Source organism: Panicum hallii, chromosome 2 (assembly GCF_002211085.1).
Source record: "Panicum hallii strain FIL2 chromosome 2, PHallii_v3.1, whole genome shotgun sequence".
NCBI classification, from domain to species: Eukaryota; Viridiplantae; Streptophyta; class Magnoliopsida; order Poales; family Poaceae; genus Panicum; species Panicum hallii.
In genome coordinates, this window is record NC_038043.1 from 34,758,107 (window position 1) to 34,828,846 (window position 70,740).

The 70,740-nt window shown below is 44.8% G+C and overlaps 4 protein-coding genes, 2 long non-coding RNA genes and 2 pseudogenes across 6 annotated transcripts; 2 read left to right on the forward strand and 6 right to left on the reverse strand.

Annotated features, from left to right (window-relative positions):
- The first annotated feature begins 7 nt into the window (after window positions 1-7).
- LOC112882688 lies at window positions 8-1,554 on the forward strand. The gene is made up of 2 exons (XR_003226696.1): window positions 8-387; window positions 949-1,554. It is a non-coding gene; the product is annotated as an uncharacterized LOC112882688 (long non-coding RNA).
- Window positions 1,555-9,478: 7,924 nt separating this feature from the next.
- Window positions 9,479-17,205, reverse strand: LOC112881133 (sodium/hydrogen exchanger 6-like). The gene is made up of 22 exons (XM_025945830.1): window positions 16,716-17,205; window positions 15,652-15,703; window positions 15,465-15,524; window positions 15,288-15,312; window positions 15,131-15,216; window positions 14,941-15,052; window positions 13,926-13,988; window positions 13,815-13,834; window positions 13,641-13,738; window positions 13,269-13,297; window positions 12,808-12,839; window positions 12,662-12,709; window positions 12,522-12,582; window positions 12,340-12,437; window positions 12,170-12,245; window positions 12,056-12,075; window positions 11,592-11,689; window positions 11,399-11,508; window positions 10,967-11,044; window positions 10,345-10,442; window positions 10,174-10,262; window positions 9,479-9,932 (listed from the first exon to the last, which is right to left on the reverse strand). The coding sequence occupies exons 1-22, from the start codon at window positions 16,927-16,929 to the stop codon at window positions 9,889-9,891; spliced, it is 1,611 nt and encodes a 536-aa protein (XP_025801615.1). The 5' UTR covers window positions 16,930-17,205; the 3' UTR covers window positions 9,479-9,888.
- A 4,625-nt stretch (window positions 17,206-21,830) lies between these two features.
- Window positions 21,831-23,460, reverse strand: LOC112882522. Its single transcript, XR_003226679.1, has 3 exons — window positions 22,854-23,460; window positions 22,701-22,774; window positions 21,831-22,326 (listed from the first exon to the last, which is right to left on the reverse strand). It is a non-coding gene; the product is annotated as an uncharacterized LOC112882522 (long non-coding RNA).
- A 3,961-nt stretch (window positions 23,461-27,421) lies between these two features.
- On the reverse strand, window positions 27,422-29,729 carry LOC112880289 (uncharacterized protein At3g52155, chloroplastic-like). Its single transcript, XM_025944838.1, has 5 exons — window positions 29,344-29,729; window positions 28,962-29,061; window positions 27,986-28,165; window positions 27,729-27,846; window positions 27,422-27,622 (listed from the first exon to the last, which is right to left on the reverse strand). The coding sequence occupies exons 1-5, from the start codon at window positions 29,603-29,605 to the stop codon at window positions 27,566-27,568; spliced, it is 717 nt and encodes a 238-aa protein (XP_025800623.1). The 5' UTR covers window positions 29,606-29,729; the 3' UTR covers window positions 27,422-27,565.
- A 554-nt stretch (window positions 29,730-30,283) lies between these two features.
- On the reverse strand, window positions 30,284-35,538 carry LOC112880290 (ycf20-like protein). The gene is made up of 2 exons (XM_025944839.1): window positions 35,189-35,538; window positions 30,284-31,070 (listed from the first exon to the last, which is right to left on the reverse strand). Exons 1-2 carry the CDS (start codon window positions 35,344-35,346, stop codon window positions 30,629-30,631), a joined length of 600 nt encoding a protein of 199 aa, XP_025800624.1. The 5' UTR covers window positions 35,347-35,538; the 3' UTR covers window positions 30,284-30,628.
- An 849-nt stretch (window positions 35,539-36,387) lies between these two features.
- LOC112883338 (ycf20-like protein) lies at window positions 36,388-37,865 on the reverse strand. Its single transcript, XM_025948622.1, has 2 exons — window positions 37,550-37,865; window positions 36,388-37,208 (listed from the first exon to the last, which is right to left on the reverse strand). Exons 1-2 carry the CDS (start codon window positions 37,705-37,707, stop codon window positions 36,767-36,769), a joined length of 600 nt encoding a protein of 199 aa, XP_025804407.1. The 5' UTR covers window positions 37,708-37,865; the 3' UTR covers window positions 36,388-36,766.
- A 12,644-nt stretch (window positions 37,866-50,509) lies between these two features.
- LOC112882700 lies at window positions 50,510-52,983 on the reverse strand (annotated as a pseudogene).
- A 13,667-nt stretch (window positions 52,984-66,650) lies between these two features.
- The window catches only part of LOC112880966, an 8,790-nt pseudogene continuing 4,700 nt past the window's right edge, over window positions 66,651-70,740 (forward strand).

Genomic DNA, 70,740 nt, shown 5'->3' on the forward strand with positions numbered 1-70,740 from the left:
CACCCCTTGCGCGTGTGCCATCCCAGGCCGCCGCCCCCTTGTCAATCTCGCGACTCGCGAGACTAGGCTGCCGCCCCGCCGTCGTGCCTCCTCCGCCCATCACACACAGAAGGACTCCGCCCGCCGCTCGCCGTCGTGCCTCCTCCCTTGCAGATCTGAAGAATGGGTGCTCAGCCCCCATCCCCTCCGTGTGGCCCTTCTCCGTTTCAGACCGCCGTCCCTCGTCAATTTTGTCAGGCCGCCGCCCGTTGTCGTGCACGCAGGGCCGCCTGAAGAACGGGTGCCTAGTCCCTGTACAGGCGCCTCCTCCTCATGGCCGCCTGATTTCTATGCGTTGGAGGCGGCGACGGCATCCTGGCAACTGCTCTGGTGCTCCTCGTTGGCGTTGTGAGGACGATCATCCTTGTTGCCCCCCCCCCCCCCCCCCACCCGCATTCATAGGTCAGTGCGCCCTTGACGTTGCAAATCGCTCAGATTTATTAAGTATCGCATACAGCCAATGTATGCAAATATATTATGATGGATTTGGTACAGTGGAATGGTTGATTAATGGGTAAAAGAGAATGGTTACATAACAATATTCATCTGTTCATTGCTATCTGTTGACTATTGTTTCAAAATTAATTTTGTTCAAAATTATGTGATTTAAATCTTTAACTAAATATGACTGCTGTTCGCATGGGGATGCGCTGACAGGTGATTACCGACAGCATGCTAAATTGCTTTCGTTGATCACAGCTCCCTGAGCAGAAACATGGTCATGATGCATTTTTTTCTAGAGTGGCTGCAATTTTTTTATATACTAGTAATTGGAATGACGGATGTAGTACAAACAGGTTTGTATGACTGTTTCTGTAGTTAAAATTACTTTTCTGAGATTTCTCCATGCATCATTTACTGAGTAAATCTTGAAATGGATCTTATTATTTTATTGCTTTATTTCTGCAGGGTACCGAATGGAGGCGAACGGGTATGTTAGCCTGGAGTACCTGGCAAATCAGACTTTTAATACGGAGATGCGTACCAACACCCATGTGTGGACTGAGCAAATGGATCGTTTCCATGCACTGGCAATCGAGCTTTATTCAAAGTTTTTTTCCCATGACCCTGCTTGTGTACTAAACTACTTAACTGTTTGCATGCATGGTCTGCTGACTCCTGCTATATTTTATTCGCTGCTATATTTTGTTCTACAGATTGGCAGGCCCGTTGCAAATCGTCTCAGCCCTGTGGTTAGGCAGCTATCTTCCAAGGAGATCAAGTGCGAAAACAGATGCTTCCTGTTTGCCGCAGTGTCTTCATGGTCAAGTGAAGGCAGCTGCGTCCTGTCTTTGCCGCCGTTGTCAACGACCTTCAATGGATGCTCAAGGCCAGCCAGAGGTAGTTGCTTATTTGCCGGGCAGAGGATTAACCTGGACTCTTTCTTCTGTTTTGATGTACTGTGAAATGCTGTGTTGGCCAGGGCTTCTTGTAAATACGTTCTGTTTCTGATGGTCCCTTATGAACTTAACTTTTGGTTCAGATCCTTGAATTTTTTATTTTGTTCAGGCGCAATGTTAGATGTTTTGCTTTATTCTGAACCTTGATAGACATAGGTATGTTACTTGAACATCAATTTTCAAATAAAAATTATACTTGTCTGTACAAAAAAGGGCATTCCTATAACAAGTTGAGTCTTAATATGCAGATCAACTTACAATACGTGAAACTAGCAATGAAGTATCTGACGCACAGGCCGCCGCGGCTCCTGCGTTTACTATACGTGAATGTTGAAAAATGCTCTCCGGTCATAATAAATACAGATCGATGACACAATGAATCTTGAAAAAAAATACAGCAATCATTGAAGCAGCACTTCAAGATGCAAGAAACGGATGTGCCAATGCAAGCAAACAATCAGAATATAAGTACATCTCTTGTAAGTAACCCTGTTACATCGCATTACATTTATGAATTCCTTATTTCAAAGTTTGAATAGACACAGCTTCATGGCAAAAAAAAAATCACAGCCTCGAATGTGCAGACTAAACCAATGGGGATGAGGAATAATGAACATCTTCATAGGACCAGAAGGAAGAAGACTTTCGCCTTGATAGGCAGAAGGTAGACTAGAATGTGAAGCCCAAAGAATAGGGTTCAGCTTGCTTTAGTAGCAACCGGAACCAAGCCACGCAACATGAGGAGTAGGAGTACCAGCTGCACCAAAGGTAATAACGAGTAACCCGCCTAGAATGGATACACGTCAAGAGTGTCATCAGTGCGAGATAATAATGGGATTTGCCAAGAACCGCGGGTAATGAAAAGGATCAGCAGACCCTTAGCCTACTCCAGATGTGAGGAGTAATTGTGTTGGATGGCGCTAGTACCTGAGTGAGGAACTCACTAGGTGTGCGCCAACGAATGGATTAAACAAAGTAAACATGAAACGTTGGTATGGAATTATGGATTCTGAGACCCTTCCTATGCGAGAAGTGCCCGACCTGGACTTGGACCACTCCAATATAAACTGTACGCAAGGCCTCGTAATAGGAGGCGAAGTTGGAAAGCAGGTGCCACATGTACATCCTAAGTATGAAAACACTTCAGATACGTGAGAAATCACGAAGGAAGCACGAAGTGAAGGAAGCACGAAGTGAATCACCGAACTCTTGAAGAAGAGGTATACCAGCTCGCTAAGCATGCCATAGAGATGTGACCATGCTTAATCGCTGAAAGATCATGAGGAGTCTGAACGGCTCCAGAAGGGATCATACTCTTCCTCGTACCCGGGATGGGTATGTGGGTATAAGGATATATGGATAAGCACCGGACTTGAAGTAAAATGAGCAAGAGACCGAACAAACACGGTGAAGGATGAAGTAAAGAGAAATCCCTACTCTAAAACCGACCGAAACACTAAAATTGAGAAGTAAGACGCCCAAGGAATAAGTGATATATTCGCGAACCATCAGAAGTTGGAGTTGACAAATGATTGGAAAAGAAGTGCGTACTCATAGCCTTGCTGCCCCAAGAGGATTGAAGAAATAAGGGGAGCAAGTTGTGGGGAAACAAGGACGAGCATTTGAGGTTCTTAACCACGTCGTATGATGGATGATACTCGAGATCTAAGCCATATGGCACTAGCCAATAATACCCGGTAATTGCTTGCATAGCCTATGGAACCAGGAATTGGTTATTGCTTGATACTTCGGTTTGGACGGAGACTCAGTTTTGGAAAAGCTAGGAAAATACCGAAGGAGCACGGATAACATAGATTTGGGTACCTGGCTAAAAAAAATCACCGTAAATTGGACCCCAACACGATTGCGACATTTGGTAAGTCTTGAAGAGCCTAGTGGAGAACACTAGGTATAAGCCTCGAGATACGACCAAGTCAAGAAGGAAAGATGGACTGAAGAGAATGTGCCTTGATTACCGCCCTGGAACGCGGTAACCCACTTGAACTAGTAACCCTCACCTTAGCGAAACCCTAGTAAGCCTTTAATCTCGGGGACGAGATTCTTCTGGTGGGGGAGACTATAACATCCCGGATTTTTCCGGAATATTCATAAGTTGAAAAATGTGAACTTTAAAAATTTTTGTGGTGATGCCGTAGTTAAATCCATTTAAGTTTGAATTCTACCCTTCTAAAATTTCTAGTAATCAAAATCATGAAGTTAATTAAGGGAAACATTGCTAGTGTGATTATATTTGGGGTTGTTTGGATTAATTGGATCTACCTTGTTTATTGAATTCCATTTTGGGATTTATCTTTTTCCTTGTTTGAAATTGTGTGGAATTTAAATTTGAAGTGCACCCTTCAAATTTAAATTCAAAAGCTAACTTACTCTGTGTGGACCCACCTAAGTCTCTAACACACATGACACTAACCCTACCCGAATCTACAAAACTCTAACTCGTTACCTAGCCCTAGCCCGATCCGCTAACCCAAACCCCAATCTAGCCTAAACCCTGAACCGGCCCGACCAAAACCACCCAGCCATTATGACCCGTTCCCACGCACGGCTCGCCAGCTCCAGCACCTCTAGCCCAGCTCCACCACCACACCCTCTCACCCGCTGATCGCCCGAGCCCGCTCATCAGCCCCACTATTGCTTTTCCCCTTTCTCTCGACGCCACCCGCTCCGCTCCTCCCACACTGACGCCGCCTGCCCCGCTCTGCTCTAATACCAACTGAAACGACCCAAATTTTTGAAATGAAAATCCGACTCCATGTACCTTCGTGATAGTCCCTGGATCAAGCGCTATCACGTACAGAACTCATTCCAAATACATATCATAGTCATACAGCGCGAAAAGCCATTACATGGGTTTATTAACTGCATAATCCAAAGGATTGTAGTACGATCCCAATACAAGCCCCTTGGGCTAAAACGATCAAGCAGAAAGCGGAAAGCGATAACTAGGCTTCTGGACCATAAAGCAAAAGGCAATAACTAGGCTTCTGGACCATCCTTCATCTTATGGAATCTCCACCACAGGTAAACTTGAGCGTAGTACGGGCCTTAATCTTGTCATCCTTCATCTTTGGGGTCGAACTCCTGGTTGGATCCTGCATCTACCAAACTATCACCAAGGAATGGGATAGGTCCACGTCACATGCAAGCTTTAAGTGAACTATACTAAAGGTATAAAAAAATTTAAGGAGATAAACTGGGGTTGCCTATGCATGCGCATCATCAAGATATATCATCATCCAAACTCCGATCCCGGGCCATTCCGGCACCCAGGACTCCCAGTCCAACACCTTCCAAAACCACCAAGTCGGTGCGAGAACTCCCATTCCTCGTACCTCAGCTGCCCCAGGCAGAAAGTTATCACTAGAGGGAGGTAGAAAGCATGTGTAACACTACTAATAAGAGCAACAGAAGAGTAGAGTTGTCCACGACTGAGAACGTGGCTATACGTATAGTTTTCACCCTGCAGGAATAGTATACCTGCACCCACTTAAATCAAAGCCAGTCAGGAGCGACCCAACTGAACGACAAGTCATCGATCTACTAACATAGAAACTAGTAGCATCGGTATCATCCGACTTTCCCGGATCTTGGGCGCATCCTCCCACAAGAGGTCACCCCGGGACTGTGAAGCCTCCCTTGCGTCTCATGGGAACGTGAGGTCAGCACCACCTCCCCCTGCAACGATATTCGATCCTCCTACCGGCTTGGTACCGCACTTACTAGCCCCGGACCAGGCCCACCCGCATAGTGGGTAAGTGGTGTGCACGTCCAGACCCAGGAGGCCCACGAAGACTACGAAGAGACGCCAGGTTCACGCCCATCTATGATCTGAATACCTATTAGGCATTGCTTACTAGATATACTATTGCTCTATGTTGAGCTACTATGAGATGAACCTGCATAGTCTCTTTATTTACCTGAACTCCTTTCTTTCATATACACTTGATATATCTATGAGATGCCTTGCTATGCTTTGCATGTGTATGTGTGGGAATGGATGGATAGTCTTGGCGTGAATGGAGTCACACTTATGAGGAGTTGATGCATAGGGCTTTTTAGCCGGGAGCGAGCGAACTTAACTCGATCTTGGATCGAGGGCTTAGGGTGTGTATCTTGGCACACCCTACGGAGTACCTATGGTGGGTACAACTTTATGGTTACTTGGTTGAGGAGTTGAAGGCACCCGTAATGGATGCAGTTGCGGACCATTGCGGTAGATACACATGTGATGAAGATGCTTGTTTCGGCATATGAGGACCGGTTGAGAGTAATTATAATTTGTGGGACTATGTTAAGCGTGCACACTACTTACCTATTATGCGGGTGGGCCTAATCGGGGGCTAGCAAGTGCGGTACCAAGCCAGTAGGAGGATCAAGTATCGGTGCAGGGGGGTGCTGACCTCACGTTCCCCTCGAGATGCAAGGGAGGCTTCATAGTCCCGAGGCGACCTTTTGCGGGAGGATGCGCCCAATACCCGGGAAAGTCGGATGGTACCGAGGCTACTAGTTTCTTTCTTAGTAGTTCAGCGACTCGTCGTTCAGTTAGGTCGCTTCTGGCTGGCTTCGATTCGAGTGGGTCCAGGTGTACAACCCCTGCAGGGTGAAAACTATACGTATAGCCGCGTTCTCGGTCATGGACAACCCTACTCTTCTGTTGCTCTTATTAGTTAGTGTTACTCATGCTTTCTACCTTCCTCTAGTGATGACTTCCTGTCTGGGGCAGTTGAGGTGCGAGGAGTGGGATTTCTCGCACCGACTTGGTGGTTTTGTTATACCTTAAGTATAGTCCACTTAAACCTTGCATACGGATGTTGATGTGGACATATCCTATTCCTCAGGGATAGTTAGGTAGATGCAGGATCCAACTAGGTGTTCGACCTCAAAGATGAAGGATGACAAGATTAAGGCCCGTGCTACGCTCAAGGTTGTCTGTGGTGGAGATTCCAAAAGATGAAGGATGGTCCAGAAGCCTAATTACCGCTTTCCGCTTTGTGCTTTATCGTTTTAGCCCAAGGGGCTTGTATTGGGACCGTACTACAATCATTTGGACTATGTAGTTAATAAATCCATGTAATGGCTTTTCGCGGTGCATGACTATGATACATATCTTAAATGAGTTTTGTATATGATAACGTTTGATTCAGGACTATCACGAAAATATAAGGAATCGGATTTTCATTTCAAAAATCCGAATCGTTTCAGTTGACGTCCTGGCCACGGCCAAGGAGCAGAGCTCGGCGCTGCCTCTCATGGAGGACGACAGCCTCGTCATCCGCTGCGACGTCACCGTGCTGAATGTCGAGAAGTAGTCCCGCATCAAGTGGTACCTTCGTAATTTGCTCAACTAGCTGGTTGAATCAGTGTGTATAACTATATATAGCACAAAAGATACATCTGTTGCGAAAATCGCTAGCGCTTTTTATTCCTTCAGTAAAGGAGACAAGCGTGTGTCAGTAGTTTGGGGCTTGGAATACCAACTGGAGCTAGTAGCTAGACTGCACTAAAATTCGTTATAGTTTGGTCTTGGAATACCAATTGTATTCTGAATTGTATTCTTGGAATACATCTTACATCTATGAGAAATTTGGGAGGTCTGATTGCACTGAACAACTCGTTTAATTAGGTACAGTAGTCTCCAGTAGTCGGCCTTGATCGAGCCATTATTGTTGAATGCTGATGATAGAGCCAAAGATTCTTATTTTTCCTGCAGCACATTCAACTACTGTATTTTGGGCTACACTCATTTCCCCTGCTGTCAGCACTAATTTCATCCTCGTGCTTTTCAGTTCTAATCTTATTATCAGGTTGGTGCAAATCACGGCAGACCGTAAACAAATTTTCCTGTTATACATATCTGAGAAAATGCGAGAAGCAACTCCCTAACTATAAATAATGCTCTATAGAGAGTAGTCATCAGAACAATAACAGGATCCTTTGATATGAACATCGCATTATTGTCTGACACATCATGACGAGCAACGACCGCTAGGGCCGTATCATACAAAGAGAAGTAAAAATCATAGAGATGGAACTGGGGTGACTCCAATCAATAGGCCGGCAGTTTGGAAGTTGCACATCCCACCTGGAGTCCATGAGGATGGGACTTGTAGTTGTCTCTCTCTTCTATTTTTATTGTACTGTTGCTAGGGAGATGTTGGAGGGGCCTAGCTGAGGTGTTGAAGCTGAACACATCTGCTGTAGAAACCTTTTTGCATTGAGGCAGTGGCCAAACCTTGGTTATGTGAGAAAAGAAACCGGTGGGCAACATGGAAGCAAGGGTTTGTCTCAAATGTGGTGATCCATGTTGCAGATGTTAAACAACGGGTTGTCCTGTGCAAGGTGAGACATCTGGCAGCTTACAATGTCTGCTTGGAGAAGCTGGAGCCTGGAGAGGCTAGCAACTCGACAAGCAAAGGCTCTTGTGGAGGAGTGTTCTGCTGGCTGATGTCCAATCTGGAGGTGGAGATTGGGAGCATCTGAAAATGGAGGCGCGGGGTCTGGCAGCTCCCAGCTGTTGCAACTTGCAAGGCGTGCAAGAGGTTGCGTCCTTGTGTCTCCTTCTGATCTGATCTTATATGTGGAGGGAGCATGTAACTGGGGTTCTTTTGTTGCTGTCCTTAGGACAAAGATCTTTCTATGTGCTTATAGTATACTCTGAAAAGGGAAAAACGAACGTTGGGACGGAGCCTTTCAGTTTTTGTTTCTCTATGTATTCGATGGGACGATGGCACTTTCGGTTGGCAAGAAAACAAACACTCTGGCACGTGCAGTGGCGTCACTATGTAGCGCATTTCCTACCAACACGTGGCTGTACAGCGAGCCCATTTGTCCAGCCTAGGCCTGGCCATTCGGTTAACCGAATTAATTCGGTTCGGTATTTCGATTTTTTCAGAAATTCGGTTAATGAAAAACAGAAACCGAAATTGTATATGAGAAACTGTAAAACGAGCGTTCGGTTTTCGATTTATTCGGTTCGGTATTTCGGTTTTACCGAAAAAAACCGAACAGCATATAACAGATATATCAGCATATAACAGTACATAGCTGCATATCAATTAGTTCAATAAAAACATGGTTCAAAGTTCAAACAAATCAAATCCGATGCTTCCAAGTTCGGCACGGGCACTCGAGCCTGGGACTGGGAGCCTGAGACCGTCACGGGATTAGCCTAGGGATAGGGTTTGTTGGTAATGGGCTGGGCCGCCGCTGCCCGCTGGGCTGTAAGCCTGTAACATACTGGGCTTTTCGGTTTATTCGGTTTAAACCGAATAAAAACCGAATACCGAAATTTATTTCGGTTTCTGAGGAATGACAACCGAAATAGCTTTTGGTTAGATCGGTTTCGGTGTTTTCAGTTTCGGTTTCGGTTATTTCGGTTTCAGCATTCGGTTTTCGGTTTTTATGCCCAGGCCTAGTCCAGCCCAAAATCCGGTTGCAACTGCAATCTAAACTAACAAGGTACATGGATAATATAATGTTCCTCCATTTCCATCGATGTTCGTGAACGAGCAAATGAATGTCATCAATTACATGTGGTTTTGTTGCTATCTTCTTTTTTTCAGCAGCGGAAGTGATTTTGTAGTTCCGTTTTAGATAGATGCTAGGCAACGCGCCCATCGACAACAACGAGATATAGATTCGCATTTCACTTTAGGAAACTAAACTTTATTATGGTTAAACTAGCAGAGCTCATAACGAAAACATGAATCTCCGTCCTCAGACTTCAGTGCATGTCAACATCTACATTAGGCATTTTGATTTTATGTTCTCTTCAAGATAAAGGGGGCTAGCCCCGTCTTATATTGAAAGACAAGTTTATGTTCCCAATTCTCATTAGAAAGTGATCAGTCAGGATGCTAGTGTGCCACTAAACTTTGACTCGCCTGCAAAGTAGAGCAGAACTTTCCTGAACTACCTTTAGTTCACTACAAGCTCAAATCCTAAACCATTCATTGCATTACACGAACCACCTTGTGATTTTTTACTAGAAGTTTTTTTTTTATTCCCACATGGTCCAGTTGGATGAATAACACTGTACTTCAGCCAGTGAGACTGCTGCTGCGATCTTGCCACTTTACAACAAACGCTTCCCAGCGGACATAGTAAACAATCATAATGTCTGGGTTATTAAAATTAACACAACGGTAAAGGCTACAACCAGACAAATTTCCAGCAATACCCTGCTTTTCATCTGGAGCTCCACCAAGTTCTCAAGGAGGCCTCTACAGACATATGTACATGCGGCCGGGCTATCCTCATCCCCATAAGAGTTGATTTGAGCCTTATGATTTCTGTCCTACAGATATCCTCTGCCATATGCTACTCAACTAAGTATGCTCCTATACTTGGTTCAATCCAATCGTACACACCATCATGCCGTCAGTTCTGCTCCGTGTATTTTGCTTGATAAGTGGAACCCCAAATTCTGCTATTGATCATAGAATCTTACTCTTCGGTTTTGGGGTTGCCCACCTGAAACGAAATCAATCAGAGTCGAACAAACAATCTCAGAAATAGGTGGGTGATTCAGTGTTTATAGATAGAATTAATTGCACGTCATGAACTGCTAACTAAACTGAGAAGATATAGTAGAGACTAGATACTGAAGATAATAATGCCATACAAGTAACAAGATGCACACAACTTATCGATTTCTATAGCCTGGGTTAGCTCTCGTTTACTTCACATTTGTTAAACAAAATAAGTCACTCACTGAAGTCATCGTCGTCATCATCGTCGTCAGTCTGGCTGGTGAAAAATGGAGTCAGGTAGTTTTTATCAAGGGCAGTGAATGACGTTGTGCTGCACCATCAAAAGAAAAAGAAAAGGATAAGCAATTGTTTGCATGACGACTTGTAAGCAAATGGAAATACAAAACAAATACCTTTTGTGAAACTGTTTGAGTTTCATTCTCAATCCTCCCCCAGATGATGTACCTTCATCATAAGTTGGAGGCATGTAACCATTGTTGTCTTCATAATTCTGAGAATGGTGGAATATAGAAATGATGCAACTTCAGATATATTAAAAGCAAGGAAATAACATGACAATAATAGAGCAAAATAACCAAAAATGCACATAAATGCATGAAATCAGATGTGGATAAAAATAACCAGACTTTCACTAAGCACAGAAAAAAAAAATCAGATTTTCACTAATCATATTTACAAACCCATCTCTTTATCCGTCTCCTAAATCAAAAATACAATGGTCAGTGTGTGTTCAAGCAAACTGCACAAGTTTGCAGGATGCACCCAAGTTCAGGAGTGTCATTCACTCAATTTTGTATCAAGAAGATTCTTCCATGTATAATTGTAAAGTAAAATACGATAACTACTACTTTAGAGTCAAACTGAATGTTTATGCGTCCATACCGAAATATGAATTCATTACAGACTCCCAATACTATATAGTATATACTGGTCATAGTCATACAACTCACACAAATAAGCTAAAAGAAGTTAGCTTTTTTTCTCAGAGAAAAAAATAGTTCAAGCAAGCCTTACTTCTATTGATGGGTTTTCATCTCCAACGACATCCAAAGCTTCAAGCATAGTTCCCGTCGACCCTCCAATAAGAAGTACCTGCATGATTAGGCGTAATTAGTCATGAAATTCAGTATACTTGTGAAGAAATTGTGGTAGTTATGTTACAGGAAGCCCATGACTGCAACCTTTTACGAAGAAAATATGTTTGTTTGACGGAATGTGCATGGCAGTTTGATTAGTTGCTACTGACATTTAATAAATGAATTTGCAAAATGTATATTTTAGCTTTGCAATAGGCACCAGGCCACCAGCAAATGCTAAGGGTCAAATGCACAGTCGTAACGGAACTACAAGCCTAGGGCATTATCTTAAGGAACACTGGCAAGTGCCATATCTTTGTCTCAAGTGTGCTTTGGTTAAAACTAACTAGTGCCAAAAATAAGCAAGTACCGTCAACACAACAATGGCTGTAGTGGTGGTGAATATCGTTTTTCCATGTCCTTCAGGAAGTTCATGCACAGATTGGAGAGCAAGTGCAAAAGCCATGGCCCCTCTAAGCCCTGTTTGTCCAAAAGTAACAGTGAGCTTCATGAAAGTGTCGGTCACATACAGTACAAAATCATATAACTGTAATGGCACTAACCGCTAAACCAAAGTGCTTTCTGATGCTTTAGAGGAATACGGCGATGTTCTGGCCTAGACATGTTAACCAAGTATGCACAAGAAAAGACATTTACAGCCCTATACATTAAAAAGATGCATTAGTTTATCTTGAGAAAAGGCAAATAAAAAAATATTACTCCACATATTGGATATAAATTCCTCGACAAATGAAAGTAGTAAAACTGCAGCAGCTATACAACCCAGGAGGCTTAACATGTACAGAATGGATTAAATACTTAGAATATATCATTTTTCTAGAGTACTGCCATAGATGCCCAACAGTAAAGCATGAGCCTCTCATCTAAATATCAGTATGGGCATTGCACAATGATAAAAGTATCATATAAGTCCCAAAATGAGCATCGCTACAAACTAGGGAGAAATAAATACAGACATGTGGCTATGCAATCTAGCAAGAGTTGTAAAGGGAGATCATAGCAGTACCTTGCAACAACTATGAATATCTATTTTTGAGTAAGTCAAGGAAGCAAAGTTAAAAATAATTGAAGGGTCACAACTGGTATTATTCTTTTGTTAAAAAGAGGACTTTTAGGATACAATTGAGAAGAAGATGAAGCCAACATGTGACCAGCTATGCTCTTCCATGGCAATATCGAAGCCCATATAAATGAACCTAAAAGAAAATCAGGAGCAGCCAATATGGTACAGTGTATGGTTATATTTTCCAATTAGGAAATTACTCAACTACAAGTTCTCCTGATACTTACACAAATGTTTCAGCCAAAGATGACAGCAAGTGGAAAAAGGCAGAAACAAAGCGCTGTGAATTGTCTGAAAGATTGGAGTATGTGTAATGCTTCATAACCTGATGATAAATAGGAAATATATGTCAGGCATAGCCACAAGATAAACATCAATGGTATAGTGCAATAAATTACATAGTGCTTACCATTCCCGTGAATAATATAGAAACAATCCCTGACAACCCAAGTCCTTCGGCTAACATATACCTACAAATAATTCGCAAAGTTTCATTGAAACAAATCTCCAGAAGGAAAGAAAGGTATTGAAGTTTAGAAGTTTTCTTACGAGAAATATGGAAAGAGAACAAAAAGGCAGCACTCCAAGTTTTGCAGACTGAAACAGTAAACAAATCAGCAAATTAAGCATTAGTAACATGTATCAATAATTAAAAAAAACTGGAACATGAAAATAGGCAGTATGATGTGACTTACTTGTCAACATCCAATCCAGCATATTTGAACAGGTAATAAGTGGTCAAGGCTCACAAGATCATATAGTAACTCAATGCGCAGTAGAGCAAGCAGTTATTGCCTAAATGCTCCAATTTTACACCAGCCTTACTAGAAGCCAACACTGTTGACTCACTAACTACTCAAATGTATTAGGTGACAAAAAAAATAAGGCATCTTACTTAAAAAAATAGAATGTATGCCAATAAGAAAGAAAGAATGTAACGTGGTGAACAAGTCTAAGAATATAATGTGATGAACAAATTGCTGTCTAAGTTGCCTGAAGAAGATATTGAGATATATCAAAATGTGCTCCACAATGCATCTGATGCAAAAGCAAAAAGCACATACACTGGATCAACAGAAATTGTAAAATGCGTACATAGCTAGTGCATTCATATGTAGAAACAACGTTTTGCATTTAAGACAAAGGAGAAGGATATAAGAGCAGAGATAAATCCAACTCCCACACCTGCAAATCAAGATATGGAGTGGTTATATAAGCCAATGAATGAAAAGTGACGGGAAAAAAACTAAATCAGAAAGAACCAAAAAACCAAAGAGACAAATGCTGCAGCAGATTCAGTTGAAATGAAATTTGCATCTAGACTATCTGTGTTCCGTGAATTGCTTATTTTTAGTTTAAGCATGACATCAAGCCGTAGATTGTAAAAAAAGTGGTAAAAACAGAAATTTCCCAGTACTAAATCTTGCAGCTGTGAAGTTCCAAAGCTCATAGTACACGCAATTGTTGACAACACAGTTTCATAAACTTTAGAGCCATGTGGCAACTGAATTTGGAGCAGAAGTGCAACCTGATGACATTGAACCAACAAAGGTCTCAAGGAACTGGAGAATCATCATAAAAAAGTTCTCGCTGGCAGCTGCATGACTTCTGACTGATGACATTGTCCTGCCGAGAAGCACATACATAAGCAAGAAACACATGGCTTAAAAAGATACAAATCATACCATAGCCAGAAGCAAACCTGTAAAGAGAAATTGCCATCTGTCCTTTCCAAACAGGGAGACAGGTAGGTTAGTCACAAATACAAGTACTGACTATTCTTGCATGCACTGGAAAGAAGCAAAAAACAGACCGCATCATTCAAAACGGATTCTCCAAACACCAAAGCATACAAGTTAACATCAGAGCCCAGTTCCTGCACAGAAACAAATTCAAGAGTTTTGTATTGTCAGTTATGGACAAAATCTTCAGCATCCGACATTTGCCATCTTCAAGAAATATTCCATTAAATTTGTGTCATGGGTACCAGTGGAACAACAGACTCTGGTTAATGAAAGATGGTAAGACACTTCTAGTTGAATATGTAACAATGGCTGCTTAGCACAACTTCACTATACTAAATGAAATCTACAATAACTGTACAGCTAAAGAAGAACTCTGTTCTGATGAAACAGCATCTACTGATTATCATGGATTTTCAAGTTGAGATTTACAACTACCAAAAATGGTCAGAACGGTGAGAGAAAATAGTGTCACCTAAGATTTTGATGCGTTTTTTATCAAATAGTGGGAATATGAGCCTTTTCCTTTCCAGGTTTAACCACCCAGGTAGGATATGTAAAGTCCAAGTCATTTCTTGGTCATTTTACGCTGCAGCTTAGGTTGCCATCTAAGATTCAATTGCATAAGCTAACATTTTATTTTAGCAGTTAGCAAGACTTTCTACTAATTTCATGGTGCAATGATCTAGACTTAAAGCAAAATATCTAGTAAAAAATCTCATATATCAGACGCATAGTTGCGCTTTATAATGGTTACCAGGTCGGGATGATCAAAATAAATACCGCATACCTCTTTATAACCCCAACTTAATGTTTAATGATAGCTAGACTGAAGAGCGTACTTTAAAAATCGCTAACAGGTAGCAATAAACAATAACATGTAATGTTCCAGAGAGGAGTGCAAACATTGGAACTTCTTCAAGGGACAGAACAACTAAAGTTATTGACTGGTTAAATCCTCACCAAAATTTGCATTGATCCCATAAAAAAAATCAAAAGAAGGCCAAAACGTTTTCAATAAAATGGCTTTCATGATGATATCAAACTACAAGTTCAAAAATGATAAAAGAACACAAAACAAGGTACCTGGAATATCGATAGAACTGTGACAGGATCGGTTGCAGATATAAGCGCACCAAACATAAGGCACTCAACCAGTGGAAGTTTATACATTAGAAATGTCAGTCCGCCAAGATAGCTGCAGTATAATAAAGAATGGACTCAGGAAACATAAGATTTCAGAAAATCTAGCAAACAGAGTTTGTCAATTGCTTACACAAGAACCCCTGTTACAACTGAAGCAATGAACGTCCCAAGAATGGCAAAAGTTACGATAGCCCCAAAGTTTGCAAAGAATGGTTTCTGTAAACCAGCGAAGTGATTTTAAAAAGTAGCTTAGATAAAGAAAAATTTAGCCGTTGTGAAGTATTTACCGGAGATAAGCTGAATCCTGATTGAGTATATTGAAGTCAAGGAATACAAATTTAATATTCAAAAGGAAATACTCCAGTACAGATGCTTATGAATAAGATTTAGGAGAGGTAGTGGACCTTTGTTTCATAAAGAAAATCAACGGTGGTAACAGAAAAGAATTGCAAAAAAAAGGATATAATATTATCGGAGGTAATAAGAACAAGAAGAAGAATTCTTCATGGAAGTTGAACCACGTCCTGTAAATTGAAGTAAACAAGACAATCAATGGATAATGCTCAAATCGTATGCAAATCTAAATTACTCATGAACATCATACAGATATTGAAGACGTATAGTACATCAAATTGCAAAAACAATACAAACCTAGTGTTGGTCTCTGTATTTGAAATGTTAGCAAGGCCACCAACAACTAGACCTGCAATACAGACATGAAAGGTTGCATATTTAGAATGCCTGTGCTATGCATGAAAAAAGAAAAATTAATGCAACAAATCTAAAGGGAACCACCAATTTAAGAAGGCCACAATAAGAACAAAAATAATGAAGACCCCACTTTATTCTCCCTACATATTGTTTTACTGGTTGGCTAACCTGGGTAGTTGGCTTCACATAAGCACATTTTCTATACAAGACTACTTTCCAGAGGTTCTCATTGATTGAACATAAGCTATTGCAAATGACCACATGAAGTTGTGCAATTGAATAACTTTACTGGTGATTCAAAGTTTCTTTTGTAATTTGCATACTGCTATCATCCATGAATTTGATAATGAATCTAAGTGCTGAATTTTGTCAGTTCATAACAAATACCAAGAAAGTATTTTTAAGTCATCTTCTGTGATGTTTGGTGACTAAGCAATTGGCAACACAGAGAAGTTACAAAATAAATGTTGACATATAACGATGGCATCTGGTGTTAACATTAAGCAGCTACTTTAGAGTGTAAAGGAGACTTGAGATGTTGGACTGAAATGTTACGCATTGTGTGAGGGACACAAGAGAGTGACTTATAAGCTCCTCAGACAAGTACTGATGAATTGATCTGCATGTCAAGGAACATAAGTGCAGATGAACTGATCATCACGTTACCAACCAATTTTACCCACGCACTCTAATCCAGCAAGAAACTAAATGAAGTATGCTGTATGCTTAATGAACTTCGGAGCTAAGACCACTAGCATCTAAAACACCGTCCTAAACGAATCAACTGCGTAGGACTGTCAGTACACACTAGGCCAAACATTTCAGCCTCGCCTGCCCTTAAATTTCTACCCCTGCTTAAAAGTGATCATCGCTCTGGGAATGGTCCATTCGACCCTCTTGCTTCCCGAAAATCATTCCCCGTGCCGGTCCATTAGGACTCATCACTCCCCAAATCCAAGCAGTGCGGCCGGGGAGATAGGGTTCGGTGCGCGAGGCCAACGTACCGATGAGGAGCGAGGCGCTGGCCTCGGGTAGGTAGTAGAAGCGGTGGCGGCGCAGGACGTGCCCGAGCACGAAGGAGAGCACGAGCATGGAGATCTGCAGCAGGATCCCCACGCCGGCCACCTGCTGCTCCTTCCCCGGCGGCGCGAGGGGCGGCGGCTGCGCCAGCCCGCCCGCCGGCGGCGAGGCCGAGGCCAGGCTCAGGCCCAGCTCCATCGCCGTCCTCAACCCCCAGCGGCGGCGCCGGAACCCCCTGGTCTCGCGCGGGCGCGGTCCGGTCAAGGGCGGGGTGCGGAGGAAGAGGTTCTGGAATCTAGAGGAGAGAGCGCCGGGGAGAAGAAGCAGGGGTGGCGCGAGGAAGCGGGCGGCGACGGGGTGCGCGGTGGGCCCGGGATTCCTGGACGCGGAGGAGGATGCGTACAACGTTTGCTGCCTCGTGCTGCGCGGAGGTCGTTGTCGCCGCCGCTGCTGCTCGATCGATGCTGCTGTTTGGTTGATGCTCTGGATGTTCAGCTTGGTTTTTGTCTCCTTCGTAGTAGTAGGAGTAGTTTTAAGTTAAAATAATTGAAATTGTTTCTTATTAAGATTATCTTAATCCAAAGTACTCACGGACGTTCCGCTTGACAAGCCTACCAAAAGAGATGGAGACTATTTTTTGATAGAAGAAAAATAATTCCACCCAAAATCTAAAAATAATTTCACCAAAACCTTCTATATACCCACTCAGTGCACCCGTCGCATGGGGCATCCTCACGTGTACAACTAAGGGAGAAAACTGATCCCTGGATATTTCTTTCCTTATGCATAAATAGGAAATAAAATACTATAAATGGAAGAGTATAAATTAAGTATTACGAATTCTTTTGATACTATATCCCTATCAATCAATCAAGGAACTAATTGTAACATCAAGACGCGCATAATTAAGGGAGAAAATTGATCCTAGTATATTTCTTTCCTTATGCACAAACTCGACTTATGAATTATCTTTCCTTACTTATGAATCACTCATACGGTCAAATAGAAAATAGAGTAGCATAAATGGATGGGTATAAATTAAGTAGCATAAATTTTTTCCATACTCAATCAAGATATCCCTATCAATCAATCGAGAGGATAATTGCATATGCCCTTATGGCTGCAAGAAGCTTATCAATCAATCGAGAGGATAATTGCATATGCCCTTATGGCTGCAGGAAGTTTTTCGAAAAGTATGATGTCTCCCTGCCTTTCATCACTGCACCTATAAAATCATACACCTCTATAGTTAATTGTTCACCCCATTGTTGTCGCTACCGCGCCAAGAAGCTGGTACCATCTAGTTTCTTCTTTCAAGATAGGACCTCTCCACCGATCGGAAGTCATCCAACAGGACGTTGCTTCAACGCCAAGGTCTGCCTCCTACCCATGTTGCAATGTTTGTTATGATAGCAGCTTTATGTTGGTTAGGCAGGAGGTGTTATTCATCGTAGCGTTGAAATCATATCTTAGGTCACCGATGTAACACATCATCCGTGTTTACCTGGTCGTCCGGCGTTACCCCGTTTTCCGTGAACCTCCTAACGTCGCACATTGTGTGGTCGTCAGCACCAGCGCCCATTGTCCCTGGAGGTCACAGGCGCCCATTGTCCCTGGAGGTCACTAGCGCCCCTGTCCCGCTAGAAGCCGGCCATAGATGTGTAAATTAAGCTGCGCTGGTTATTTGGTTGTTGCTAGATGCAATGGTGCACAGAAGTTTGTAGAGGTAAGATTATATTATCCATTCAAATGCTTTATTGATTTTCTTTTCTTGTCTGCATTCATGTATTCGAATGTTTACTTGGTCACCCTATGTTGATCCTCATGAGCGGCGCCTCTAGCGTGCTACTCGCCACCGTTGCACCAGGATGCCAATCAGCCTGCCATGTATTTCACGCTGACAACGAAAGATCGAGCGCTTTGCTGAAACTGCTAGAGGTAAGATGTTATTCTCATTTAACTTTGGATATATATTTTTAATATGTTCCATGATCCATGTAGTTTTTTTTGTTACGGTTCTGTGCAAATGGTATATTTTGATCAATTGAGTATTTTCTAACAATGGATGGTCATCGACCATTGGAGATATCACAAACACGTTGAATCGTCGTAAGCGACAATTACACAAGGAGTCTGTTATCCATGATGTTGATGATGATATTTTTTCTTGTCTTCTTTTAGTATATTGTTAGTGTAAGCTTCATGCTTCATGGTTTGATTAATAAACAAATGATCTATTCATGGTTCTTTTATATTTGCAGGTGATTCCACCGATCAAAGGGAAGCTAAGCGGCAAAGGGTAAGGGAGAAGTACGCAAGCTTGCCAGGTGATAAAAAAGCAAAGTTGAATGCAAATATATGGAAAGTTACGATCCCAAAAAGGCTGAGGGAGAAGCTGCTCCAAATAAACTCATGTCCATTGGTAACAAACCAGGCTAGGCATTCCTTCCTATTAGCGCTGGCTCGCCACGTCCCTCGCCAATTTATTAACTAATTAATTCCATAAATATCCACGTGAAAATAATATGCTTCCATATTTAATCAAGGGTTGCTAAATATCGCTTTCTTTTAGAATTTTAGATAGCAAAAGATAGCAAATATAATTGGTTATTCCATCACGCAACAAATAAGATTTTTAATAATAGTTCGATGCAATCCAATTATTTTTAAATAATTTATACTTTAAACACGTGCCACATGCACGTACATCTCCGCTAGTACTGATAAGAAAAAAGAAAAGTCATCGGTCCTGGTGGAATGGGCTGGAAATTCGACGAATTTTGTAGCTGACGTGCATGTACGGAGACAAAAAGGTCAGCTTTGGTGTTTGAATTTTGAGATACAGGAGAGTGAGAAAGAAGTCTCTTAAAAATGTCTTCGGGTGATCTGCGCGCAGCCAGGTGTCTCCACTCTGATGGGGAGTGCATTCTTTATGTGCACGAGACGAGAGAATGGGCCGGAGAACTACTCTGGTGGTGGTTGGAGGATAATATAGTTGTACGTGTAGGGTCAAATTGGTGTAGCTGGAGCCCGTACACGCTTTTCTGTGACGTTAACCAGCAACACTAATAATCATGTGTTGGCAGTGTGCAATGTTTTAGTCCTGTGTGTGCTTTCAAATGTTCTTGCCGTTGGCAACACATGAGAAGGGTTATGGAAATCAGTGGTGGGAGCTGGTGAAAGGAACTTACTTGGCAGTTTGAATATTAGTCCCGTTTTCTTGTTTGGCTTTTTGAGAGAATTCGGAGGAGTTTTAGAAGGAATTCATATCCTTGGATTCCTGTGGGGTTTAGAAATGAAAATTATAGGTCTGATTGGTTGACTTCCAAAATGTGCCATACCAAAATATGGGTAAGCCTATAAATTTTGGCACTCGTTTAGTCGAAGGTTAAAAAAGTAGTCCACATAACTAAGTGCTATTTTAAATTTGCCAAAGTTTTGGTAAAAAAATTAGCATGCCCACGTTTTGATATCCCACATTTTGGTATCAAACCATTCAGACCCTATATTACAACGTGATGATGAATGTGTCCATCTTGACTAAACTTATATCCCCTCCCACCAATTACCATCAACCAAATATGCAGTTATGGAACCAAACATCTCAAAAGGGAGTGGCACAATTTCGTGAATTAGAGTATTCCCCATCTTTGGAAGAGAAAGGATAACCTGTATAAATAGGTATAAAGGACCGTACCAACTAATTAAATTCACAAGCTCAAGCTCTAGTCGTTGATCTTTATTGCATGATGGACATGGTTGCTTCATTGAAAGGGCCGAGAGGGATGTCCTTCTCATCGTCACTCTCTCCTAGCATTTGAGGCTTCTCGGTTCAAGATCATCTTCTGCTCAAAGTTGCTTCATATGCGGAAATTTTAACGCAGATTAAAGTAAGTCTCAATGGAAGATTTTATAAAAGTTTTATGAGCATTAAATTGTATGTCACATCTTGCTGACATGGCAGGGTCATTACCAGGAGAGATGAGTAGTAGTTTCATAGGATGAAAGAGGAGTTTCATCCCCATGACACTCATCCGTCTTGATTAACTAGTTCTAAATCTTAATAATTATACCATAAAACTATGCAATGAGAATGACATAATCCTAATATTTTGAAAAGGCCACCAGCACATGGGAGTAATTTAGATTTTTTTTAATTCTGGAAACTTATCCTTTCTTAAATGCGGACACACAAATTACCAGGTTCAAAGGTTAAATGTTTTTCCCTTACCACCAGCAATTACCCCTGCATTGGTGGTAGGTACTAGCGATAACAAGCAGTCCAACTACTAGCTTTAGGGTTCAAATGTAACACGCTCCATCCACCCAGCCAGACTCGCTCGCTCGATTTGGCCACAAGGCGAGATGCAGCATTCAACTGTACTAGAACATTGCATACCCTACTGTTTGAACAATCAAAGGTAAGTAACCATAAGACAATAAAAAATAACAATTAAACTATATGCATGGTATAAGATGAATCTAATATGAAACCACCACATCTGGTAACAAGCATATCATCAACATGTTAACATAGGTATCTATCCGGCATTTAAATCATAATATTACAACACATCTAAGCACCAAGCTATCAGGTGCCTGTCTGGCATCTGAATAATGAAAGCTATCAGATGTCTGTCCGGCATCTAAATAATAAAATATTACAACATATCCGAGCACCAGGCTATTCTGGGCCTGTTCGTTTCCTATCCTCTAAACTTTAGACCCATCACATCAAAGAGAATCTTGCTATTTAGAAGTATTAAATAAAATCTGTTTATAAAAATTTTTGCACAGCTGGATGCTAATTCGCGAGACAAATTTAATGAGCCTAATTAATCCATAATTTGCCACAGTGATGCTACAGTAATCATCCGCTAATCATGATCTAATATACCTCATTAGATTCGTCTCGCGAATTAGCCCTGGGGTTCTGCAATTAGTTTTATAATTAGATTTTATTTAACACTTCTAAATGATAAGATTCTATTTGATGTGACCCCTCTAAACTTTAGGCCCCAGGAAACGAACACACCCTCTATCCATTAGGTGTCTGTCCGCCATCTCAATCAACATCAAAGTACATCCGATCACCATGGTTACATCCAAGCACCAATTTTATCCTATCATCAGGACATCAGGTATTTGTCCGGCATTTGGAGCATCAATATTACAGCACATCCGAGCACCGTAATTCTATATGCAACAACAAGTATGCATATAGCTACCAAACAACCTAGCTGGTAGCTTTGGGTACTAACTGAAACCAAAAGCTAATCACCATACTACACAGTTTGCAGGCGGAGGTCGATGCAGACTCCCGATCCTATGCATCGGACTCTTCTTTCCGGAGAAGAAGGGCACACAAAAGCGGGCTAGGGAAGCAGGGAAGCTGTCTTTTTCAGGAAACTATCACGAATTATCATTAGAACATAAGGTTAACCTAAATATATATGCAGCATACATATATGCCGTCCTCCACGGAGTGACAGGAGCCGATGCAGCGATTTGCTGGCGGCTGACAGCAGGGCCTACCTGAGATGGAGACGTGGAGGCTCATAGCGAGGCTAATCTCTGTTTCTCATTATGGAAAACCTGGAGATTTGTCGACAGTCCTCTGAATCAGTATTTTATTTTTATTTTTGCTATCTGAATCAGTAAAATAAACAGCATTTGGTCTTCAGGAAGCATATTCAAAGTTAACTAAGGCAAAGCATAAGAACCTTCATGATCTCATTACGAAAACTGAGAATAAACGAAAGGTGCAGAAAACTAATATTTGAAATCACAAATAATTTCTTTTCTCAACGCATGCATTTAAACAACTTTTTCATATCTAAATCTACCAAAGAAAACGAACCAAAGACAACCAAGTCCAAGCACATTTCTAGACAGTACCTAAGAAAACACAAAAAACATAAACCTAAGAATATTGTCTTTGGTGACCTTGATTCATTAATGTTTTGTACCTGCAATCTCACTAATACCATCCAAGGAAGATGCATTGCTGAAATAGGAAGTCTTCTCCACTTCTCAGCTAAGCCTACAAACCCAGGAGGAAAGCTAACCTCAACGGCACAAGTCAAAACACAAGCAAGTTAAGGAAGATGGCATAAACTCACCTAAAAAGGCCTAAATCCTGCTGCTCCTGCGGATGTGGTCACAGACGGCGGCGGCGCAGATGGTCCAGACCCGGACGTGGTGGTCGCGGCTGTGGGAGGTGACGAGCGTGCCCCCGCACGCGGCGAGCGCCGGGACGCAGCCGCGGCCCACGTCGAGGTAGCCGCAGTTGAAGCAGCCGGGCGCCGCCCACGAGCGGACCCGGATGCTGTTGGAGGCCGTGAAGAAGACGCCCCGGGCGACGGCCAGCGCGTGCACGTCGCCCTCCAGCAGGTGCAGCGCGGCAAGGCGGTGGTTGATGGCCGCCGACGATGGGCACCTCGACCCCGGGCACGGAAGACATGCTGAGGCGCGCGGGCTCGGCCGCCTTGCGCCCCGGCGAGCGGTCGCCGCCCGCGGCGCGCGCGTATTACTGGTGCACGGGGGTGTGCGCGCCCAGGCGCGACTTGCGGTCCTCCTCGAAGAAGCTGATGCTCTTGTGGCGCCCCTTCCTCCGAGCCGCACCCACGCCGGATCCGAATCCCGCGGGAGCGGGCGGCGGCGGCGGCGGAGAGGAGGAGGAGCGGCGGCGGGGAGCAGTTCGAGGCTGTGGGAGGGGTTAATGCAAAAGTGTCTCGCGGGGGTGTGGCGTTGAGGGGTTAAAACGTTGGTATTATCAAATTTATCTTTCCTTATATTAAAATAAATGTTAGTTTGAGGTTCTATTTCAAAAATATATCTGAATAATATGTGAACGCGGTCGCTATACGGTCCGGACGAGCTGGGTTTAGTTATAATTCTTAAAAATTTAAACTTTTTTTGCAAAATAATCAAAAACAAGGCTGAACGATGCGTATTTATTTTCACCGGTGAAGCACGGAGCTGAGGGCAAAATAAATATTAGTTTGAAATCTTTAAACAAGCTGATGTTTGTACTGGAAGTAGTTCCTTTGTAGTAACGGCCCTCGCTAATGTGTGAAATCCATTATCATGGGACCCACGCGTCAGTAGGAAGAGTCCTCTTGCAATTACTGCAGAAGACTCACCATTACCAGCTGATGCGGAATTTTTTAATGCCACGGTTTTTCAAAACTGCAATTTCAGACCTAAAAAGCGTATGGAGAAGTTACTTGACCTCGATCATAACGCGTACAGTAGGAGTGAAATACTGAATATTTTAACGTGAGGTTTGCTTGGAGAACTTTTAAGATACGGTCCAATTTAATCCGAGCCGTAAATATTTTAATCGATAAATGTCATAATTGGTCAACCCGTTTCCGACATCCTTAGGCATGTCAGTCAGCACATCTAAAGCTGATAAGCCGATGCATAAGGTAATTAACATAGTTAAGTATGCCGCATGTCTGCCGAACGTGTTTCCTGTTCAACGGGAGTCGGGACAGGGGGTACCCATTCCCTTTATGCCTTCGCGCTTGTTTTGGCAGACGGCTCCTGACTGACGCCGAGGGAGGGGGGTTGCTTACGATGCCCAACCTGGAGCAGGCTTGTCCCTCCAGTAACGATGACTGTTATGGGGTAAAGCGCACCGGCGTAGGCATGATCGGCCATATCTGACGGGTTGCTAGTGACACATTCAGTGTACCCACCGCTGGCATCTCCGGTTCTCCTTTTATTGAGAGTAAAGGTTACCATTTCATTGATTAAATTGATCATCACAGAGGGAAGACTGAGAAACTCTGGTGCTACATGGAACCATACAGATTTAGAGAGCTGATCGGCAGATCTAGTAAGTACATGAACTACCTCATTACATCATTTGTTTAGATGAATAAAAGAGAAAACAACAGTAGAAGCACTCGCCGCTTTCTTGATATCCTGAGTGATGATTCCCGTATAGGAGCGATCAGTGGCTTGTGATCGGAGCTTCTTAATCAAAGAGAGACAATCCGTCGCCATTACGACCTGCTTATATGGGAGCCTAGAAACGAAGAGAATTGCTCGCCCGAAAGCAATAGCCTCCGCTAATTCAGGATTTGTGATCTTATCAATGCCCTGCCTGCACGCAGCTAGAAACTCCCCTCTATGGTTTGTGATCACAATACCCAATCCCATTCGATTAGTTTTCTTAAACAATGCTGCATCTACATTCATCATAACCTATCTTACCGGCAGGTGGTTCCCGATGTTTAGGCTTAAGGAGTCACACTTGTTGGGAGCGACAGGTTCATACATATGCAACAGCACCATATCCACATATGCCAACGTTTTTTCAACTATACAGTGTGGATGCACTTCATTTTCACCATTTCGAACAGCATTTCTAGTTTCATCATTTTCACAAGGATAATGGCCTCTCTATCTGAACAATTACCAAAAGTTTCAAAAATCCAGTGTCGGGGGGTGTTCCAAAGGGTTTGGGCAATCTCCAGAAGCCACATCTTTTCTTCAATTCCTTCCAAATTTCCATGATATATTGACAAGTGAGAAAGGTATGTTCCACAATTCTGTCTCTCCCACAATGACAGCAAAGATCATAAGCTGGGATGTTTCTGATTCTAAGCTTCTGTCCAGTTGGGAAGCAATTATGTGCGAATCGCCACAAAACAATTTTCATCTTGGGTGGAGCTTTGATACCCCATAGATGTTTCCATTCTTTTGCAGACCACACCTGATCCGATGATTCTCCCTTGCCCATGCCACTAGCCTTTAGATGTACAGCATCACTTTTGGCCATGATATATGCAGATTTCACAGGCTAGGACACATAATCAGGAACCTGGTTGTGGCTCAGAGAAATATTTAGAATGCGCTCAGCATCAGCAGGCCTAAAGCATATACGTATTAGCTCCTCATTCCACTGCCTAGATGATTCATCAATTAGAGCATTCAACTTAAGGTCATCACGCATCTGCACCATAGGATGAATTGGAAGACAAGACATATGAGGGATTCATTTATCCTTCATAATTCTGATTTCTTTTCCATTGCCCACTCGCCAAAGGATGCCTCGTTCCAAAAGACTCTTGCCAACCATCAAGCTTCGCCACGTAAAAGAACTCGACCTTGTGGGAACTTAATCTGTGAAGGGGCATTTTGGATAGTACCTCCCTTCAAGAATCTTTGCACACAGAGAATCAGGTTCTGTCATCAACCGCCAACATTGTCTTCCAAGCATTGCTTGATTGAAAATTTTCATATCTCTAAAACCCATTCCTCCCATGAATTTTGGAGTTGTCAACCAATTCTAAGATTGCCAATGCATTTTCTTTTTCCTCCCTCAAAACCCCACCAATGGTTTGAAACTATTGCTCTCATCTTTTCACAGATGCCATCAGGAAGCTGAAAACAACTCATAGCATAATTGCTATGGCCTCTGATTTAAGCATAATTTCCTTTCCTGGTCTAGACAAAGGCTTGTCACTCCATGCTTGGACACGTTTCCACATATTTTCTGAAATGAAGTTGACTCATTCTTGATTTGCCCACAAAGGATGGCATGCCAAGATAAGTGGACTGGAGTGCTTCATTATGCACATTCAGAGAGTCCATTACCTTCTGTTTAATATCAGCCGGGCAGCAGTGCCCAAAGTACAGGGATGATTTCTGCAGATTAATCCTTTGGCCCAACCCCAAACTATATGTCTGCAAAACATATCTCAAGGTGTTAACACATTTTTCATTTGCGCGTGTAAAGAAAATACTGTCATCTGCAAATAGAAGATGTGATATAGCCGGTCCCGAGACATCATTTCTTGCCCCTTTTAGACGACCAGCTTGTTCTTCCTTCTTCAGTAAACATGAGGGGCCTTCAGCATAGAGCAAAAACAAATAAGGAGTGATAGGATCTCCTTGCCTCAAAACCTCTTGTTGGTATAAACGGACTGGTGGGCTCGAAGGTATCACCACACCAGGGAGGCCTTGAGACTAGTGGGTCCTGCTTCGTCCTTGATGCCGTGGCGGCCTGCCGCTTCGAAGTCCTTTACTCAGGGTACTGTGGCCCTTATATTGTTGACAATATCATTGAACCAATTACCAACTTTAGATCCAGGGGCGAAGCCAGATCAGGAGAGCACCGGGATCTTGTGCAAAAGAGGGGGATATCATAATGAACTATAAACAACTAGATACAATAATTTGTCACTGATTTCTTCAAAATTCGTCGGGGTCAGCGGACTCCAATAGCAAAGCTCAGCTTCGCCCCTTTCATGGCGTTTGGAACAAAAATCGAGCAAATAAAACATCCACTTGAAGCCAAAGGAAAATTTCCTGCGGATGGAGAGTATAAAGTTCTCGTCATAATGATACCGAAGGCAAAAAAGAAAGGAAAAAAAAAGCAGAGCATAGAATCAAGGAAGCACTTGCTTTTCATCCCGTGCAATTGCATTGTGATGGGCTGATGGCCATGCCTCAATTTGGAAACTCCAATGTGCGTTCTAATGCTTATTAGTTGGACTAAGCATTCGTCACTTTGTGCCGGCAGCAGCAGCAGAAGCAACCTCCATCGACATAGCAGTAACCGTCCTGCTAATTGGAACTTTGTGCTGTTTTGTTTCATTCGTATACATAGTCACTTAGTTTCTAATTATGTTTTCTTGATCATCTTTTGAAGAAGTGACACTGACAGAGCCCATGGACCGTGGAAAAATGCATTAATCTCATCTATCTATCCACGTTAATACCTTCAGTGACATGTAAGAAAAGAGCTACATACAGGCCACGGGGCAAAATCAGAATTAAGCTACAAAAATTACATCTCCCTTTTAGTTACAACAATTCATGGCTTTACAATTCCATGAAGCTTCCATCCCCCAAGACCAGCCAGAGAAAAAGCCTGCATACCATGTCGTGTAGGAATTTAGTAAATCAGCTGAATTAAACAAAAACTATGGAGGAAAAAGGGTGAAAAGAAGACTAATTTGCAACAAATCTAAACTAACCTCAACCCATGATTTCCCTGCAGCTTCTAGCAGCGCCGCATTACATGTCTCAAGAACAACTGAATCACCAGAAAACATAGAGGCTGCTTCCTCCCATCCTTTATTATGACCCATGCACCTGAGTAATTATCCTAAAGAAGTGTCATGATATGTCTAGCAATGAGGTATCAAGCACAGGCCTTAAAGTGAATATGATAGAAACTTGAAGCATAAATCAAGAACAAATGATAATGAACAAAAACTTGCAGGCGACTCACATGACGGTTAATATCTCGTCGCTCGAATATTCACAGATTGCCTTTTGTAAATGCTCTGCAGTTTGGCCATCCATCGCTGCAATTGAGTAGAAACTTGGGATGAAGTGTACCACTGCTTGAGACAATCCCTGAACATGTTCTTGCAGGATCTTAAGAGTTTCCTTTGTGCGCATTGCATCACTGTGTAGAAAGAGATTTATCAACAATAACATGAATAACATATTCTATTACTATGCATATTAGTTAATCAAATTATATGACTATTTGATCATCTTTATTTTCCAAAGACACTAAACAAACAGGTTAGAATGTGCAAATAATGTTTGGCTCTGAGAAAGAATTCATCAAAAAAACAAGACAACAGTGAAATGGAGGAATTGAAAAGTCTCTACATATTCATTCTGTTAAAACAGATTAACACAAAAAAGGAAATAGTATAATAAATCTCATGAGCAACAGTATATGAGCCTGGCTCCATGAAAGAAATAACACATGAGCAGAAAAACAAGATGACATGTGTAATAGAACAGTCTTGCAGTTCATTCTGCTTAAACATGTTGGTGCCAAAAGGAAACTGAAGTGCAACAATTCATTTGATGACGCTTACATATTCAAACATATGAACACCAAATCTATATGTAAGAAAGTGCAGGATCTACCCCATCCCTTGGGGAAGAAAGGAGAGAGAATAATGAAACAACTAAAGCAGAAGCTACAATATAACAATCGTGATCCAAGTAAGACACGCTACACCAAAATTGCATATTAAGGAAAGAAAAATAGAAAACCGAAACCCGCTTGCAAAAATAAAATGAAAAAGAAAAAAGAAATGCAAAAGCATTCAGTTAGATAACAGAGACAATGTTTCACATGCAACCAAATTGCATCTTTAAGCTTCCATACTTTATGGGCACCATATTCGTATTGTAAAGCCATGATAATCCATGCATACACTGTTACACACATAGGAACACACCTGCACAGGATAAGCTCGGGTATCCACCCCATCTGTTGGAGTTTATTAGAAACGCTGATTGCGTCAGCTCTCCCAGCCTTGCTTAGAGGTCTGTCATGATCTGACATTAGGACACATATTAAACCCTGTTCTCCAGAAAGAAATGCAAGAGGCCAGCAATCACAAAGGAAACACATATCGGTTTTTAGCAATGGATTCCCTTGTTCGCAGAATTACCAATTCAACCTAATATCAACAATAGTGTATCTCGGTTAAATGGTAAACGTATCCGAACAATGAGCTATATGATTTCAGCAATGCTCCTTCCTATCCAATTGAAGGTGAATTGACAGACAAGCTCTTGGAACCCTCGAGCGCCCAGCCAATCTGGCGCAGCACGTACCTCTGGTGGAGCGTCCCCCGGCGGCGCTCTCCCCGTGGCGGAGGAGGATGAGGCGGCGGCGCGGCGTCGTGGAGGGCCCGCCCGCGACCGCCGGCTCCGCTGAGGCCGCCGGCGCCTCGACGGAGACGGAGACGGAGCGGGCGACGGCCCGAGGCGGGCGGCGGGCGGGCGGCGCGCGGGGGGAAGAGGAGAGGAGGAGGCGCGGGGCCGAGGAGCAGGAGCGGGAGAGCAGTGCGGGAAGAGGAGGAGCTGGAGCTCTCATCTTCCGGTGGCTATGGGTTGGCTTGATTTGGCTGCTGACATGGGATTGCCACGGGAGGGAGAAAGGATAGGTCAGGTCTGGCACTCAGGGAGGTTGTTGCTCTCCCCGCTTGTTTCTACAAGCCGCTCGTGCACTCTAGATTATGCCAATTTTGTCAATCTTCTTCTCTTTTGTACTACTTTTTCTGATGAAATTTGTTCATGCCATATATAAACTGTTAAAAAAATCGATAGCAATAGTTGCGAGCTCTGCTAATTCATTCAGAAATCAGAGAGAAACCACACACACGGGTAGCTCAAGGAGACAATATTGATGCCTGCAACATAGCAAATTAGGAGGTAGTAGAAAATATACTCCCCGTTTAATAGTATAACCAAGTGACCATGAAATCTATAAATACTAATGACTTGGAAAATGCTTCACAGATGACTCATTTGTAACACCGTACAGCTGAATGAATTGATCCCATTTGATCATACCCAAGTGAGTTGAACTGTTTGAGCTGTACAAACAGGTTACATTACATGGGTAACATCACTCGATGATTTGAGCACTTCTAAACCTCAAAGGAGTGGAAAGCAAAAATACTCTTAGCTGCGAACGAACTAAAAGAAATTAGTACCCAACTCATCACAGGTTCACATGCATACAAAGCGAAAATACTCTCCACGAAAAGCATTCTCGGAATACAACAAATGCACATTAGATTAGGGTTAAAAATGACATGGAAGTTAAGAACAACTACATCATATTTACGCTTTACAGGCCAAATAATGCTTAGCAGCTTGCAACATTTATAAAAAAAAACCCAACAATATCTGCTCCAAACGTCTCTATCAACTTTGAAGAAATCAAATAGCTTAACCAGCAGCCGTATCTTCCAGAATTTGAGCACAATATATTGACATTAAAATTTGAGGAATGAGCAACGGCTATCACGGAACCAATATCCTGGTGTAATCATCATCCCAGTATACCAGCAACTTTACTTGTAGGCAGATAACAGAACATGATCATGTATACTCAGCTACCCAGCTTGAAGGCATCCACGAAAAGGCCTAGACATACACCAGCTTTCCAGTAGTTCACCATTGAAATCCATGATTGAAGCCTGCCAGGAGGCCTGGCGATTGGTTTTCTGTACATAAGCATGCCAATTCCCTCAATGGCGGCCACTACAACACCAGCAACAAGAACATCCCAGTCTCCAGTCTGCCCTAGTATTGTTGCCAACGCGTTTGCTGTGTAGAAGCCAAGAAGGATAAGGAATATTTTTGTGGGGGACTTGGTTCTGGCAGAGTTCAGCTTTTCAAGCAGCTCCCTTCCAGCAGCTTGGATGAGTCTGCCCAGCCTCGTCCTACCAAGGAAGCCACTGTCCTCATCAAAGTCTTGGCCATCAGTGTTTGATGGCCCACCAGTTTCCAAAGCAAAGGCTGGCCTCCATCTGCAGTTTTTCCTCTGGTAACTAGAACAAACTACAGATATCAGACCATGGTACCAAAGTTTCTGAGGGGCAGAGATAAAGAATTCTCCACAACAATATGAAAATAGACCATACTCCTTTTTTTTGTTTCAATCACGTTTGACAAACCTTTGGTGCTAAAGCTAACTAGCCAGTAATAAAATAAGACCCAATTAATTGGGTATCTGGCTATATTCCATCTGCCTTTGTAACTGAAATTATACTCTGTTCAAAGATATATTATACATTTAAACTTCATGAAAAGAGCATACTTTGATGACTTTGACCACTAATACATATAATTGTTTCAATTGACCATGTGATAATGATACCAATAATCTTGAATAGTGCTTCCATGATTTGGCTATCCCTCAAACTAATTGCCATGATGTTGGTGATTTATGGTTGAAACTTGTAATTTGCTACAAACTAGATAACCAAGGCATCAATGGCTTTCAACTCTTATGGTCAAAAGTGATCTATCTTTTTGTGTAGAAATAGATTGGTTGTATTGTTTTCATTTCATTTGCCTAACTTTTTAAGCATGTCAAAGCCTATCCCAACTTTATTGTGACCAAAAGGCTTTATTGTTAACTGATTTCATAATATAACTTAGATACAAAGGAAAAGGCCAAATCAATGACAAATCCACCTTTTGACGAAAGATGTTACTATTAATTAAAGATGCCCACTGAAGATCACTACTCTGATCTTCTATTACTAATGGAACATAGAGGAAGGTATTTGACTATTATTTGAAGTGTCATTTGTCTCCTACTTCAAACATACAAAACGAGACGTTATTCCGCTTGCCTGTTTCTCGAGCCTCAGATTCAGATCGAACGGTTGAGGTCGTCCAATAGCGTCGGGTTTTCAGAAAAACCCTCAAAAGTTTCCGAAATAAACCGCAGGCCACTCTCCCTCCATCTCCCAACCTCCCCGACCAGCGACAGACTCTCCCGGTCTACCCGAGTACCTGGCTCCCAGCAAAAAAAAAAAATCCCGATCTGCTCCGACGCTCCCCCTCCCTCTCCCCAACCAGCGACGCCGGACGCCCTCCGCTCCCTGGCTCCCCCTCCCTCTCCCAACCAGTGCTTGTCCCGGTCCCAATCCACACTGCTCGCCATGAGTTGATTGACGGGGCAGGCAGGGGCACTGATCCAGTTGATTGACGAGTTAGGTGGGGACGCTGGTGCCTAACCAGGGCGAGATTGTGCCGCGCGCTGCGGCTCGGTATGGCCATGGCGGAGCACGCATGGAGGCGACACGGGCCACTACCGAGTCACGTGCCGCTCCCCACTCAATGGCCCTGTTTGTTTCAGCTTATGGCTAATTTTGAAGGCTCAATTCTTAGAAATCCAAAAGTCAGATGACTCTCAGAATGAATCGAGAATCCATAATTAGCTGGATTCTTGATTCTCGATTCTAGAGATCATCCAATTTTTGGATTTCCCAAAATCGAGCCTTCAAAATCGGCCATACGCTGAAACAAACGGGGCCAATAACTGATGGGATCACTGCCATGTTCTCTCTCTCCCCACCAAACCCTTGCTGTCCCGATATGATGATGGCGCCACCGGCGACGTGGGCAGCCGGCCTACGGCTCCGTTGCAATAGGTGCCGACACCAGTTAATTCTTGAACCGCCTTCACCATCCCCAAGAAGGCTAGGAGCCCAGCCGTCTCCCACCTACTCCTGTCCATGGCCGTTGCTTTTCGCACGCGCGTGGTGACCGGGGTTGAGGTGTGCGGTGACAGCGGCTGCATCCCTTCTTTGGCAAGACCACAGTCGTTGCCTCCCCGAGCATGGACGGCGACCTCCCTGTCCTGCCATCCCTCACCAATGGGAGCAGCTCCACAAGTGTGCACATCAGGATAAGGTTCGCGAGTTAGCTTCCTTCATATGTATTTTTATGCTCCACCTAGTTAGGTTGCTTCTTTTAGCATTTTATCATGCCCTCTCGAATGATAACCAAATATAGTTAGTTTCATCCGCGAAACAAATTATTCTAGCTCTATAACTTAGCTATAACTTGCGAAAGGGCCTGTAGCCTAGTGGTTACAAGAGTCTCAGTAGCACCTCAGGTCCTGGGTTCGACTCCCCGTGGGAGCGAATATTCTAGGATTTAACGGCGTTGTGCTTTCAGTGGTACACGACGTTCCCGTCAACAGCAAGGCACCTATGGTGACTTTGTCAATCTCGAGAATCTGTCGGCTCAGTCTCTCGGAGGTGCTCATAGGGGTAGGGTTGTGTGCGTGTATTCATGGGGATGAGTGTGCGTACGTGTTTGTGAGCGTCTGCGTCTGTACTGTGTTTCTCAAAAAAAAACTTAGCTGTAACTTGAATGTTCCACAACAAAACTCAGGTGCAGACTGTAATGGTTCTGGTAACCCTGTTACGTGAGGGCCTTTCTGGCTATCAGTTATGTAACAGTAAATTCACATTTTTGTACTAAAGTAACAGATTCATGAGTGCTTATGATTCAAGGTAGATGTTCGAAAAGCAAAATTGCACGATACTTTATTACATTTGCATGTTCATCTGGCACATGAAGGTATCTCTGTTCAATTAGAGTGATCATTCGATCATCTCTGAATATCACTGTACTGCAAAACAATAGAAAGAATTACAATTTATGCATCTTTCTTCGGCTTACATGTGAATAACTAATATAAAAGAAAAACTTGTGGAGTGGAGAGATTGCAAGAAAAGACATGGAGTAGAAAGAATTACAGTGTATGCATCCTTTTTTCTCCTCGTATGGTAAATTCATGAGCTTAGGGGACTCATTCAACGCAAGGGCCCAAACTCTGCAACTTTGGCGAATGGAGATTACAAGATCGTATACAGGTGGTATGGCTCAGCAGTTCTGTTTAGTACTGCTGTTTGTTTCATAGGTTATGCTGTGTTTTGCGATATCTGCTTACATTGAGATATTGGCCCGCTATTTTGGCAGTGTGAGTGCTTCTGTATTCTTTCTCAAAAATAAGGATTCATGTTCTCATGTCACTTTTTGACTGTTTTCTCTTTAACTTATTTAGATATTTGAAATAGATTTGATATTGAACTCCACAAGGTAATCTCTGATGCTTATTAAGACCTGGGATTGGACATAGTCACCGGCAGCTTTGTGCTAGCTTCTTATCATGCTTATGGGTGCATAATCATGTACATCAGTGCAGATTTTCCATTTATGCAGGCCACTCTCATAGCCCATGAGCTTCAAGAATCTAGCAAGAAGAATGTTGCAATACTTATTGCTGCTTAGGTATGCAGCTTGACATTTGACTAACTTATCCTTTTCTATTTCCTTGGGAATCAACTATTTTTCGTGATTAGTTTGCAGTGTACAATGTGGGGAATGAGATTTTGTTTGTTTTGTTGTTTTCCCTGCACTTCAGTTCTTTTATGATTCAGTAGAGGATGCTTGAATAGTATATATGCTAACACCTTTGCTGTGCCAACTGACCTCTTTTCTGTCTCCAATTATTGATTTATAAAAACTTGTCCATGGATTAAGACACAGAACCTGCTTCATTCCCTAGGACACACACGTCGAGGACTGTGGTTAAACACAGATACCATGCTGTGCTTTACTGCTATTAGAAGTGCATGATCTTTTGTCCTAATAACAAATTTCTTTCTGAAATGTGAATTGTGCAAGATTCATTAGTCGAGGCTGCTAAAGAGGAAGCCAGCTCCATAATCAAAGTAACATATATATTGCTGAGGCTACAAAATAAAATTCTACACCACTCTAATGCCTGCCCCTTTGCTCTATGGTGTCGTTGCTGTACAAAATTTAATGAATTGCACGGCTCCGTCTACTCTGTTCATTATGAATACGGCTCTCAATAGTCAAGACTCCAGGTTATAATGTTCTAGATTACTCGAGCATAGTTGTAAATCCATGCTGTTATGAATGCCAAAAATAGCATATTAGTTGGAGTCATCTAAGTTTCAAGTGTGATTGTCTATCAACAAATCTGTTAAGCCAGGGGATTATTAATTCGGTGTGGCATCAAATCAATCGAGTGATGGGGGCACAGTTGTTCAAGTGAAGGTTTGAAACCAGAGCTGACAGAGGACCACCATCAGAAGGAGAGCTATCGAGAAGTCACCTGAGATCCCTTCCGCTATTCTCCTTGGTCGGCCGCAGGAAGCATGCTGCTTGGCGGAAGGGGACGCAGCACCGCGCCGGCGGGGAGCCCCCGCCCCCGCAGAGCCCACCGGACGTCGCCCGCGGAGCGAAGGGCGGGGCCCCAGGCCGCAGTAGCATGGGCGGCGCGCGCGGGGCAGCTGCTCCGTGCCGAGGTCCGAGCGGACGCGGCGGCGCGAGGGGTGCGGACTGCGAAGGAGACGAAGAGGGAGGGGAGGAGCGAGCCTCTGCCTCTCACTGGCCTGCGGGCTGTGGCTTCGAGCCTCTTCCTCTCACGAGCCTTCTGCGGGCTCTCTCAGCCTCGCTCGGCTTCCAGGTTCTGCTTCAGCGTGGCTGCGTGGGAAAATATAGTAAATAGAGCATAAAATTAATATATTAATCGTGCTTACGATCAGCAGTACAAGAGCAAGACTATCGTATGATTTAGCTAAATCTATAATTAATTCAGTTATTTATTTGTTCCAAGCTTCTTTTATTTATTAGTTATATTTTTATTTTATAATTGTGGGGCAATATTCATACATGGTTTAATAAATATGTTATTAATATTTAACTATTTTCTAGAATTCTTACCTTTTATTTAGTCAATCTTTATTCTTGTTTAAACCTTACATATTATTTATTTTATAATATACTTGCTGCGTATCAACCATATTATTTATTTTTATAATATACCTGTGAAGATTTGTGGATTCGTTGCTACAATAAATGCGAGATTGAAACGCTTATTTATTTATTTTCATTGTGAAGTTAGTTTGGTTTGTAATAATTGATTACGGTACTTTATCATATTACTTCTGTTATTCACTTTCGTTGTCATATGTGTGCAATTTTAATCCTACGCATATATAATTTATTGCTTGATTTATGAGGGTGTGACAAGTTAACGAGAAGAGAAATGCTTCGATACAACCCATTTGCATTACAACTGAATGAATGGATCCCATTTGATAATACCCAAGTGAGTTGAACTGTTTGAGCTGTACAAACAGGTTACATTACATGTGTAACATCACTCGATGATTTGAGCACTTCCAAAACTAAAAGGAGAGGAAAGCCGGAAAGAGAAAATACTCTTAGCTACAAACTAATTAAATGAAATTAGTACCCAACTCATCATTCATCACAGGTTCACATGCACAAACTATTACAAAGCGAAAATATTCTCTACGAAAGAAATACATCAGCATTACTTTTATTTTTCTCCCAATACAACAAATGCATATTAGATAAGGGTTCAATGACATGGATGTTAAGAACAACTACATCATATCTACACTTTACAGGCCAAATAATGCTTAATAGGTTGCAGCACTTGTAAAAAAAAAGAACAATATCTGCTCCAAACATCTCTATCAACTTTGAAGAAATCAAATAGTTTCAACAGCAGCCGTCTCTTCCAGAATTTGAACCCAATGTATCAACATTAAAGTTTGAGCAATGAGCAATGGCTATCGCGGAACCAATCCTGGTGTTATCATGATCCCAGTATACCAACAACATTACTTGTAGGCAGATAACAGAACATGATCATGTATACTCAGCTACCCACCTTGAAGGCATCCACGAAAAGGCCTAGACATACACCAGCTTTCCAGTAGTTCACCATTGAAATCAACGATTGAAGCCTGCCAGGAGGCCTGGCGATTGGTTTTCTGTACATAAGCATGCCAATTCCCTCAATGGCGGCCACTACAACACCAGCAATAAGAACATCCCAGTCTCCAGTCTGCCCTAGTATTGTTGCCAACGCGTTTGCTGTGTAGAAGCCAAGAAGGATAAGGAATATTTTTGTGGGGGTCTTGGTTCTGGCAGAGTTCAGCTTTTCAAGCAGCTCCCTTCCAGCAGCTTGGATGAGTCTGCCCAGCCTCGTCCTACCAAGGAAGCCACTGTCCTCATCAAAGTCTTGGCCATCAGTGTTTGATGGCCCACCAGTTTCCAAAGCAAAGGCTGGCCTCCATCTGCAGTTTTTCCTCCGGTAACTAGGACGAAGTACAGATATCAGCCAATGGTACCAAAGTTTCTGAGGGGCAGAGAAAAAGAATTCTCCACATCAATATGAAAATAGAACCATATTCTTTTTTTTAATCAAACTTTACAAAGCATTGGTGCTAAAGCTAACTAGCCGATAATAAAAGAATACCACAATTAATCCGGTATCTGGCTATTTTTCCATCTGCCTTTGTAACTGAAACTATACTCTGTTCAAAGATATATTACACTTCACAAAAAGAGCATACTTTGATGACACAGTTGTTCAAGTGAAGGTTTGAAACCAGAGCTGACAGAGGACCACCATCAGAAGGAGCTATCGAGAAGTCACCTGAGATCCCTTCCGCTATTCTCCTTGGTCGGCCGCAGGAAGCATGCTGCTTGGCGGAAGGGGACGCAGCACCGCGCCGGCGGGGAGCCCCCGCCCCCGCAGAGCCCACCGGACGGCGCCGGCGGAGCGCAGGGCGGGGCACCACGCCGCAGCAGCATAGTCAGCACGCGCGGGAAGCTGCTCCGTGCCGAGGTCCGAGCAGACGCGACGGCGCGAAGGGGTGCGGAAGGAGGCGACGAGGGAGGGGATGAGCGAGCCTCTCACTTCACTTTCACTGGCCTGCATGATGCATGTAGTTTTGTTTTTTCTGAAAAAATCTGTAAAATAAACTTAATACGGTGTTGCTAGACGTCCGGTGGCAATTTTTTTCATCGAATGTCCATTGCAACATGAAGGAAAAGCGGTTACAATATCAATAATTATCTTTTACAATATTTAAAAATATATATTAAATATAGAAGCTCACTAGTATCCAATTTTATAAGATTTTAGGAAGAAAATTCCCACCGCAACAATTGGAGATGTCTCATGCAATATTTGATCTCAATTGTTTTCCCTCTAGGAACAAGCGCTTTGCAAATCAGATACGGAAACATTCAAGAACACATCATGCAACATCAATAAAAAGCTAACACAACTAAAAATATCACAGGTTGCAACAATTGCAACATAACATCTGCAACATCTCCAAGTATGTACTGCAACATAGCTGACGTTGTGGACGCCTTGGAGCACCGGCGCCCCTCCAACGGCGGCGCGCGACGTGATTTGAGCGGGGGTGAGACGAGGGAAGTAGACAAGTGCTGTAGGGGAGGCGCCTACGGTAATGACGAGGAAAAACGGAGTAAGGGAGGAAGCTGCGAGCGCTGCGCCCGCCGGGAGCGATCAGGCAACAGGCAACGGCGTGCAGGTAGGCGGCTATGAACACTGCCGCCGGTAGGGACGAGTCAATGGTGCGGGAAGGCAGATGTGAGTGCTGCTGCCAGTAGCGTTAGGCCGGCAGCGTGCTATGGATTTGAGAAGGTGGTGTGCTACGGAGGAGGCGCGCCTGCAGGATTATTACCTTCGAGGCGATCGATGCGGGTGGAGGCTATCAACGGTGGGCAGGATTATTACCCAAGTCACGAACCAATATATTGGCAAAGCGTATACGTATATATGGGCTGGCCTGGGAGCACATCCTGAGACGGACCCGCCAACACTGAATCTCTAACTCGAAGATGCTTTATATGGAGGTAAAAAAACCTTGAGAATGTAAATCTTGCATCTGCAGAAAAACTCTGTACCCTTAAAAAGAGCCAGTATACGAACAGACAACTTAATCAAGCTGTGTACATAGCGTGGTCTTTTTTTTCCCATTATTATCTCTTCCCCACCGGCCTTCTGGACATAAGGTGAATCACCTGTTTACTGCAGTATACCTTCATTTTCAAAGTTTAGCGACACGAATGTCAGTGAGATAAGTTCTCAAATAGTTCAATCAAAACATTAGAAGCAGACATTTCCATCCCGCAATTTCAGCACCTAAAAATGCTGTTCTAAACTGAACATCCCACTGTCCTTCGTGATAAAGGATCAGCCACTCCAAGAAAATTTGTAAAGCGAGGAGATGACCGAGTCGCAAGGGGCAGTCGCTTTGCACAACCCCTGACATAACAGATATAAAATTGGAAGAAGAGCAATCCATATACAAAATTTGAGCCCATTGATCAAATTTACTCTGAAGGAGTATCCAAATCCATTAGAATAAAACAAAAGACAGCTTTTTTTGTCTTTTCGAGGGAAAGAACAAAAGACAGCTTTTTTTTTTGGTTTTTCGAGGGAAAGAACAAAAGACAGCTAAATTATTCATTGCCTTTGAATTGAGGAATCTTTTAGACCACCCAAATCATTTGGCCCACACATCCCATTTAAGTCCACCCAGAAAAATCTAAAACCTGATTGCGGACCCTTTTCTTTTATGGACCATGGTTTAAAAAGGAGAAAGAAAAACAATGCAATGCTTATGTAGGTAAACTAGTCCAGCACGGAGGTAGCTAATAAATTTAAACTAATTTACTCCGATCTTACCCAAAACCACTGAAGAACATGGGTCCTGCGCACAGCTTGTAGTATACACGGGCAACCACAAGGTACCAGCTTGTAGCTGAACATACTAGCAATACTTTCATGTAGCTCATACACTATCAGAAACGCGGCCTTTGCCGAATGTCCAGCGCCTTGCCGAGTGCAAAATATCGGGCACTCGGCAAGTGCAGCACTCGGCAAAAGAAAACACACGGTGAACTCCTCCTTTGCCGAGTGCCATACACTAGGCAAAGAAAAACACTCGGCAAAAATTTTTTTGCCTAGTGTCGAGCACTCGGCAAAGGCAGACACTCGGCAAACGAGTGCCAGGACGAACATGCAATTAATGGCGTGAGTCTTTGCCGAGTGCCTAGTCGAAGACACTCGGCAAAGAGGAGTTTTGCCGAGTGCCTAGGCAAGACACTCAGGAAAATATACATATTTTTTTCTTTATTTTGTCTAAAATTTTTTCTATTGTCATCCTACATTCTCCTCAACAACATATGTAATTTAGGTTCATTTATCAAAGTGTTTGCTATATTTCATCAATTTATTTCATTTTATTGAACTCTTGAATAATTCAAATTTGAACTGCGTGGTCATTCGAATAGTGGAACAAATAAATGAAAAATTGTTATTCATGTTAATGAGCCTGCTTTGAGGCCTTATCGAAGAAAGGACCAGAAATTTCAAACCTACTATTCACGAAATATGGCGTCTAAATTGTGTTCAAGTCGTGTTTAAATTGTACAAAAGGCAAATTTGGTCGGAAAATTATGAAACTTGTCGAGATGTCATGTTATCATGTGAGGACACTGTGATAAAATTTTTATAAGATTTTATAAAAGTTTGACATCTACGATGCTTAACACCTAATCAGACTTCACATAAAATCATACACCTCTTTGGAGAACTTCCAATTTGTAAGCATCGTATGTTGTAACTTTCACGAAACCTCGTCAGATTTTTATCACAACTTCCCCAAGTGATATCATTACATCTCGACAAGTTTCATGATTTTCGGACCGTATTTGCTTTTTATATATTTTAAAAACAACTGGACAAGAAGTTCGTCGTCATATTTCGTGGACAACAAGTTTGAAATTTCTGGTTTTTTTCTCGATAAGGTCTCAACGCATGCTTCAATAATGTGAATATCATTTTTTCATTCATTGTTTTTCATTATTCGTGTGACTAGTAGTTCAAATTTTAAAAATTACAAGAAATTCAATAAAATGAAATAAATTTACAAAATATAGCAAACACTTCGAGTAATGGGCACAAATTGCACATACTGTTGCATATAATGTAAGTATCACAACAAAAAAGTTCGGTGCCAAAAAGTAAAAAAAATGAAAATTGTTTGCCGAGTGCAAGGAAAAGCACTCGGCAAATAGGTCCTTTGCCGAGTGTAGGGTTCAAGGCACTCGGCAAAGAATGTGAATATTTTAAAAAATTTGGATTTCTTTGCCGATTGCCGTATCCGGGCACTCGTTGCCAAGTGCCCCAGATCTGGCACTCGGCAAAGAGGATGCATATGTAACCGGCTCCTGCTTCCGTTACCCACACACTCGCTCACTCACTCACACGCGGCGCCCACGCCCGCGCCCCCGCCGCCCCGGCCGCCGTAGGTACTGCATCCGCAAGTACTGCTCTGGTAGGATCTCTATTAAAATGTTCATAAGTAGCACAAATGCACTACTCAAGTGATACCAATAACCAGCAACAGTAGAACCGTGGAACCTAAACATAGGTGATTATAGACAGTAATTGTAACCTATATTTCCTTGGCAACAGATGTGATGCATCAGAAGCCCCAAGCAAGGGGATTTCTATTTTTCATCTCCTCAACAAACATGAACATGTCTAACCTTATCTCAAAAGTTTATAGTACGCAAGAAAAAAAATTCGATTAATTTAATAGATCATTTCCTGTGTCAATTATTGGTGAATTGTTGAACTATAACGTTGAGAAGTGTTGCTAACTTACACTCAAACTCTGTATTCTAGATCTTCTGGATGTTAAATTCCTCAAGACAAGTTCCAATTTTGTCCAATTGGATTGCTGTCTTCCATTTTCAGTACACATTTTTCTTTCTGTAACAAATGGAGAAAATTATGAAAACCACTCATCCTGTTATACATGATAGTTTTAGTAAGGTAACAACAGCCATATTTGGAAAGTGCATAACTGACAAAGTTGAAGACTGAGTTTCTCTAAATTTGGTGTGCATCGTAGAAAGCCAAGAAGCGCGCGGAGATCACCAGCCAAACACCAATTAATGAGATAGAAAGTCTTTAATGGCTTGATAGGTATATATAGGACCTACCGTCAGCACTACTTACTAGCTATGGTTCTAATTGATATTACTCTATCTCTGGTGTACATGTTAGAGGATGGAAGACCGTGCGTGGATGTACACTGGCCACCCAAGTCAGGCTGGGATGACTAGTGAGTGGATCAACAAGACCGATGCTTTCTTGGAAATGGCGTTTGGCGAAGCAGCTAAAATAGCGAGTATGATTCTCTGCCCATGCAGCAAGTGTGCAAATAGGAAAAGACAAAATAAGAAGAACATGGGGGAACATCTTTGCAAGAATGGATTTACGGCAGACTATACCCGGTGGATCTACCACGGTGAAGCCAATCGTATGAGAGGGGATGTGGTTAGACCACGTGTCGAGGATTATATGCTAATGCCGGTGTAGTGGACATGTTGGATGACTATGGGGAGGCATGGTTTGCTGAGGGACAAAGGAGGAGGAGCCGGCGACCGCAAAGGCGTTCTACGACATGCTTGCCGCGTCACATAAACCCCTTCATGGACATACGACGGTTTCTCAGCTTGATGCCATTGGACGCATAATGGCGTTAAAGTCGCAGTACAGCCTGAGTCGAGGCGCCTTTGATGGTTTGTTGATAGTTATTGGCAGCCTGCTTTCGAAGGGTCACATTCTGCCAAAGAGCATGTATGAGGCACGGAAACTCCTTCGTGCACTCAAGATGCCGTATGAGCATATACATGCTTGTAAGAATGGGTGCGTCCTGTTTAGGAAAGAATACGCGGAAGCAAAGTACTGTCCAAAGTGTAAATTCTCAAGGTTCATGGAGGTAGACAGTGATGGTGATGGCCCAAAGAGGCAGCTTAACATTCCCGTGACAGTCCTACGATACCTTCCATTCATACCGAGGATCCAGAGGCTATACATGACTGAGAAATAGGCGAAACAAATGACTTGGCACAAAAATGGCAAACGATACAATCCTGACAAGATGGTTCATGCATCCGTTGGTGAAGCATGGAAACACTTTGATAGCATTCATCATGAGAAAGCCAGAGATGCTCGTAATGTACGTGTTGCGCTGGCAATAGATGGGTTCAATCCTTATGGAATGTTGGCTGCCACGTACACATGCTGGCCTGTATTCGTTATCCCCCTCAATCTCCCCCCGGGCGTATGCTTTCAACGACAGAACATAATTTTGTCGTTGATTATTCCTGGACACCCGGGGAATAATATGGGTGTGTTCATGGAGCCTCTCATTGATGATTTGATCCGTGCTTGGGAGGACGGGATATGGACATACGATCAGGCTACAAAGCAAAACTTCATAATGCATGTTTGGTACCAATACTCCATGCATGACTTGCTGGCGTATGGGGTATTTTGCGCATGGTATGTTCACGGGAAGTTCCCATGTCCTGTATGCAAGGAAGGTCTTAGGTTCATTTGGTTGCAGAAGGGTGGCAAGTATGTTGCTTTCGACAAACATCGGCAATTCCTCCCTCTTGACAATCCATTCAGACGAGACATCAAGAACTTTACGAAAGGTGTCGCAATGACAGGCCTTGCACTTCCAATGAAGACTAGTGCCGCAATTCGTCAGGAGATAGATGGTCTCATGGTCAATCCAGCAGGTGGCTTTGTGGGATATAGCGAACAACATATGTGGACTCATAAGTCAGGCTTGACTCGGCTCCCCTACTATGATGACCTTCTCCTTCCACACAACATTGATGTCATGCACACCGAAAAGAATATCGCTGAGGCACTTTGGTCAACAATCATGGACATTCCCAGCAAGACAAAGGACAACGTTAAGGCTAGAGTTGATCTGGCAATATTATGTGATAGACCGAACCTAGAGATGAAGCCTCCTGGTCGCGGAAAGACATGGAGAAGGCCTAAGGCCGATTTCGTCTTGACCAAGCCCGAGAGGAGGGAAGTACTAGACTGGATTAAGAAGTTGATGTTCCCTGATGGGTATGCAGCTAATCTGAGTAGGGGGTCAACTTTTCATCTATGCGAGTCTTAGGGATGAAGAGTCATGACTACCACATATGGATTGAGCGGCTTCTTCCGGCGATGGTTCGAGGCTATTTCCCTGAGCATGTCTGGCTAGTGCTTGCAGAGTTGAGCTATTTCTTCCGCCAGTTTTGTGCCAAGGAGTTATCTCGGACTGTGGTTGTAGACTTAGAAAGAATGGCACCGGTGTTGCTCTGTAAGTTGGAGAAGATCCTTCCACCCGGCTTCTTCAATCCGATGGAGCATATGATTTTGCACCTCTCGTATGAGGCACGAATGGGAGGGCCCGTGCAGGGTCGTTGGTGCTATCCAATCGAGAAATGTCTAAAGGTGCTTCGAAAGAAATGTGGAAATAAAAGCAAATTTGAGGCTTCCATTGCTGAGGCATACATTCATGAAGAGGTGTCCAACTTCACAACAACATACTATGGTAAGAACAGAACATCGTGGCTTGATTCGTTTTCTACATTAGGATGGCTTAATTTCATCTTCTAATATGCCATGCATGTACTTGCTGTCCTGTAGATGACAACCTCCCTAGCGTGCATAATCCTCCTCCTCGTTACAATGCTAGTGAAAATGAATCGAACCTCAGCCTTTTGCAAGGGCAACTCGGAAGTGCAAGTGGTTCGACCACTAAGACATTGAGCCCTCAAGAGTGGCGTCAGATCATGCTATATGTGTTGACCAACCTTGAAGAGGTGGTGCCGTATATGAAGCGATTTCTTCGTGAGTTCTGGCGTCAATCAAGGGATCCTACCCAGCAGGAATGTGATACCCTTCTTAGACAGGGCGCGGGGAATGGATCACCCACTTTCATTGCTTGGTTCAAATAGCAGGTACCATCCAATCTAGCTCGTACTTAGTTTGTCATTCGTAGTTGTTCTTACGTGCAAATAATATAACGATCTATCATGCTTGAACTTGCAGGGTCATAGGATGAGTGCCGAGTTGAGACAGGTTGCCGATGGCTTTGACTATAGGGTCAGGTCATATTCTGGTTATGACGTTAATGGATATCATTTTTGGACGAGAAACCATGAGGCAAGTCGACCCAATCGAAAGACCACAAATTCTGGAGTTTTTACTCCTGGCCTTGATAATGTTGAGTATTATGGAAGAATTGAAGAAATATACGAACTCAGTTTTCATGGTTCCAAACCTCTCAATCCCATCATATTCAAATGCCATTGGTTTGATCCAGAGGTAACGAGACAGACATATTCTAATCTTGGGCTAGTGGAGGTCCGACAGGATTCCGTCTTACCAGGAGACGATGTGTATATTGTGGCCCAACAAGCCATACAAGTTTATTATCTCCCATATGAGTGCCAAACCAAGGAGCATCTTAAGGGTTGGTATGTTGTGCACAAGGTATCACAGCATGGCAAAGTACCTATCCCAATCGATGAGGATTACAATTTAGACCCAAACACATATGACGGAGAGTTCTTTCAAGAAGAGGGGCTAGAAGGGCGATTTGAGATGGACTTAACCGAAGTGATCGGAATGGAAGTTGAAATGGTTGTTGATGAGGAGGAGGAGGAGGAGGAGGAGGAGGAGGTGCAAAATACGAAAGACTTACAAATGCTAGAAGCAATACATTTAGGCAATGTCAATGACGATAGTTATGCTTCAGATAATGTGGACTATGATATGGTTGATAGTGATGATGAGACTTATGATCCAGCTAATCCTGATGATGAAGATTACTTTTAATCAGTGTAATACTATATTATTATGTAATTATATTTTATTTATTTTGCATCTCTTTCTAAGTATGTCATGTTTATCTGTACTTATTGGTTTACTCTTCTTAATTTCAGGTGATTGAACAAAGATGGTGGGCGGTGGTTACTTGAGGAACGTACGGTCCCTTTACTCCAGGGCGAGGAGTGCCCCTGCACCGTCCGATGTAGTAGAGGGGTCGTCACGGAGGGGGAGGGGGAGGAGGGGGAGGGGGAGCTCACAGGGGCCCTCGCAGGATGACACGGAGGAGGAGGCACAGTTGCCTACGCAGGACGAGGAGGTGAAGTAGAGGGACGAGGAGTCGCAGGAGGAGGACGAGGAGGCGCAGCACACCACCTCTGGTTCCGCGGGCTCTGGTTCCGCAGACTCTGGTGCATCAAGAGTCTACTTGCGAGGTCCCTCGAGTCTCCCTCACCGACCGATACCTCGTGACAGGCGCCCGCTGATTAATCCCGATAAGGACAGGTAACTTTAAATATTTTCACCGCTTCTACATGTTATATGTTCAAATCTGGAATAGAAACTAATGATTTTTCTTAATCACTTGTGCAGGGGCTGGAAGATTGTGCACCCTGGAGCTTCTCACAAGCGCATCGTCAATGGCATCATCGGTATTCTATGCAGGCAACACTTCCCTGGCATGGTTGAGTACGGCGGAGTGTGGGAGCCGGCCTATACGTTTGAGCACTACGCCGCGGCCCCCGATACTGAAGATCGGGAGGGCAGGGTATTCAGCAACAAGGCGGAGCGGGTGAAGAAAGAGCTGTGGGTAAGTGCTCAATAAATCGCATATTAATTGCACAACTTTAGACCATAAATGAATGAGATCCATTGTGTTTGTATATGTAGGATTTCTTCAAATGTGAGGCTGGTAAAGAGGGCGAGGCGGATGTGGTGATCACCAACTACTGCAAGAAACTAGTCTGGGAGATGCACTACGAGGCGCGTATCCAAGCCGTCAGAAATTACCATGCCACCATCCTTGGATAGAGGGTCACCAAAGAAGAAGCAAGAACAATTTATTTGACTCCGGAGCAGTACATACAGGTAAAGAATAGAACACTGTGGCTTGATTCTTTTTCTACATTAGGATGGCTTAATTTCATCTTCTAATACGTCATGCATGTACTTGGTGTCCTGTAGGTGACTCCTAATTGGTGCATCTCGTATCCCGATTGCTGGCAACGCATAGTGCAAAAGTGGTGCTCCGAGGAGTGGGAGGAGAATCACGTTGCTTGCCGGGAGCGACGTTTGATGATGCTAGATGTAGCACACCATCAAGGCAGCTGCAACCTCAGCGGATACGCTGAAGCATGGGTACGCGAATACATTTATTTCATCTAACGCTCAATTATGCATGCTTTCTAATCATCTTGTTGCTTTTCTCGCAGTCATCATCACATGGTGGCCAGCCTTGCAACCTCTTCACGGCATTTGCTCTGTCCCACAAGGGAAAGGCGATCTCCAATGTCAGCTACAACCCGGAGGACGGGTCCGAGGCATACAGCAATGCGAGCATCCACACCCGCCTCAGTGAGTACACATCGATGGCAAGGGAGGTCCATGGCTCAGAATATGATCCCACCACAGAGGACCTTGACACAGAGATCGTCATGAGGGTCGGAGGAGGTAAGAAGAAAGGACGATACTGGATTGCCGATGGCGCAATCGACTCGTCCTCTACTCCTACTCTTTCTCAGATTCGAGCAAGGAGCACGAGTGCGAGCCCAGCCATACGACCTCGGCAGGACACTTCACGCCATCAGATATAGGCACTCCAGGTTATTCCTTCTTTATCCGTCGTTCGTTGATTATTACATACCTTTTCTTTGCATTATTGTAACATTGGGGTGAAAACTGTGCAGGGCCGGCTGGAAGAAGAGACGAGGAAACGACAGGAGTTGGAGCAAAGGATGAGTAATGTACTTACTTACATGCAGAGTCTTAGCGCTGCAACGGGTGTACCTCCACCAGCTTCTCTGTTCGCGCAACCTCCACCACCTGATCCGTACTCTACTCCTGTGAGTGGGGATTAGTTGTATTTATGTATGATCGTCATTTATCTTGTCTCACATGCAATCTCTTCTCCTCTGTGCAGAGACAATCGGCGGCATCAAATGATCCGCATGCTACGCCGTCTCCAAATCAGGCAACTCCAAATCAGCCATCTCGAAATCACTTTGCCGAGTGTCTGCCCTTGGCACTCGGCAAAGTTTAGGTCACTTTACCGAGTGCCTTTCCTCTACACTCGGCAAAGTATTTTTTTAAGATTTTATTTTGTTTTTTCTCCGTCCCCGGATAGGGAGCCTTCATTTTACACAGGCACATATTCACACAGGCATATTATTTAAAATTTCACATACACAACCAAATTCACCCAAGTCTTATCATCACACAACCAAATTTACCAAAATCTCATCATCACACAACTAAAATCACATACACAAGTTCACCACACAAGAGTTAACAACGATAAAGTTCACCACACAAATTTCGAGTGCCTTGAAATCCAAATTCCGCGGGGGCGCGGTGGGGGCGCGGGCTGGGGGCACGGCCGGGGGCGGGGGCGCGGGCGTGGGCGCCACGTGTGAGCGAGTGAGCGAGTGTGTGGGTACCGGAAGCAGGAGCCGGTTACATATGCATCCTCTTTGCCGAGTGCCAGATCTGGGGCATTCGGCAAAGGCCCCTCTTTGCCGAGTGCCCGGATACGGCACTCGGCAAAGAAATCCAATTTTTTTAAAATATTCACATTCTTTGCCGAGTGCCTTGAACCCTACACTCGGCAAAGGACCTATTTGTCGAGTGCTTTTCCTTGCACTCGGCAAACAATTTTCATTTTTTTCACTTTTTGGCACCGAACTTTTTTGTTGTGATACTTACATTATATGCAACAGTATGTGCAATTTGTGCCCATTACTCGAAGTGTTTGCTATATTTCGTAAATTTATATCCTTTTATTGAATTTCTTGTAATTATTAAAATTTGAACTACAAGTCACATGAATAATAGAAAACAATGAATGAAAAAATGATATTCACATTATTGAAGCATGTGTTGAGACCTTATCAAGAAAAAACCAAAAATTTCAAACTTGTTGTCCACGAAACATGACGACAAACTTCTTGTCCAGTTGTTTTTAAAATGTATAAAAAGCAAATATGGTCCAAAAATCATGAAACTTGTCGAGATGTAATGATATCACATGGAGAAGCTGTGATAAAAATCTGATGAGGTTTCGTGAAAGTTACAACATACGATGCTACAAATTGAAAGTTTTCCAAAGAGGTGTATGATTTTATGTGAAGCCCGATTAGGTGTTAAGGATCGTAGATGTCAAACTTTTACGAAATATTATAAAATTTTTATCACAGTGTCCTCACATAATAACATGACATCTCGACAAGTTTCATAATTTTCCGACCAAATTTGCCTTTGATACAATTTAAACACAACTTGAACATAATTTAGTCGCCATGTTTCGTGAATAGTAGGTTTAAAATTTCTGGTCCTTTCTTCAATAAGGCCTCAAAGCATGCTCATTAACATGAATAACAATTTTTCATTCATTTGTTCCACTATTCGAATGACCACGCAGTTCAAATTTGAATTATTCAAGAAATTCAATAAAATGAAATAAATTGACAAAATATAGCAAACACTTCGATAAATGAACCTAAATTACATATGTTGTTGAGGAGAATGTAGGATGACAATAGAAAAAATTTTGGACAAAATAAAGAAAAAAATATGTATATTTTGCCGAGTGTCTTGCCTAGGCACTCGGCAAAACTCCTCTTTGCTGAGTGTCTTCGACTAGGCTCTCGGCAAAGACTCACGCCGTTAATTGCGTGTTCGTCCTGGCGCTCGTTTGCCGAGTCTCTGCCTTTGCCAAGCGCTCGACACTGGGCAAAAAATTCTTTGCCGAGTGTTTTTCTTTACCTAGTGTATGGCACTCGGCAAAGGAGGAGTTCACCGTGTGTTTTCCTTTGCCGAGTGCTGCACTCGGGAAAGAGGCTCTTTGCCAAGTGCTCGATATTTTGCACTCGGCAAAGCCCTGGACACTCGGCAAAGGCCGCGTTTCCGGCAGTGAATGTGTTGAATTTGAAACTCCTTGTGTACTGTTTTCAGCAAGCTGCTGCTGATTAGAGGTATCTGACATACCACACAAAGGAATTGTTGCTACCAAGAGATCAACTATAGAAGAATGCGAACCATTATCTAGGTGCATTCACGCAAACCAAATCAATTTGATCTCGAAATAAAATAAACTTTTGAATATCAACTCCAACAAAAATTATATTGAAAGAAACAAACAGAACAAGGAGACTTTGATACACCACATTGTTCTTCTCCTCGGTACCGATTGAAGGACAACCCCCTCCACGCCCCACACACCCCCCCCCCCCCCCCGGCCCCCCGTACATTTGCCCAGGAAGTCACGTATCATTACCAGTACTACTGTGAATTAATTAGCAAAGCATACAAATCTGACGTAGGCTATAGGGAATAATGAAGCAGCAGGGCATGGCTCCTCCATTGTACATTTGCACAGGAAGTCACGTATCATTACCAGCACTACTGTGAATTAGTTAGCAATACAATTACAGGTTATCATAAACTGAGTCATTTCATGTACACGCAAAACTACCAGGTTATTTGGTTACAGCGTGCGCAATATGGAGATCTAACTTCATCTTTTTTCTCAGGAGGAATAATCATTCCAGCAGAGCCTGAACATCAGGCTAACATGATCCAAATTCATGTAGTAAACTAGCAATTGCGCAGATAATACGCAGGAGAGATTCAACACCGATTTAGTAGTCGAGTCATATAAACTAACCAGCACAGAACAAAAACTTTCAATTCTTACAAGGTTTTCTTTTTCCTAGCATGGTTTCACGAGCAAAACTCTCAAAACTAGATCAGACAACCACAATATGATTGCACACGATCGGGAGAAGTACAAGATAAATTTAACAGGGCAAGATTTAGGTCATCTGCTAAGCAGCCTCCTTAGCGAGCAGCTTTTCCCTGGCCTTGGTTTTCGCCTGTGATTTGGAGCCCATGATACCACCGCCCCACTTCTTCCTGACCTCATCAAACTTGTCGTTGAAGTTGGCCTGGGAGTGAATCAAGGTCCAGTCAGTCGATAAGGCAAAAACACAAAATTTGGATATTTAGAAACACAAATTCATAGCATCCAACCTTAATAGCCTCCAGGATCTTGCTGAACTCAAGTTTGTCCTCATTCTTGACAGTGGTCAGGCAAAGAACAGATGCGGTCTTCTTGTGAACGATCTACAGCAAAACATTTATGAGCTTCCAATTTTTAAGACAATATCAACATTTAACAAGCAAAAGAAAGGTGAAAGGGTTAATACCGATCCAAGGCGTGCTTTTCCCTTGACAATGCAGTATAGAACCTCCATTTTCCTTCAAAGGGCTGGGAGCCACACAACCAGCTCAATTGGATCAACATCATGACAACCAGCTGGGCCTTGCTCTGCAAAAAGGAAAAAATGTAAACAGCATAATTTTGTGGCAAAAGGCAAAACTCTGCTATCACTAAGAGATGCAAAGAAACAAATTGGTGTCCATACCTGCTCGATGAGGTATGTCACATGGTTGAGGCCATACTTCACAACAATTGGTTTCTTTGCCTCAACAGTTTCCCTTCATTTTCAGCCTGGGCCCTCTTCAAAAGCCTCTCCTTCTTGGCAGCTTTGTCCTCAGGGCGGTACTTCAGAAGCATCTTGAACAAGTTTGTTGCTGAAATGGAAAATCAGACAAGAGATAACTAAAGCAAAAGTACGGAAGGATCTAAAGTAATGCTGTCCTTTATTTCAAAATTCAGTATTTCTAATGCCACAGCTGCTAAGGATGTACCTAATGTGATAATGGCCCTAGGCATGCCTAAATCAATATGGATTGCATTGCGACAAGATGCCAGAAATCATTTGAGGTTAAGCAGATTTGCGAGTGGCTCACAAAGATTTGTCTAAACATGGGATGGCCAGAAACTTTAACAAAACCTATTAATTAGTCTGACTTTGGTTATGAGCGAAATTTACACATTTATAAGCAATTAAACTTTGACAATCCTTTAAATATCTTCAATGGTAGAATAAATAGAACAGTACTCTCCTGTTTGGACAACCTGTCTACTTTTACATACCAAATGTGAGAAGTGAAAGAATTTCAACTGCAAAGGCAGCTATGGAAAATAGAAAAAAAATCAATAATCTTTGATGAAAAAAGTTCTTTTGAACCCTAAAAATGATATAATTAAACGCTGTGGAGATCAAGTAGACATGTGAACATAATAACTTAACCTATTCTGTACACTGTTCATCTTCATATGATACAAATAACTCATATCACATATTTCCAATTCAATATTCATATCCTATGTTTTATAGTAATTCATCTCCTACTTTTTTTATAGTATTCCATATCCTACTGACAGCTCGAAGCACGCCCCCCATTCAATATCGAGTACAGTGACAAGCATACACTAACAAACAATTCTTAGGCAGCAAGCCCTCGCGGTGCTACTTAATGCATTAAACATACACTAACCAATCAAATCTTAGGCAGAAAACCCTTGCAGTGCTACTCAATGCTTTGATACTTAACATCTCTACAAGGCAACCTTTCTCTACCACCTATGTGGAAAAGGTGAAATGGGCGGGACGAGAAACATACCAAGGTTCTTCTCGAGGGTACGGGTGAACTGGTTGAGCGCCGGGGGCACCTTGAGGCGCTGCTTGAGGATACGGCGCTGACGCTGGATGCGCACGACCTTGGGCCACTTGACGAAGCGGTGGAGGTCCTTCTTGGGCGGCAGCGCGCCGCCGATCCCGAACTGCTTCGGCCTCTTCTCGAACAGCGGGTTCGTCACCACCTGCACCAACCAAACGTATGAGCAAAACCAAACCAAGAACGGCATAAACCTCACAAGAAAAAAAGACGAGCACAATAGGTTGCACCAATCAGTGGCTTACCGTCTTCTTCTTGGCGGGTACCGGCGCCTTGCCTCCTCTCTTCGGGGCCTGCAAGATTAGACGAGTCACAGAGGATAATTAGGATCGCTAGATCAAATAGTAGTAGAACCGAACAATTGTCGTTCATTCGTTCAAGATCCAAGGAAACTAGCTTAAATTTTTCGCAAGAACGCTGGGAATTTCACTGATCCCAGCAGGCGGGTGAGGAACCGAGAAAGAGAGGGGCGTACCATTTTGCCGGCGGCTGCTGCGAGCGAGCGAGCAGAGCGGTGGCGGGGAGGAAGAGGCGAGTGGTGGCGGCGGGGGAAGCTTTGAAACCGGGAGGCGGTTTAATAGGAGCGGCTCCCGATTTCGCTGACATGTGGTCTGTGTCTGGCGAGCAGCTAGCTGGTCGTTTTCTCCGGTGGACTCGTACCACCAACCCACAACCGCCACGCCCGCCATCAATCGCTCCGCGGAGTTCTCCGATTTTTCAAACCGAGCCAGCGCCCCAACAGAAAGCCACCTCAAATGGAAGGGAATCCCCGTAATTATTGCCGAATTATTTTCGGAATCCAACGAGATATTTGCGCTCAGACCCTGCACGTAACCAATTCTTGCAGGATAGTGGTAGAGCAAAAACTTAACTTACCAAAGGTAATGTTAACCTATGCTGACTCTCCATGAGTCCACGTCGCCGCATGAACAATAATATATACATGTCATGGGAGGCTTTTGGATCGTTTTAAATTCTATATTTAGTTTATTTCGCGCTAAGTGTTCCTCGACCAATAATCTCGGATACGTGCTTACACACGTATTACCTATAAGTATCCACTTTCTAACAACATAGATTGATTTTATAACTAAATCCTGACCATTTTCAAGCTGTTTCTTTTGTTTCACAGATGCTCAAAGTATAAAAGTGAGGGGTAGCACATGACACATGCTAGCTGACACGGAGATACTGTTCCGATGCAACATTACATGTGGTCATGTGGGCGGTGACACGGGAGGGAAAGGTGATATCGCAATTGCACAGGCCCCTGGATGCAATTCCGGCAGACCAAGTCCAGACTAGCGCAGCAACAACAGCAACGGGACACCGTCTCCGCGGCAGGCAGCAGTATAACTCGACGCCACCCCCGCCCAGTCGCAGCAGCAGCCCAAGCCCAGAGACGGCAGACGAAGCCCAGAGAGTGTCTTTGGGTTCTTATCCGTGTCATTGGTCGTGCTTTTGTGATCTGACTAGCTTCGGATGATGATTGATCTGGTGGACCTATCTAAGATTCTAAATTTTAGCTTCCATTTGTTGTCTACACTCTGTACTCTACCTATCTATGGGCAATGCTCCAAGCAATCGTTAGTACCCAAACTTTTACTCTCATCGAGAGGATGGCACTAGGAGTTGGGGTAATTTTCTGATTTACTTTTCACACAATGCAATGCCAACCTGAGAGGTTGGGGATACATATTTATAGCTGGCCAAGGCAGCCAAGCATATGTCAAGATGCTAGTCTAAAAACTAGTGATGCTTAGTCTAAGATGTTGTCCTAGAAGCTAGTCTAAGATGTTGTCCTAGATGCTGTTCTAAAAGCTAGTCTAAGATTTGTCCTAGATGCTGTCATAAAAGTTTAGCCTAAGATGTTGTCCTAGTTGGGACAGCAAGACCACCATGACGAGGACCATAAAGACTTATCCCATCATTCTCCCCCTAAGTCTTGTGCGTCGTCTTGTGCGAAAGTTGGACCATCCCGGTCCGGGAACAAAGCTCAAGAAACTTGATCCTCCCAAGGGGTTTGGTGAGCGGGTCGCAAGCTGGTCCTTGGTATTGATGTAGCTTGCCTTGATGCTCCCTTCCTCCAAGCAGCCTCGGATGAAGTGGTACCTCACCCGGATGTGCTTGCTCTGTTCATGGAAAACGGGGTTCTTTGCTAGGGCCAGAGCGGACTTGCTGTCCACCCTGAGCTCCACCGCTCCAGTGTCTCTGCTGAGAAGATCACCAAGCAGTCGAGCAAGCCAGAGCGCCTGAGTCAAAGCAGTGGAGGCCGCTATGTACTCGGCCTCGCAGCTGGACAAAGCCATCACCTGCTGCTTGACAGACTGCCAGCTAACGAGGCACTTGTCGAGGAAGAAGAGGGTCCCGCTCGTGCTCTTGCTGGTGTCGATGTCGCCGGCGTGGTCGCTGTCGCTGTACCCGAAGAAGTGTGCCTCCCCAGGACACCTCGGGTAGTAGAGACCATAGTCGAGAGTCCCTGCAACATAGCGGATGATCCTCTTCACAACGTGCTGGTGCTCCATCGTCGGTCGCTGCATGAACCGACTAACGTAGCCGATGGAGAATGCCAAGTCCGGCCGTGTGTGGGCGAGGTAGCGAAGGCTCCCCACAAGACGCCGGTATTGCGTAGTCCACCTCCTTTGTCGTGCTGTCGCGGCTCAGCTTCAGCCTCTCCTCCATCGGAGTGAGAGCTGGGTTGCAGTCGGTGAGCCTAGCTAGCTCAACGACGCGCTTGGCGTAGGCGGTCTATCGAAGCGTGATCCTGGAGTCATCCTGGTGCACCTCGATCCCCAGGTAGAAGGAGAGAGGTTCGAGGTCACTCATCTGGAAGGTGGCCTTCATCTCTTCCTTGAACGCCGCCACCTCCGCATCCATGGTACCGGTGATCACCAAGTCGTCGAAATAGACACCCACTAGCAGGGCGTCTCCTCCATTGCCCCGTCGGTAGATGGCTGCCTCGTGCAGGCTTTGCTCGAAGCCCATCGCTTTGAGTGTGGAATCCAACTTGGCATTCCACGCCCTCGGTGCCTGCCGCAAGCCATAGAGGGCCTTGCGCAGGCGTAGCACTTTGCCCTCCTTGCCTGGGATCGCAAACCCCGACGGCTGGTGCACGTAGACCTCCTCCTTCAAATCGCAGTTTTTAACGCCGACTTGACGTCCATGTGATGAACTCGCCAGCCTTCCTGGGCAGCCAGTGCAAGGAGGAGTCGCACGGACTCCATCCGTGCCACAGGGGCGAAGGCATCGTCAAAGTCGATTCCCTCCCGCTACACGAAACCGCGTGCCACCAATCGAGCCTTGTGCTTGACGATGGCGCCGGCTTCATCCCTCTTCAGTTTGAACACCCACTTAAGGGTAATTGCGCGGTAACCACGAGGGAGGTCAGCAAGCTCCCAGGTGCGGTTCTTCTCAACCGCGTCCATCTCCGACTGCATCACGTCACGCCATGCCGCATGTCTCTCGCCGTCATCGCATGCGAGGTGCAATTGCGCCTCCAGATTGCGAGGTACCAGTTCCGGCATCAGCTAGTCGCCGATAAGGTCCTCCATCGTACGATACGCCGTCGTGGTACACGTCGATGCGCTCCTCATCATGAGAGAAAGGAGTAGCGAACTCCACCGGGCTATGCTCGACACGAGCTGGTGTTGGAGTAGTCGTGCCCGGAGGGGTAGCTGGTGGTGCTAGAGTGCGTGGGGTCACCGACGGTAGTGGTGTTGTCGAAGAGCTAGTTGCAGCCGGAGTCATGGCTGGAGAGCGTGGCGCTGCCAGAGTAGCGAGCGCCGGGATTGGTGGAGGCTCGGGGACTGGGGTAGGCACGCTCGGTGAAGAGGAGCTGCCTACTCCCCCAGCTCCCTCGAAGTGGACGTACTCGATAGTGAAGTCGTCGTACGTCGGAGTCGAGTCGTCTTCCGCTGCCTTATCCCATGCCCATCCTCGCCCTTCGTTGAACACTACGTCGCGCGCTGTGTGCACACGCTGTGTCACCTGGCTGAGAATGCGGTAGGCCTTCGAGCCCTCCGTGTAGCTGATGAACACCCCTAGAGTGCTCCTGTCATCGAGCTTGCCGACATGGCCAAGCTCCTTTTCGCCGAAGACCCGCAGGTGGGAGACCACCGGCTCGCGCCCATGCCAAGCCTCATACGGGGTCTTGCCGTTGAGAGCCTTGGTAGGCGACCGGTTGAGGATATAGACAGCCGTCACCACCACCTCTCCCCAGAAAACAGCCGGCATCCCCCTCTGCTTGAGGAGGGCCCGAGCCATCCCCACAACCGTCTAGTTTCACCGCTCGACGGTGCCGTTCTACTGCAGGCTGTACGGTGCGGAGTAGTGGAGCTGAATGCCCTTATCAGCGCAGTACGACGCGAATTCAGCCGCCGTGAATTCGCCGCCATTGTCAATGTGCAGTACGCGCAGCTTGCGGCCGCACTCCACCTCCGCAGCAGCCTGCGTGCGCCTGATGGCGTCCGCAGCTTCTCCCTTGCTGCTGAGGACCATCACCCACATTTAGCGAGAGAGGTCGTCGATGAGCAGCAGGAAGTAACATCATCCTCCCGGTGTGGCCGGTGTAACCGGGCCACACAAGTCCCCATGCACGAGCTCGAGCCGCTCCTTGGCTCGGAAGCTCGTCTGCTGGGGAAAAGGGAGTCGCCTCTGCTTTATCAACACGCAGACGTTGCAGAACTGCTCCACGTGGTCGAGGCATGGCAGGCCTCGCACCATCTCCTTGGCATTGAGCCACTTTAGGGCCTCGAAGTGAAGGTGCCCAAAGCGCTCGTGCCACTGCCACGCCTCATCGTCTCGACGAGCAGCGAGGTAGAGGGGCTGTGCCACCTACACATTAAGGATGTAGAGTCGATTTGCGCCTCTGGTTACCGTGGCAAGAAGGCGATGATGGCGATCCCAAATCCCCAAGACTCTGTCCTTGATCTCCACGCGCGAACCATTCTCATCCAGCTATCCCAAGCTAATGATAGAGTTCCTTAACGCGTGGATGTAGTAGACTCCGATGAGCAGCCTGTGCTCACCAGACTCGGCGGTGAAGATGACGGAGCCGACGCCCTTGATCTCCACGCCGGAGGCATCCCCAAACTTGATGGAGCCTCGGACGCCGGGGTCAAGCTCGGTGAAGAACTCCCGCCGTCCGGTCATGTGATGGGTGGTGCCAGTGTCGAGGTACCACCCATCAGTATTGTCGTTGTTGGAGGCATCGCCAGGAAAGGTGTGTGCCCTCGACTCGTCAAGGTGGAGGAGAGCCGCTGCGGCCGATGCCGCTGGAGGTAGCTTGATGCTTGTGTGTGCCAGGAGCAGAGCTGGCTCCTCCTCCTCCACCTGTGCGATGTGGGCCTGGCCGCATCGTGGCTGTCGACAGACCCTAGCCCAATGGCCAACCATGCCGCAGTTGGGGCAGGCGTCGTCTCATGCCGGCTTGTGTGCACCGGTGGTGCCGCCCTGGGCACGTCCTCGCACCCCAGCCTGGGCGCCTCCGCGCGCCTTGCGCGGCTTGCCACGCCTGCGGCCTCCTGTCGAGAACCCTCCTCCTGTCACCCTGGCAGGCCTCCCACTGTCCCTGAGTGAGATGGAGCTTCTCGCCAATGGTGATAGGCCCCGAGAGAGGCTACGGCTCATCGCTGTTGACGACCTTGAGGCGACCTATTGCCTCCTCGATTGACATCATGGAGAGGTCCAGTAGAGACTCGATCGAGTGAGCGATCCGCTTGTACTTCTCGGGGACGCAGCGAAAGAGCTTCTCAACAGCTCTCTCCTCGTCGTAGGTGTCATCGCCGTACTGCACAATCTTCTACAGCAGAGTGTTGAGGCGGAGAGCAAAGTCATCAACGTCCTCACCTGGCTTGAGGGCCAGATTCTCCCACTCCTTGCGAAGTGCCTGCAGTGTGGACTTGCGGGCGCAATCGCTACTGATGCGTGCCGCAGTGATGGCGTCCCAGGCCAGGCCTCCTTGGTAGTTCGCTTCTTTGAAAGCGAGAACTGCATCTTGGGCAGGACTGTGGCAATGAGGGCATCCAGCGCCCGTCGATCCTCATCGTAGTCGACGTCGCCGTATCGAACTGCCTCCCACATGTGCCGCACCTGGAGCCTTACCCTCATCACCGCGGCCCACTTTAAGACCCTAATGTAAATTTCCTATTTTATAATAAATTTAATGGGCTTTAATAAAGTTTCTAAGGTTTTCCTTGTTTAGCTTGCATTTAAATTAATTTTATTTCACAAGGAATTGAAATTTATTTTAGTTTCAACATGTTCGTGCATTCATGCTAGTGCATAAATTTTATTTGGTTGAGTGCATAGGGGTTTGAATTCAAATTTGTTGAATTCAAATAGATTTAAGTTTGAAAAACTAGAAAAAGAAATAGGAAAGGATTTGGAAAAAAACCCAGGAAATAGGAAACCAGCCCCAGCTGGCCCAGCAGCCCAACCCGCAGCCCCTTCTTTTTTCCTTCTTTTTCGCGCGTAGTTCTGGGCACGGGACTGGGCTAAACAGCGCGTGTGCGCGTGCGTAGTGCCAGAGTGGCATGAAACCGGGCCAGTGTGGGGCTGTGCAGTGCTGCAGGCATGCTGCCACGGCGGAGCAATGGCGCCGGAGCGCCGGCGTGAGTGGTCTAGCCGCAGGGATGGGCTACGGCTTACCAGCTCTAGCGTAATAGGACGAGGGAGGTCACGCGATGCTCATCGAGGCTCGGATTCGAGCAGAGCGGCCGTGCAGGGGTGCCGGTGTCGATGTCCTGCAACGGCGCACGGGTGGAGCTCGGGGGCAAAGGCGATGCAGAGGAAAAAAGAAGGGGCTGCGGGTTGGGCTGCTGGGCCAGCTGGGGCCGGTTTCCTATTTCCTAGGTTTTTTTCCAAATCCTTTCCTATTTCTTTTTCTAGTTTTTCAAACTCAAATCTATTTGAATTCAACAAATTTGAATTCAAACCCCTATGCACTCAATAAAATAAAATTTATGCACCAGCATGAATGCATGAACATGTTAAACCTAAAATAAATTTCAATTCCTTATGAAATAAAATTAATTTAAATGCAAGCTAAACAAGGAAAACCTTAGAAACTTTATTAAAGCCCATTAAATTTATTATAGAATAGGAAATTTACATTAGGGTGTTACAAACCTACCCCCCTTACAGGAATCTCGTCTCGAGATTCGAATAGGCTAGCTAGCAAAGAGATCGGGGTATGTCTTCCTTAGCTCATCTTTTTGCTCCCAAGTAGCCTCATCCTCTGTGTGATGACTACACTGAACACGGCACATCTTGATCTTCTTGTTCTTGGTAACACTCTCAGACGTCTCCAGAATCTTCACCGGATGCTCGGTGTAGGTCAGATCCTCCTGCGCTTCCAACCCTTCCAACGGTGCTTGCTCTTCCGGCACTCTCAAGCACTTCTTTAGCTGGGAGACATGGAAGACATCGTGCACTCCTGAGAGATTGGGAGGTAACTCCAAACAGTATGCTACCTCACCCTTCCGTTCCAACACCTTGAACGGACCGATGTATCTAGGGGCTAACTTCCCCTTCACATTAAACCTGTGGATTCCTTTCATTGGCGAGACCTTTAGATACACATGATCGTACACTGCAAAGGTCAAATCCCATCGACGGATATCCGCATAGCTCTTCTGACGAGTCTGTGCAACCCTCAGATTCTCTCGTACCTGCTGTACCAGCTGTTCTGCATCCTCGATAATATCCGGACCGAACACCTGCCTCTCACCAATCTGATCCAATACAGCGGAGTTCTGCACTTCCGTCCGTACAAGGCCTCGAAAGGGGACTTCTTCAGACTGGCCTGATAACTATTGTTATATGAAAACTCTACGAACGGCAGGCATTTATCCCAGCTGGTACCATACTGAATAGCGCAGGCTCGAAGCATATCCTCCAACACTTGGTTGGTTCTCTCTGTCTGCCCATCTGTCTGAGGATGATAGGCGGTACTGAAGCGTAGCTTCGTATCCAATGAATCATGCAGCTGCTTCCAGAACCGTGAAGTGAACTAAGATCCTCGATCAGATATGATATTCTTCGGAACACCATGCAGACAGACGATCCTGAAGATGTACAACTCTGCGAGTCTAGCACTGGAGTAAGTAGTGTTCACCGGAATGAAGTGGGCAACCTTCGTCAACCGATCCACTACTACCCATATAGAGTTGTACCGTTTCTAAGTACGAGGCAATCCAACAATGAAGTCCATAGTGATCTCCTCCCACTTCTACTCTGGAATCTTCAACGGCTGCAATAGACCTGCTGGCCTTTGATGCTCTGCCTTGACACACTGACAGTTGTCACAGATAGCCACGTACTCTGCAACGGAATGCTTCATCCCATACCACCAGAATCGTTCCTTGAGGTCATAATACATCTTCGTGCTGCCCGGATGAATGGAGTATGCTTTATCAAGAGCCTTAGTAAAAATCAGCTTCCTGAGATCCTTTACATCAGGCACGCATATCCGGCCCTTGTACCACAAGGTACCCTGATCATCCTCTCTGAAATGAGGTGCTTTGCCAATCTTGAGCAGTTCACGGATCTCCTGCAGCTTCTTATCTTCTTTTCTGATGCCGCCTGATCTCTGCCTCTAGAGTGGGTTCTGCCTCAAATGATGCACTCGAGGTGTGATGCAAGAAATCCAGACTCAACTGCTCAAACTCCTCGCATAACTCCTGAGGCATCTGAAAAGCTACGGCCATGTTGGAATAACTCTTCCTGCTCAGAGCATCTGCTACAATATTGGCCTTGCCCGGATGATAGTGAATCTCCAGGTCGTAATCCTTGACTAGTTCTAGCCATCTTTTCTGCCGCATGTTCAGCTCACTCTGCATGAAAATGTATTTGGGGCTCTTGTGATCGGTGTAAATATCACACCTCTGCCCAAACAAGTAATGCCTCCATAATCTTTAGAGCATGCACAACGGCAGCTAACTCCAGATCATGCGTGGGATAATTCAGCTCGTGCCAGTGCAACTGCCGTGAAGCATAAGCTATAACTCTGCCTTCCTGCATCAGTACGCAACCAAGACCATCCTTTGAAGCGTCACAATACACTGTGAACCTCTTGCTCTGGTCTGATAGAGTAAGGATTGGCGCCATAGTTAACCTCTTCTTCAGCTCATCGAAAGCCATCAGACACTCATTAGTCTAGGAGAAATCCACACACTTCTCTAGCAAGGAAGTCAAAGGCTTCACAATCTTGGAGAAATTCTCAATGAACCTCCGATAATATCCTGCTAAGCCCAGAATTGAGCGGACTTCCTTCACTGTATGCGGCACCTCCCAGTCAACCACATCTTTCACCTTGCCGGGGTCCACCGCAATACCTCCCTTGGAGATGACATGACCGAGGAATGGAACCTCGTTAATCCAGAATTCACACTTGCTGAGCTTGGCATACAGCTTGTGCTCTCTCAACCTCTACAACACGAGCTTCAGGTGCTTCTCATACTCTGCCTCTGACTTAGAATATACCAGGATATCATTAATGAATATCACCACAAAGATGTCCAGATAATCCATGAAAACCTTGTTCATCAGATGCATGAAGAAAGCCGGAGCATTGATCAAGCCGAAGGACATGACCGTATACTCGTATAGCCCATACTTGCAGGTGAATGCCGTCTTCGGGATATCCTCGGAACGAATCTTCAGCTGATGATACCCAGAGCGCAAATCGATCTTCGAGAATACATAAGCACCCTAAAGCTAATCAAAAATATCCTCTATGCGGGGCAATGGATGCTTGTTCTTGATGGTAACTGCGTTCAGATCCTGATAATCGACGCTCATTCTCTTCGCACCATCCTTCTTCTCTACGAGCAATACAGGAAAAGCCTAAGGAGAGAAGCTGCGACGGATATAGCCCTTGGCTAGCAACTCGTTGATGGTCTTCTTAACTTTCTCATACTCAACGGGTGCCATAGATAGGGCCGCTTAGCAATAGGAACTGTGCCAGGCTAGAGATCAATATAAAACTCAATGTCGCGATCAGGTGGCATACCTGGCAAATCATCCGGAAAAACATCCGGGAATTCAGACACCACGCGAATACCATCCGTGGGTCTAGCCTCCATCTGACAAAGAAATCCAGAGGGCTCCGAAGCACTAACTATGACTTCCTGTCCATCCGGTGCTGATAAGTGGACAGTCCTCTGAGCACAATCAATCCTGACACCCCATCTAGCAAGGGTCTCCATTCCCAAGATCACATCGATACCCACCGAGTCAATGACGATAAGCCCGGTGCGGAACTCTACCCCCCTTATGATCACACTAATCCTGGAACAGATAGAGCAGGTATGGATCTTGCCTCCAGGCATAGTAACTACCATAGGAGTCCTCATGCAGTGTACCGGTATACGATGTTTCTCAGCAAATGACTGAGTAATAAATGAATGCGTAGCACTAGTATCGAAAAGAACTGTAGCAGGGTGGGTATTAACCATGAACGTACCAATAACCACGTTAGGAGCCTCGGCCGCCGACTCGGCCGTCATGTGGTTCACCCTGCCCTGTGATGGCGCCCTGGGCTGAGCTGGGCGCCCCTGCGGTCCAGACTGCGCCTTCCGGGGACAAGCGTTGGCGTAGTGTCCCGTCTCACCACAGTGATAGCACGCCCGTGGGAGTGCTGGAGCCTGCTGTCCGGCAGGAGGAGTAGGCACACCCTGCCGCGGAGCTGGTGGAGCCGGTGGAGCTGAGCGTGCCGGAGGTACTAGGAACCTCTGGCCCTGTCCCGCCCCCGCTGCTGCGCGCACAGCCCAGAGCATCTCGAGGCCCGCAAGTGCCCTAGGTCAATCATGCATGGCGTGGTGAACCTCCCTGGCCCAAACCCCGGTCGAATTGACCCCCGGAGCACCGTTTACGGTGAAGTCCAGCGAACCCCGAGCCGCGCCACCACGGAATTAGGTCGCAGGCGTTGTATCGCCGCCACCCCGCGCGCCCAACTGACCCTGGCCGCCCGATTCGAGATCAACACGTGAGATTAGATCCCGCGTACCGCTTCGCCTAGAGCCGCCAGATCAGAAGCCAACGCCTAAGATTAGATCTAGGTTAAGATGGGGTCCGGAGTGTCAGATCAAGATCCGACGGCTGAGATGCGTAGATACCGGTTCATGGATTGGTTTAGATCCGAGCCGTTAGATTTAGATCCAGTGGCCTAGATTAGAAGATACCGGTTCGCCCTGGCGCTTTTATTAAAGAGCCCCTGGGATTATTAGAAACCAACCTGCAGTCCACGTTAGTTCAAAAGTAATTCCATTTAAGTCTTGTTTTTAGCATCTAGGCCCCTGAGCTTCTTAGATATAGAACCCGCCGTCCAGCCCCTGTGTTTTTGCGTGTTAGACCCTAGATCTAACCTTTAATTATGTTTAAGTCCCTAGTTTTTACACAGAACCCCCTGGAAACTTCAGTTTTCTCACAGTTAAGCCCCTAGACCCTGTTTTAGCCCTAGTTTTCGCGTCTTAACTCCGTTTTAAGTGGTTTTCGCGCCCACGCAATCGTTGTAACGCGTAGAATAGCTTTAGCTCAGTTTTGTGTGTTGTTTTATTGTATTGTTGTACTGTTTCTTATCTTTTGTCGTTGTTTGCATGTATGTGCATGTGTGGACCATGTTTTGACGTTACGATCGTGAGTAGACGTTGAGCCACCGGAGGAGTACCAGGAGCCACCCTCTTTAGAGCCCTTTGAGCAGCAGCAGGAGAACTTTGAGAAAGGCAAGTATAACATGAATATCCTATCACTTTTAAATACAACTTCATACTGCATTTTAGTACTGTATGCCTATAAGGGTTTCCTAGCCACTTTTATTCGTTATATATAAATACCTTGGGTTGCATTTTGGTTAAGTTGTGCTAGGTGCTGCGCTCTCATATATTATGGTCCTTTTTAATTAAACTTGATTAATGGTATATGCAACTTGATTATGAGAGTGGCCCTCTGTGCTGTGTGCTTGAGCGGTTCACGCTTCGTTAAAATATGTTTCTATAGAAACATGGTTTAGGGGGCTAGTAAGGTGCTTAGTGCTTGGTTGGCCACTCTCCATAAGGACCGGTTCATAGAGCGACAACCTGGGACAACCCCGCAACCACAAGACTAGAATGGAACGGTCTTGGCTTACTAATTAGGTCATTTTGGTTTGAGAGTAACTTACCTGCGGGGCAAGAGGGGTGGTAAGCTTCTATGGCCCTCGCGCTACGAGGCTTGGTCTGTGCTATGTGCTTGTACCCTCTCGAGGCTTGCTCCATAGTTGCTGATCCAGAATCCTTAGCGGTTACACCTTACCAATGTGTCCTTTGTAACGGCCTCGTAGTGTGCTTACTAGTCATCTCACCTAAGGAAGTGTGATGAATAACTAGCGTAGCTCACGACTTGTGGGTAAAGATGTACAATCTCTCGAGAGTGTAAAACTGGTATACTAGCCGTGCTCACTGTCATGAGCGGCCCAGATCCTCCGTCTGATTAGTGGGGTTTATCTTTGGTGGTTTGGCTTGGATTTGTAGACTCATGAGTAGTTTTATTTAATTATTTAGTAACTTGGGTTCATGGTAATTCATCCACTTGTAGTAAATAGCTTTAATAAAATTTGCCCAGATTAAAAGCTAACGCAGTTGAGTCAGCTAACCGTAGAGCCTCATAGTTTGTGTTATACTTCTTGAGTACAAGTTGTGTACTCACACTTGCCTTCTCTACTCTTCTGTTTTCTTTGGGATATTTTCGACTGCTGCTCAGTACCAGGCGACGTGGAGGACTACATCAGCGGACTCGACGATTTCTAGGCATTTGTCTCCCAGCCGACGTCCCTGTGGCGCCCTGTTCTTCATGTATTCATTTTACGCTTCCGCATTCCTTGAACCGATTCTTGATTCGGTTGTAACAAAAAATTTATTTACAATTTATACATTTTTATTCATGATATGTATTGTGATATCTTGATAATTCTGTTGTATATATGCGTGACTTGATCCTGGCGCATATATGATTGCTCGGTTTATGCCCTTGGAAATCGGGTGTGACATCCACTCGACAAAGTTGGTCTTGGTGAGGGTAGGCCACCCACCGCCGGGGCCAATGTCCCTGACAACCGCCTGGATCCTATGGTAACCATGGCGCCGGTCCGGGGAGGGTGAGCCGCGCCGCCTGTAAGATCCACGATCTCCGTCGACCCGGCCGCGTAGCCAGGAGCGTGGCCGCGGGCGTCCTTGCCAGAAGTGTTGCCGGCTCGTCCACGCCCGTCTGGGCTGCCGCCACCGCACCCGTGGGGGTGCGCGGCTGCCCACTGTGCCACCCACTCTCCCGCTGCTTCCCTCGCCTGCTTGAGTTCCACGTCAGTGTCATCGTCGGCAGAGGCAGAGCTGCTGATGCTACTGCCGCATAGAGCCTTGAGCTCCACTACCGCCGCACGCGCTGCATCCGCCACCGCCGCTACTTCCACTTCCGCCCTTGCTGTTGCCAGTTCCGCCGCCGCCAGCCTTGATGCCCTCGCCACTGTCGTAGCGGTTTCTGCCGCCACTCGCTCGCGTTCCTCTGCCGCGGCGAGCTCGGCCTCCTGCCGGTGCCGCGCGCTCGAGGCGACCGAGCGCTGAGACTGTCTTTCGGACATGGCGCTCTAGTGGGGGGCTGCTGCGTGGGGAGGAGGCTGCCTCAGATGAGCCGTAGCCCGTTTGCGCCGGGGAAGAGGGGTGAGTAGGGATAGCTGGTGTTCCAGCTCCCGGCTGAGGACTAAGGGAGGCGTGGGAAGGAGATGAGCACGAGATGTTTAAGGTATAGAATAGAACGGCTCTGATACCAGTTGTTAGTATCGAAACTCTTACTCTCATCGAGAGGATGGCACTAAGAGTTGGGGCAATTTTCTGGTTTACTTCTCACACAATGCAATACCAACCTGAGGGGTTGGGGATACATATTTATAGCTGGCCAAGACAGCCAAGCATATGTCAAGATGCTAGTCTAAAAGCCAGTGATGATTAGTCTAAGATGTTGTACTGGATGTTGTCCTAAAAGTTAGTCTAAGATGTTGTTCTAGATGTTGTCCTAAAAGTTTAGTCTAAGATGCTGTCCTAATTGGGGCAGCAAGACCACCATGCCGAGGACCACAAAACCTTATCCCATCAGCAATCACCAGAAATACTCGTTTAACTATTTTCATCCATACCTGTTAAGTGGGAACTGAATTCTGGTCATGTTGTTTTCTGTCATGCAGGGTGTGAATATGCCAGCGAGCGCTCTTAAAGATCTCAATATTTCTCAATCAGTGGACCTGAAGGAAAGGACAATTCTGTGAAATCCTGCATCAGCAAGCCTGCGTTGAATGGCAGCAAATGTGCCAACAAGGAAGAAAATGCTCCGTCTGCTTGCCCTGATGCTGGGACTAATGGAAATGAGGCTGGAAATGCAGATGTAGAGTACATTGATTCTGAGAATCTAGTATATCTCCCGGATGTTGATGCAACCTTCAGTGTATGACACTGTTTGCTTATTGATGATATTTTGTTTGACGAATAATTTTTTTTTGTTCTAGTCAAAGCTGAGTTTACTCGTTTCTATTTTTGAACAGACCTTAGTTAAAAGGTTGGATTCTAAGGACTGGGTTATGACATGTGAAACTCTCAACAATGTTCGTCAATTGGCGATATATCACAAGGAAAGATTGCAGGAGCTGCTGTAAGTACCCCAGCATACATACTAGAAATGTTTTGCCATTTTGACAATCCTTTTGGTCTTCTGAATCACTTATACATGCCAGTCAGCCAGTGATATAGAATTGCATGTCATCTCCTGTATTAGTTGATTGGTATGATTTATAAACTATTTAAATTGCAGGGAGCCTCTAGTTCCTCTTATTGTGAAATCTGTGAAGAATCCAAGAAGTGCTGTCTGCAAAACAGCACTAATGACTTGTTCTGACATCTTTAAGGCCTATGGTGACCTGATTGTCGACTCAATTGATCCACTGGTAGGTATTGCTATTCAGATGTACTATTTAGAAGTTCCTCTATCCACTACAAACTCTCTGAAAACATCTTTTTTATCAAATGCGTTCACAGGTAGTACAATTGTTTCTAAAAGCTTCACAAGATAAACGCTTTGTATGTGAAGCTGCTGAGGCAGCTCTTATATCAATGACAAGTTGGATCTCCCCTTCAGTATTGTTACCGAGAATGCAGCCCTACCTCAAGAACAGGAATCCACGTATTTGGGCAAAAGCATCAGTGTGTTTCAGCAAGAGTGCACCTCGCCTTGTAAGTGAAACTTCTTGCCTGAAAAATCCTTTACATTTGCAGCTTCTGTAGCCCCAATTCTTAGTTAAGATAGGAAGAAGGTTAATTTAATTCAGATTATAGTTTGCCTATCTGATGTCCCAACTGATCAATCAGGTAGATATTAATAATTTAGTGTCCATGCGGTTTTGCGGACTGTCTCCTCCACTCGTGAGCCTGGTTAGAGACCAATACATTCCACGTCTTTTTCAGATTCTTTGATGTATGCTATGAGCAATGAACCTCGCCTGTCATAACTTGGAGCTAGATGAGCCAAATAATTAGCTAGTAAATGTGTTGGAGATTTGATTGGCTGAGAGTATTAAGATGGAAAATGTATATTTAGCTGTAGGTTACATGTTTAAATAACGTCACGCCTTAACTCAAATTTTGCTGTCATCTTCAATATGATGAATTCTTTGGATCGGCTAATGCGCGATTAGATTAGAAGAGCTCCTTTGCTACTGATAAAACCGAGTAACAGAGAGAGATAGAGAGAGACAGGTGAGAGCACGGGCATACCCTCGTGCCCTAGCGCGGCGGCGGATGCAGACGTGCCCGCCATGCCGGTGTAGTGCGGGGATCGGAGCAGTCCGGCCGTAGGGGTTCACGGTCGCGGTGGCAGAGGTGCAGTTGCGTCCGCACAGGCTCAAGGTCGAGGTAGAGGCGTCGAGGATGGCCGAAGTGGACTTCCCGCCGCTGACCGCGCTCAACTAGATCGGCTAGGGTTGACTGTGGGTGGGGTGGCGGCGGCCGGTGAACCTCGTACCTCGAGCCGCTGGCCCCCACCTCCTTTTTATAGCGCGGCACGACGGGGGCCCACCAGCTAGGGTTGAGCTGGAGCGCCCCCGATCAGGGCGCATAGGTGAGGTGGCCCATCGGCCCGTTAGGGTCCGATAGGCTAGGAGATCAATCTAACAGTCTCCCCCTGATCTCACCCTGTACCTTTCTTTTACTTTTACCTTTTCGTGTTTCGTCATAGATTTGTGTATAGAGCATGCCTCATCGTCACGATCATCTGTCGATGGATTTAGCAGCTACAATTCACGCTTCCATTCAGAAACGGATTCTTTAACCTTTTGGGCCCTTGTAGTCCGAAGATGACAGGCTATCCCTTAGCCCCATGCTAGCTACGTGTTCCTTGAACACGTTGGGTGGTAAGCCTTTCGTTAGCGAATCCGCAAGCATTTTCACTGTGCTTATGTGCTCAAGATTTATAATCTGATCTCGGACTTTATCTTTCACAACATAATATTTTATATCTATATGTTTGGCAGCACCACTTGTCTTGTTGTTGTGAGCATACATTACTGCGGGTTCATTATCGCAGTACAACTGTAATGGTTTAGATATATCATCAACCATTCTCAGACCGGGTACGAACTTCTTTAGCCAGTTCACCTGCCCTGTAGCCTCGTAACATGCAACAAACTTGGCATACATAGTGGACGATGTAGTGACGGTTTGTTTGCAACTTTTTCACGATATTGCTCCCCCGGCCAGGGTGAAAACATATTCTGACGTGGACTTTCTGTCATCTCCTACATAATCGGAGTCTGAGTATCCTACAATACGCAGAGATTCTGTTTTCCTGTACGTTAACATGAGGCCTTTGGTTCCTTGCAAATAGCGCAGAATCTTCTTTACCAATTTCCAGTGTTCTGGACCTGGATTACTCTGGAATCTGCCAAGCAACCCGGTAACGTAAGCTATGTCAGGGCGTGTGCACACTTGTGCATACTGTAAGCTTCCCACAGCAGAAGCATATGGTACCATTTTCATTTGATCGATCTCATATTGAGTCTTGGGGCATTGAAACTCCCCATATCTGTCGCCCTTAACTATAGGTGCAGGTGAGGCACTGCATTTGTGCACATTGAATTTCTTCAGGACCTTTTCTATATATGTCTTTTGCGACAGTCCTAATACCCCTTTCAATCTGTCTCGGTGAATCTCGATTCCTAGAACGAATCTTGCTTCACCAAGGTCTTTCATCTCGAAATGCGAGGATAAAAACTTTTTCGTTTCTAGTAGCAGACTGACATCACTACTTGCCAGTAGGATATCGTCCACATACAAGATTAGGAAGACGTACTTCCCATTCTTGAACTTTGCGTAAACGCAATTGTCCTCGACATTTTCTCTAAACCCGAATTCTTTTATTATCTTATCGAACTTCAAGTACCACTGTCTTGAAGCTTGCTTTAGCCCATAAATCGATTTCCTCAGACGGCATCCCAATTTTTCTTTACCTTCCACGACAAAACCTTTCGGCTGTGCCATGTAGACGGTTTCATCTAGATCCCCGTTCAGGAACGCTGTCTTCACATCCATCTGATGTAATTCTAGATCATAATAAGCTACAAGAGCCATTATGATTCTGAAAGAATCTTTACAAGAGACTGGGGAAAAAGTCTCGTTGTAATCAATTCCCTCTCTTTGTGTGTATCCTTTTGCCACGAGTCGTGCTTTAAATTTATCTATATTCCCTTGGGAGTCATATTTGGTTTTGTAGACCCATTTGCAGCCTACTGTTTTGACTCCTTTAGGAATTTCCTCTAAGTCCCATACTTTGTTGGCACTCATCGATTTTATTTCATCTTCCATGGCATCAAGCCATTTCGATGAATGTTCACTTCTCATGGCTTCTTCAAATGAAGTGGGATCATCCTCCATTTGAATTTCTTCGCTATTATAGACTTCATAGTCGTTAGAAATAGCGCGCTTCCTTGTTCTTTGAGGTCTCCCGTGAGCCTGAGCCTGCGGTGCCTCATCTATTTGGGGCTGCTGTTGCTCCTCTTCTTGTGCGGCAATGGGCTCGTCAGGAGCCTAATGAATAGGCTCCACTTCCTCATTCATTGTTACCACAGAAGGAGCCACGACAGGTGTTGGTATCGCAGTGACTTGCACTGGCGGTGCAGACACAGCGGGCAGCGGGAAGAAAGATTCCTGAATCACGGGATTTGGTGTATACACCCGCTTCTCCTCAAGATCAATCTTCCTTGCTGTGCCGCTCCCCCGGATCATTTGATCCTCAAGAAA

What these genes read in the sequence shown, in the direction of transcription:
- LOC112880290 (XM_025944839.1), bottom strand. Translation starts at nt 35,346, where the DNA reads ATGCTACTGCGGCCTGGGGCCCCGCCCTTCGCTCCGCGGGCGACGTCC. An exon ending in AATAGCGGAAGGGATCTCAG is followed by an intron (nt 31,071 to 35,188) that starts GTGACTTCTCGA and finishes AGTTTGTTCTAG; the next exon opens with TTACCAGAGGAAAAACTGCA.
- LOC112880289 (XM_025944838.1), bottom strand. Translation starts at nt 29,605, where the DNA reads ATGAGAGCTCCAGCTCCTCCTCTTCCCGCACTGCTCTCCCGCTCCTGC. An exon ending in CCCGAGCTTATCCTGTGCAG is followed by an intron (nt 28,166 to 28,961) that starts GTGTGTTCCTAT and finishes CTTTCTACACAG; the next exon opens with TGATGCAATGCGCACAAAGG. An exon ending in CAGGGAAATCATGGGTTGAG is followed by an intron (nt 27,623 to 27,728) that starts GTTAGTTTAGAT and finishes CATGGTATGCAG; the next exon opens with GCTTTTTCTCTGGCTGGTCT.
- LOC112883338 (XM_025948622.1), bottom strand. Translation starts at nt 37,707, where the DNA reads ATGCTGCTGCGGCGTGGTGCCCCGCCCTGCGCTCCGCCGGCGCCGTCC. An exon ending in AATAGCGGAAGGGATCTCAG is followed by an intron (nt 37,209 to 37,549) that starts GTGACTTCTCGA and finishes ACTTCGTCCTAG; the next exon opens with TTACCGGAGGAAAAACTGCA.
- LOC112881133 (XM_025945830.1), bottom strand. Translation starts at nt 16,929, where the DNA reads ATGGAGCTGGGCCTGAGCCTGGCCTCGGCCTCGCCGCCGGCGGGCGGG. An exon ending in CAGTTCTATCGATATTCCAG is followed by an intron (nt 13,989 to 14,940) that starts GTACCTTGTTTT and finishes GTTTCTGTGCAG; the next exon opens with GAACTGGGCTCTGATGTTAA. An exon ending in GTTCTCTTTCCATATTTCTC is followed by an intron (nt 12,583 to 12,661) that starts GTAAGAAAACTT and finishes AATTATTTGTAG; the next exon opens with GTATATGTTAGCCGAAGGAC.